The sequence below is a fragment of the Adiantum capillus-veneris genome, chromosome 21, assembly GCF_014529385.1.
Source record: "Adiantum capillus-veneris isolate H3 chromosome 21, ASM1452938v2, whole genome shotgun sequence".
Taxonomy (NCBI): Eukaryota; Viridiplantae; Streptophyta; class Polypodiopsida; order Polypodiales; family Pteridaceae; genus Adiantum; species Adiantum capillus-veneris.
This window is the reverse complement of record NC_140951.1, coordinates 136,543,547-136,615,635: the sequence shown is the minus strand read 5'-3', so window position 1 is coordinate 136,615,635 and position 72,089 is coordinate 136,543,547.

The window sequence follows — 72,089 nt, the reverse complement described above, 5'->3', positions numbered from 1 at the left end:
TAGTAATAAGCCTTCTATCTCATCCTATTATTTTTCTCAAAGGTAACCTATCCTTACTTTACCATCAAAAAATACTATGGGAAAAGCTCAATAGCTCCGCCTCTTTAACTTGGGGCAAAAATCATTGATTCTTTATTTCTACTATCTCATTATCATCTCACACCCTAGCTAGATCCTATATCTAGGGTAAACTCCAATATATATATATATTCTATGTATTTTTTATACTTTTCTTATATTTCTTTTTAAATAGCTACTAGGAGGGAATCAAATCCTAGTGGGACACTAGGTGGCATGATTTCAAAGATACACTTATTTTAATGCATTATTGCAAGCATGATTACAAAACTTTGTCAAGGAGCAATGTCATGCTTTCATATGGCATGAGGTGTCCTTTGGAATTAAATGAAAGTCTAGGCTAAGGGGACCACGGGAAGACTTTTGCTGCCAGAAATGGACCCTATTTTGATGAATTTTTTACACAAGGTTCCAATCTGAATTGGAAAATGATTTTAAAATAAAAATCGTAGCTAATGAGATGAAGTTTTTGCCCATATTTTTACTTTTTTATTTGGAGCCACGGTTGAGGAGATATGATCAAAATACTGGACCCCAGTCTGCCCACATCATGCAGTTCCAACTTTTCCAATTCCTATTCACACTGGCTCCTCTCTTCTTGTGTAAACCCTTGGGGGTTCCGTTCACCTATAAAAGGGGACCTCTTCTTCCTTGAAAAGGAACGCAAGCATTCAAGCCATTGATGAGAGGAATTCTTGAGGGAGTGAGTAGTAATGCCTAATTGTACTTAGCCATTAACATAAGCCTAAGCCTACACTTTCTCCTAGAGGAAGACTAGCCATCCTTGCATGCTATCCTTGGAATATCAACTCTAATCAAAGAAGGGCGTGGACTTGGCGTATCAATCAAAGTTGAATTCTCCCCTCTTCTTCTCTCTCCATCAATAATGGTGCCGAAGGGTTTGTCAAGTAAGATGTGTTCTACATTGATGTTTTCTTGATTTCTTGTTGTTTTCATTTTCATCTCTAATCCTAAATATATATATATATATGTATCTAATCTCATCTCCTTAACCAAACCTATCTCTCTCACTCTTAGTAATTCATCCTCTCTACAAATTTTAGGTTCTCCTTGCTACAGGTACATCTCTCCCCGCAGTATCCTTATTGCCTACGGGCAAGAATAGGGCTTGGGAGGGAAACTTCTCATCTCTTCACTTCTCTCATATCTACATTTCTCACATACTATCCTAGATGAGTAACCCACATGATGATCATTTCTATCGCTTTCACTCTGTACGATCTATTAGAATTAACGTATGGATTAGCCGTAAAATACACTTTCAACAACGTATAGTGTTTCTCTTCGGTCGTGAAAGGCTCAATGAAATACTTCTATCACCGGATCCCATCATACTACCTCTCATAGACTATAATTTTTCTTTTGATGTAAGCGTAGTTATCTTGCTATGAACCAAGAGGATTTGTACACACAATTAATCCCAATCACTAGACAAAATATATATATTATGGTAAGCACAAAACTACAATTCCAAAGAACAATTCGTATCCTATTTGGTCAGTCAAGATTGAATGCCATTAACTCATCTATTAACCCTTTCATGTTACCCATGATACGATATGACCATAGCCTTGATGTTTTCATTTTCGTATTGTTTTGACATTCTCTTTTGTGTTCTTTCTTTGTGTGTTTGAGTGCAAGAGAGAAAGAGTGAGTCTTCTTTGATTGCTCTTCTTTCCAAACCCTAGTCTTCATGGCATCTATGGTTTAACTCCTTCATATAGTTTTTGTTGAGTTCTCTCACAAACTCTCACAGCTATAAGCCCGGTGCTTTCTTTGCAAGACCGCAAATTTATCGACAACGTTAAGGTAAGAGTTATGGTTATTGAGTGCCTCATTGATTTATTTGTTATGAAAGTAGGTGAGAATTCTTACCCAATCATCTTGGGGAGACCGTGGTTGTTGAAAATCAAGGCCAATTTAACAGGATTGGGAAATAGGGGTTTTTACTTTGCTAGATCAAGAGAATGGTGGGTAAATTGTGCTCGACTTGAAGACAAGGGAGAGCCAATTTCATCCAAAGGCTGAAGATGGTAGAGAAGGTTTGAGTACCAGCTATGATTATGAGATTGAATAGTGCTGAAGAGGAGGATTGTGATGAGGACCTTCTAAAGATACACATAAATCTATTTGGAGTCATGGTGGATTCTACCCAGTCTAATGAAGGTATGCAAATTCCTATTTTTAGTATAGGGACTAAAGAGGTAGAGGTATGTTGGGTGAAGATTTAACCAAGCAGGAGAAAGAAAGCTATGTGGAGCTATGTGCATTATATCCAAATTTGTTTGCTATGGAGTACAAAGATCTGCAGGGAGCAACAGGGGTGGAACATAGTATTTTGCTCAAAGAAGGATGCAAGCCAAGGGCACATAAGCTGCAAAGGTTGGGAGATATTAAAAAGGAAGCTCTAAGGTAGGAAATCAAATAGTTTTTGGAGGCATGTACTATCTATCCCGTAAAAGAAGCTGAGTCGGTTTTCCCTGTTGTTGTCACACCAAAAAAGAACGGGAAATGGAGAGTGTGTGTGGACTATAAGCCACTAAATTTTTCTACCAAAGCAGAACCATTAGCTCTTTCCATTTCAAGATGAAATTCTAAACTAGGTTGTGAATCATGAGTGTTACTCTGTTATGGATGGCTTTTCAGGCTACTTCCAGATTGGTATTGCTTTGGAGGATCAGTAGAAGACTACATTTATTTTTCCATGGGGATGTTTTGCTTATCATGCAAAATTTTAGGACTATATGAACAAGGTGTTTGGACCATACTTTGGTAATTTTATCAGAAGTTTCATGGATGATATTGGTTGCTATAGCTCTCAAGCGGAGCATTTGATCAAGTTAAAGCTTTGTTTTCAAAGGCTAGCTAAGGAAGGAGGGCAATTGAACCCAAAAAAATGCAAGTTAGCTCACCCACAAGCTGATCTTTTGGGTCATGTGGTCTCACAAAATGTTATTGAAGGGGATCGTGAAAAGGTGAAGTTTTTGGTATTAATGGAACCCCCTACTAGTGCAACATGTTTGTCTTCTTTTGTGCACATACTGGTTTGGATGCGTTCATAGTATGTGTAACCCCTTCAAAAATTAAGCCAACAGGTTCACGGTTTTCAATGGATGGAAGATGCACAGGTAGCCTTCGACAGGCTGAAATAGATCTTATGTCAATTTCCAAGGGTCTGTCCTCCTAACAATGAGGATGTTTTTTATGTGGCCATGACGGTGGACACAATTGCCATTGGTGCAGTATTGATGCAAATGTTGGGTAAGTGCTACAAGACAATCTATTTTGATAGCAAGGTGATTAGACCCTGGGAAAGATCATATACAGAGGCTAAGCAATGGGTGATGACATTGGTTTTTTTTTCCATAAGTTAAAAGTTTATTTGATTATTCAAAAGTTTTATGTGCTCACCTTAACAATATACTGCCTAAAGTGGTGCTTCATCTAAGCCAAGAAGGTGGATCAAAAAAAGGGCGCTAGAATCGGAGGAGTTTGAATTCAAATTCAATACATTTTGGTCAATAGGGAAGCAAATCTGCCAATCTATCCAAGAGTGGTGAAAGAGGATGATGTAGAGGAGCCAGACTTATATTTCCCTATGTGGTTTGATGATGCTTATAGAAGATTTATGCAGAAGGCAAGAGGAAGTGTGATCATCTAGGATCCCCAAGGTATGATAATTTTCTCCAAGGCCTATGATTTGGAGCGTGTTCACATGAATAATGAAGCAGAATACTTGAGACGTCACTTGAGACTCGAGCAATGTGTGGATTTTGGCATTTCCAGGCTGGTGGTTAAAGGTGATGCTCTCCTAGTTTTAAAGCAACTTTTGGGTCAATGGCAAGTAAAGAGATATTCTCTCAAAATTGGTTTTTTTCATAAATAACCTATTAAAGTTCTTTGAAGGGGTGCATTTCAAACATGTTAGAGCATATCAAAATCAAGAAGTAGATCAATTTGCTAGCAATGGAGTGTAGACTCAAGTATCAAGGTTATATGTAGTACCAACTACTCATGCAGGTAGGGAAACTCTCAAGGAAATTGATGATTTTTTTAGTACAGGCCAATGTTCGGAGGGATTGTCGAATTTCTAGAAGAGGAGGGTTGTTCAAAAGGCATGCAAGTTCACTCTAATGGGAGAAGATTTGATGAAGTACGAAAGGGATGGAGAGGTAAGGAGAGTTTTTTACAAAGAGGATATTTTCATGGTATTGGAGTAGTGTCATGAGGAGAGCGATCATCAAGGAAATATCAGGTATTGTTTTGCATTTTAAGAGGTGGTTTTTGGTGTCCTTCTATTGTACGTGATGTGCACTGTTGGTGCAAAACATGCCATTAGTGCTAGACATTGGGTGAAAGGCAACTGGCAGCAGAGCCACATGGGGCTATTGTAGCTCAGGATGCATTTGCAAAGTGGGGATTGGATTCTATTTTTCCATTGCCCAAGTTAGCGAGCAGTAATAAATACATTGTGGTGGCCATTGATTATGATACCAGGTGGGTTGAAACAAAAGCTGTGAAAGAAGTTAAATGCTCATACAATTGCTCACTTTGTTTTATATCTCATATGTTATCGTTTTCGGGTGCCTTGGGAGCTCATTTGTGATTGAGGTCAAGGGTTTATAAGTAAGCTGATGCGTGAAACACTATGAAAAAGTTTCCCCAGGAATTCAACATAGGTTTTCATCTCCATATCACCCATAGTGCAATCGTCTAGTCTAGAGTGCAAATGGGCAGATAGTCAAAATTTTCACCAAGTATATATACAAGAAGGTTGAAGAGTGGGAAGCTAACCTTGACAAGTGTTTGTGGTTGTAAAAGAATTCTTATAAATTTGCTAAGACCTTTACTTCTTATGAGTTGGTTTATGGCAAGGAGGCAGTGCTGCATGTGCATGTGCAGGTAGGTGCACTAAAAGGTATGTGGCAGATTGATAAGTCTCACCAAGATGTTTTGTAGAATAAGATTATCAATCTTGAAGCTTTGAAGATGGATCATGAATACGTAGCGGATTTCTATTTGAAGCAGCGGGAGAAAAGAGTGGTGAAGCACTACAAGAGGCTATTCATATTAGCGACGCTCACACAGCGACGCTCAAAAAAAAAAATCTCGGCGTCGCTATGAGCGTTAAATTTGCGACGCTCATAGCGACGCCGATTGGGCTAAAAAAATAACAGAGAGCGCCCAAAAACTCAGATCTCAGATCTGAGTTTTTCGGCGCCCTCAAGCAAGGAGCAGGTAACGCTCTCCCTCTCTCTCTCTCTCTCTCTCTCTCTCTCTCTTTCTTCTCCACACACACACACACACACACACGAGGAGAGGAAGGACAGCCAGGTATGCTCCTTCCCTCTCCTCCCTCTCATGTTCCCTTCCCCTCTTTCTCTCTCCCTCTCTCTCTCTCTCACACACACACATACACACACACACATAGTTTTTGAGAGAGAGAGAGAGAGAGAGAGAGAGACAGAGAGAGAGTGAGAGTACAAACATAAACAAAAACGCACACACACATTGAGAGAGGAAAAGAGAGAGAGAGCATGCATAAACAAAAAACGCACACATTGAGAGAGGAAAAGACAGAGAGAACATGCATAAACAAAAAACGCACACATTGAGAGAGGAAAAGAGAGAGAAAACATGCATAAACAAAAAAATGCACACACATTGAGAGCGAAAGAGAGAGAAACTAATTTAACGTCGTAGGAAACTAATTAAAATTAAAAGACCTAAAGATCTAGCCGACGAGGAGTTGAACTCAAGACCTATTATTCAAGAGGGAAATGGCATAACCAATCTATCATACTTGGCATGGGTGATAGAAAGGTTATACCATTTATCTCTTTTTATTGGCACACATATCCACACACGCGCACACACACAAGAAGAAGAGAGTTATAACGTCGTAGGAAACTATCCTAAAAGACGTTAAAGATTAGGTTAGATGTAGACTTACGTTAAATTAGATTTAGGTTTATTTAAGTTAAATTAGATTAGATTTAGGTTTATTTTTAAATAGATTTACGTTTATTTACGCTAGATTTAGATTTACGTTATATTAGATTAGATTTAGGTCTCCATAGACTGCGATGCCTGCATGAAGCGGGTGAAGAAAGCCCTCAATGGAATATAGGGTATTGCTGCCTTCACTCATGGTGGGCTCCGTCGATCCAAAAGTACTGGTGAAATGTCTTCAGAAGATAGGGAAGAAGGTGGATCTTCAGGGCGGCAAGAGTCACTACATCCCCGACACAATGACCATCTAGACAACCTCTAGTCATTCAACAGCAACTTCAAAGTTAGTAACAAGAGCAAGAACGGTCTAAAGGGCCAATTGCTGTCTTCGTCCACTATTGGAAGAGCTACAACAATTGTGGATTGGCATAGAGGTGGTGGATATGAGCCGACACATAGGACGACGGAATGCTTTGATCAGAGGCATTCTAATGTGGACCATGCATGACTATCCCGGGCTAACAGAATGCTCAGGTGATCTATTGACACTCCTCACTCAGACACTGTAAATCTTGTTTTTTCCCATAGTTGATCTATTATCATGTGTATACATGCAGGGCTTCAAACAAGCGGATACAGAGCATGTGTCACATGTGGACCTAGACTGAATGCACGTAGGGCGCCCTCACTGAAGAAGAAAATCTACGAAGGTCATCAAGCGTATCTTCCAGAGAATCATGTGTTACGCGACGGCTTTTTGGGAAGAGAGCCACCAAGGATGTCTGCACAAGCATGGTTAGAGCAGAAGGAGATGTGCGATGACGGATTGCCTCCAGGGATGAAGAGACTATCTCTATGGTACGAGTTACCATACTGGCCCCGACTCATGATTAATCACTTGCTCGATCCAATGCACATATTCAAGAATGTGGGTAATCTACTATGGGACCATCTGACCGGCAAGAAAGATACTTTGGGAGCCAGAGTTGACCTTAGAAATGTGGATCGTATGGAGCAATATTGGCCGCAAACAGCGTCTGATGGATCGATAAAATTCCCTAAAGCACCATGGATTTTCACAGGAGCCCAAGAACACAAAGTAAAAGAGACCATTCGATCTTTGCGGACCCCCACTGGCGTAATGCACTCGCTCCGAACGTGTTTTACTAAAGAAGGAAAGCTTACCGGTTTGAAGTCACACGATTGGCATAAAATGTGTCAGGTACGTTCATAGTGGACTTTAATATCATTGCATAAAATGTGGACTTTAATATCATTGTTGCACATACTTTACAGTTTATTTTACCGGTTGCCATTGAGGGATGTTTGTCTCTCGACATCCGTAACACAATCTACAAACTTGCAAAGCTGGTGCAATGGATCTCACAAAAGGAGATCAACGTAGACTCCATACCATTCGCCAAACTAAATGCTGCGAAGCTTGTGTGCATGTTTGAGAAACATTTTCCTACTACCATGCTAACCATTCAGGTGCATCTTCTTGTTCACATAGTTGATGAGGTGGAAATAGCTGGCACAGTTCATTCCAGATGGATGTTCTTCTTAGAACGTTTCATGAAAACGCTTAAGGGATATGTGCGTCAAAAGGCACGTCCGGAGGGTAGCATGGAAGAAGGTTGGTTGGTATCAGAGTCCCTAGTGTACATTGGAGAGTGGCTAGACGGATTTGATAAAGCCCGGGACACGCTATGGCGAACCATAGATGATGAGCGCATATCTGGGATTGTCATGTGCAATCTCGGTGTTGAGAACAAGATGACGGAAGATCTAGAGGCTAAAATCAACCGATTTTTCATGCTTCACAATCCAGTGATGCAAAAGTGGATTTCACAATATGAGGATGCAAAGCAAGAGAGACAAAGGGCACGAATCGAGTGGAGACGGGGAAGACGACCATCGATGCACTATCCGACGGTTCTGGAGAGCCTACCAACCTTCATGAGCTTAAGATGGTTGCACAACCAATTGAAAAGCGCACAACAATGCGGTGACGAAGTGACTGAGGAAGAGTGGGAGTACTCTCGGGGTTGCGCGACCAAGGTAAGTTTGCAATGTACGACTAGCTAGTGACTTTATTTCTAAACGTTTGAACGACCACTCATAATCTTTGTTCGTTGTAGTATAAGTCATACACAGCAGCATGGTGTAAAGGTCGACATTTTAGGGTGGAACGAATCGACAAAAAGCGTTTTACTCAAGATTGTGGAATCATGGAAAAATTTGAACAGTCTAGTCGACGACGTTCCTCTGATGCAGATCCTGTGGTGGCGGAACTCACTTACTTCGGCACGCTGCAAGAGATTTTGAGGATCGATTACAGAGGATTTTTTGTCGACTTGTTCGACGTGCAATGGTTCAAGATAATCATGGAGGGTTGCAACGCTACTGTGCGTAGAGGAGAGTCTGGTTTTCTTGAGGTGGATTCTACTAAGAAATGGACTGACCTAAGAGACACTTTCGTACTACCCGAGCATTGTGAACAAGTAAGTATGTAAATAGTTACCATCCCCCTTTTACAAGTTATGTGCTTGAAAGCTCTCATGTAAGTTATGTGGCTCTGGCAGGTAATATTTCATCCTACAAAGTCTACATCAAACTGATGGTACGTCATAGAGGTAGCCCCTCGTAGTGCAAGGACGTATGAAGGCTACCATGTGCCAATCACAACGGCATCAATGGAGGAGATCAGAGAAGATGCTCAATCAGAAGCCGCTGCGGTGGTGCCAGACGAGCATCAAGATGCTACTACTCTATATGGGGTGCATGCAGAGGAGCTACAAAATGAAACAGAGGATATGTGTTTAAACGGAGAGCTCTATATAGATATAGGAAGTTATGCTCAGTTATGCAAGGATGAGAGAGAGATCTCTTAAAGCCACAAATATTGTATTTGAACAATTTTTCTCCGTGTTGTAAAAGCTCTGGCTCTCTAAGTACCTTCCATGGTGTATAACGCTCTTTTCTACTCGCGCTCACATCTTTTGATTGAAAATTCTGAGTTTTCGACTTGCATCTTCTATCACTCAATTCATTGCGTCATTGTATTTATATGCGTCATTACGTCATTGTATTTAATGGTCTTTGCGTCATTTTCTACTCTATTCATTCAATATTAAGTTTAAATATTCGTGTGTTTAATGCAGGTATGGATGATGAGGAGTTTCTTTCTTCTTTGTCACCGCAGCAGAGACAGTGGTACGTGGAGCGTCATCGCTCTGGCGCATCATCGCGCGTTCCTACTCCATCCGCATCTCCCTCTCTTTCGGAGCATTCGGCGCGCTCCGAAGCTTCAGTGTCGACGAGACGAGCTTCACACTCGTTTAGACACCGGCGCTCTAGTGGTGGCGGTGGCGCTTGTTGTGGGGATTCCGCCACTGATGCCTCCACACCGCCTCGTGTTCGAGGAGGCTCTTTACCCTCCCCTTCTTTGCCTGCCCCCACACTAGCCACAACATCGCCATCTACGCCAGGTTTTGCACGACTGACTATTCCTAGCAGCTACACACCTCTACCTACTCCGCCAGGAGCCACCCCACTCGACACTCCTCGCTTCGGGGCCCAGACGCCGATGGAGACACCTGACGTCCGTACCCCCATCGACATGCCGCTAGAGACGCCTGCCGGGACACCCAGGTTCACGCGTCACCAGCCAGAGGGCTTGCCTTACTCTGTCGACTTCAGCGGCGGCATCATCATGGATGATGACAGCAAGAAGGTGATCTCGCGCATGCGTGGTCTTTGCTCTCAACTGTTTAGACACTACATACTAAACAAATGGAGTGAAGTACCAAGTGATTTAAAAAACAGAGTCATCAGCATACTTCATGATGAGTTTCCCGTTCCAACACGGGATCAGCGCTTCAATGAAGACCTGATGAAGATTCGAATGCGCGAATACTGCAAACACAAGCGTTCCGAAGTGCAAAAAGCAATCAAGCATGGGTGGAACAGGCAAGATTGGTTGGCCAAAGAAGATTGGAAGAATGCGAAAAAAGCAGCGCGCGAGAATCCCGACAAGTGGAAGCAACAAAAGGATGCACCCAGAGCGCGAGTAGAGGCAGGGAGCTCGCACCACTTGGGGAGCGATGGATGGACATCATTTGAGGCCGATTTTGTAAGTGTTTTCACATTGCTCTTTATGTTCGATAGTTTAGGGTTTATGAGTTTTTTAATTCTAACATAATGAAATCTTTGTATGTTTTGACAGTGGTCGATGACAGGACGTGATCCCACACCGTACGAGCGCGAGTACGCAGGCAGGAAGGGCTTAAACGCCCTGATGGACATTCTCAGTTCTCGCGGCGGCATGGTTAGTATTAGGGTTTACTCTTTTCTATTTTTTGTATTTTTTTATAAATGTCGTTATATGTTTATACTTACTGAAAGCTGTCTTATTGTCTTTTTTTGCAGAATCCGACAGATATGCCGCTTGGACGCGATGAGACGTCTGACTAGACGATGTCAGTTTAGCCGTAGCTAGATAGCATTAGTTTAGGGTTTCTCATAGCTTATGTATCATGAGACGGATTTTATACGTCTTTTTGAACCATGTATATTATTTCATTTGTCACCGCAGTTCATTTTGCCAATCAATTCTTTATGCCTATGATGTTGTACAATTGTCATTATTACATTTGCCAATCAATTCATTTTGCCTATGATGTGTACAATAGTCAATTTTACGCTTGTCAATTTTGCAAACAATGCGTCTAGTGGGTGACTATTTTGGATCTATTATCTACCCTTGCACTTTTTTTAAAAAGTGAATCAAGTACAATATGGCTGATGGGTGGCAGGGCATTCAATGCCCTGTCACCAAAAAAATTTTCTCTCGGGCGTCCCTATAACCGTCGCTATTTATGGCTCTGTAGCGTCGCTATGAGCGTCGCTATAGACTTCTGTGTAAACTTTGCTATAACCGTCGCTATGAGCGTCTCTATATAGTGACGCTTATAGCGATGCATATAGCGATGCCTATAGCGACGCATATAGCGACGCTATTAGCGACAGTTTTAGCGACGCCGGGGGTTCTAAAAACCCAGTGTATTTCCATCGCTAACAGCGTCACAAGAGCACACAACCTCTTGTAGTGAAGTTCAACGAACATTTGCCAAAGAAGCAGATAGAGAAGGTTAATTTGGTGTTGAAGTGGGAAAGCTATCTAGATTCCACCTTTTAGAATAATTTTAAGAAGAAGTGGTTAGGGCCCTTGATACTTATTTGTTGATGTGGATGAGCAATCGTCTTCTAAAGCCTTATAGTGAATGGTGTGCATCTCAAGCTTTATTATGAGAGGGAGTTGGTGCGAGCAGTGCATCAAGTTTTGATAGAAGTGGATTGGCTACCAACCTCAATAGGATTTATACTTTCGGCTAATAAGACTTTCTACCTACAGTAGGATTTTTGGTTTATTCACAATATTTGCTAGTTTTGCAGTTACCGATTTCAATAGTCCTGTTTTTTTTGTTAAACATTGAATGGTTGACAAGGGGATTAGGAAATGATGGTGCAACCAAAGCTGGTTGGTGCTCCATAGAGTGCAAAGATGGTTGTACAATCTCTCAAGGGCTTGCCAAAGTGATGGAGCAGCTAGAAAGGTCAAGATCAAGCAAGGAGCAACTGTTATATATGTATGCTATATGTGGGTTTCAAGGTCATAGTTCTCTGTTATTGTGCATGTCATGGATGCATATTTGAAGTGATGAAAGTATATAAATGAGAGTGCCATAGGTGACCCGCAATATGTCTACAAGCCGGTCCAACTGCTCCTCAAACGGAACTACAGGGTGAAAGATGTGTCAGTTTAAATCTCCAGCGGTTTGCAGATTCCCGACAAACGGACAAGGTTAGTAAAGACATGTCTTCAAAAAGGTTTCAAAAAATAGATGTGTAGATCTCATCATGTGGAGTGTGTCGGTCTTTTTGGATCGACAATTGGAGTCCCGGCTGCCAAGATACTGTCAGTTCAAATTTCAATAGGGACCTGTTTTGTGTCGGTTTGGTCACCTCAACCATTGTGCCATCTGAGGATTTTTGAACTTTTCCACAACTTGTATGAGTTTGATGCAACAAGTGAAGACCATGGGAGTTTACGGATTGTCAATTGGGCATGGAATTTTCAAGATACTGAAGTCTGAAAACGGGGGCGGTTGTTGGGCGTGTAGTGACATATGACTTTTGGCCATTTTGGCACGCATCGTTCGACAATCTGAGAATCCCAAAATGCGGCTGGATTTGGAGAGTTGGAATCCGGCAAAGAGAGCTTTTGATTGAGACTTGCAGCTCAAGAAGCAAAGCTTTGGGTAGTAAATGATAAGCAGTTGAAGTCAGTGGGAAAAGAATTATTTTTGGCATTTTTCTCAAAGGGGTTTTGTGGATTTTGAAGGCAAGGGGTCGAGGAGATTTTGCAACATGGCACTGAGATAACCCACATGGGAAACCACCCTCTAAGCTTTCACTCTATATGAGCTGCACCATGAGGCTCCATAGTCAAGAAGAAGGTGAGGGGGAGCTCCAAGGGCTCTCACAAGCTTGGCTATGGCCTTTGCGCATGGGCGCCATGCCGGGTGGCACTGACGGCACTCTGTTGAAGTTGGTGGTGGTCACTGGCATTGTGGCACGATTGTGTTGTACTCTCATGCAACAGAGGAGATGACATGGCGTGCCTGTTTCAGCCGCATTCTTGAGTTCCACCCCCCCCCCCCCCCCCCCCCCCCCCCCCCCCCCCCCCCAAGAGATAGATCCTACATGCCCTGAGCTCCAAGGCCGCCAAAAAAGAAGAGGCTCACATGTTGCCAAGCCAAAAATAATGTGTGCGCTTGGTAAACAAAGAAGGGACAACTCAAATGAGCAAAAGAGCCTATAAGAGGCGTTTTTTTTGCAATTTTTTGGGATAGCCCTTATGAAGAGAGCAATAAAGAAGAAGAAGAAGCACCGATTGTACTCAATCTTGGAGAAGGAAATGAAGCCCACACTTTTGAGCTATTTTTTATGTCAATTTCCCCACCCCCACTTCTCTACCTTGTCATGTTCTTGCTCCTTGTGTGAGGTGTTGGTGTGGGTACATGTTCCCCGTGAGCCGTGGTTTGTGTGGTGCAAAGAGAGCATGAGAGAGAAGCTTTGTGTGTGTGTGTGTGTGTGTGTATGTGTGGTGTGTGTAATCAAAGCAAGTTTGTCACGGTGGTTGTGCATTCTCCAAGAGTTCGTGTGTGCTGTAAGGCTGTGCCAGTCACTTTTGGTTGAAATTGTGAAAGTTTGAAGGTGAATTTGAGAGGAGTGGGGTGTTGTGAGTGCCCTGGGCTACAGGGAGGCAATTGTTTTTCGTGGAGGGTGTGTTCCCACTCCCTCTCTCCAACGTGAATTTTAATGATCATGATATTGTCTTCATATTGGAGTACAAGGATTTTCATGTTCATTTTATTCGATTGGAAATATGTAAACCTCAGTGATATGCAAACTTGGGGTCTTACCAATAGAAGAATTTCCCTCTATGGAAGTGTCTATCCAAGGTACACAAAGAAAAGTTCAAGAAGAATAATCATACCTCCCCCTTGAGCAAAGAACAAAATAGTACAATACCAATTTTTTGTTCTTTGCAACCTTTTGATGGTGCTTCACAAACTCCAAGTATTAGGGAGCCTCCTTTTATGGCTTTGAGTGCTTTGGACCCTAATTGGGGAAGCCTTACTGTGGGAAGGGGTGTTTGGAGATAAATACAAATCAAGAGCTTTAGAAATTAAATTGACAATAGCAATTCCCTGCCGATTAGCGTGTGAGAGCTGCATTTGATGGGTTGTAGCTACAGATCCCGCAGGGCAAGACATGTAACCAATGCTTGTTGAACAACAAGGGCAAGATAGCACATTGAGGCTCTGCAAATTATAATGGCGAGCTTGCAAGGCACGTGGTGTGGTGTTGTTCCTAGACAAGGGGAGCCAATGGTCGTTTCCAAACCCGTATGGTCGACCGCCAATGGTCGACCGCCAGCCTTAATGTGAGGTGCCGAGCACATTAGTGAGCAGATCAATAAGATGGCGCTAGAGCTATGATCGAGCAGGTATAGCAGACTCATGTAGTGCTCAACCAGCATGAGCATAGGTAGATGTGTAGGATGATGAGGGCTCTTAATCTAATGGGTGTAGCTTGAGTGTATTGCTTTTGTAGGTGTTGGAGGATATCGGTCGGCAAGAGCTGCAGGAGTAGCACGTTGACAAGCTAGCGTGAAAAAAGAGATTATGGCTCAGAGTACCCTGAGGGGTTTTGAAGTACGATCAAGGCCAGAACATGATTGATAATGGGGGGATGAGTTGATGGTGTAGTGGTGGTGGTTGCCGCTTCATCATATCAACCCTCGAGAACAACTTCGCTTGCTGGAGATTGAGGCCTTGGACTTGTCAAGCGCTCTGTGGAAAAAATTTGACGGCTCAGATGCAAAATTGCGGGCTTGAATGGAAGAGAAATAGGGAAAATTTGCAAATCAAGGATAAGGGCGTACTTAATTTCCTAAAAAGTACCTCGTACTTAACTTTCCTCAATGACCTCCCTTTAAAAAAGAGTTGCAGGACTTAACTTTATTCAATGACCTTACTTAAAACAGAGTTGCACGACTTAAGATCTAAGCTAAAAGATGGTTAAACCTAAAATTGAATTTTGAAGGGTAACTAATATAAGCTAGAAGGCGTAGGTCTCTACAAGCTCTGAAGGTGCTCCCCCAAATTGCTCTTTGAAAAATAAGAATTGATTTTTGTTTCATGCAAGGGGTAACTCCCACTAATAGTCACACACACACACACACACACACACACACACACACTTTCTCTTTCTCTTTCTCTGGAGATTCACTGTGTTTTTTCGTATGGTACCACATAAGTGTACAATAGGGGGGTTTTTGGATTTTGTACATAAGCTTATACAATAGGGGTAGCCCCTCATTATTTTATACTCATATCGTACACATAAAAAGGGGGGGGGGGGGGGGGGGGGGGTGGTGGTGGTTATATTGGGGCTACATTCAACTACTTGAGCCACCTTAAAATTATTAGTAAGCCTCTCTCTCTCTCTGTGTGTGTGTGTGTGTGTGTGTGTAGTGATGCATACTTTCATGGCGTGGTGAAAGTAAGGGCAAACTTGAAATTTTCTCGTTTTTTTGGTCAAAATTAGAAGCTTTTTGTCGGTAATTACACTAAAACTTATGCAAATTTGCTCGTTTCCTTAAAGCCAAGCTCTCACCCCTCTAATTTGTCAAAATTCCCAAAATGCCCTTCAAATTTTTAAAAGTCCCAAACTACCCATGTATCTATTTTGGTCGAATTGATCAAGCTTTTCTAATTTTTATTCCTTTTTGACAATTGAGATGCATTTTTGAGTGGTTAGCATATAATTTGTCACATATTACCTCACAAAACAGGCGACTATGTCCACAAAGATAACACATAATTAGTGTAGTCATCAACAAAATGTCAATCATTGAAGAACAAGAATACATCCTAATTCCTATGTGTCTTGCCACACATTGGCTAGAGAGAGAGAGAGAGAGAGAGAGAGACAAGAAGAAGAAGAAGAAGAAGAAGAGAGTTTTAACATCGTAGGAGACTATTCCAAGATACCTTAAAAAGATCTAGCCGACGAGAAGAGTTGAACTCAAGACCTGTTATGAGAGAGAGAGAGAGAGAGAGAGAGAGAGAGAGAGAGAGAGAGAGAGAGAGAAGGATGGAGAATGTTAAAGCTGGTATTTATTATGCTAGTTCAAATGTAGAAATGACACACCTTTCACTCTATATTTGTTTCACCACCTTTCATGGCAACATGATGGTGTTCAAGCATCATCTACCTGCACCGCCGTTTGAATATGGGACCATCACAAGATTAATCCAAGCATCTCTCAAGTGCACGATGTGAGCATAGAGAAGGTCGAAGTCACCTCTAGTCCTCTTCTTTCGTTGCATCGTGTAAATCTAGTCTACGTCTAGAAATCTTCGTGCAAATTTGACTCAACACAAAAAAAATTTCCCAACTTTTGAGCATTTCCAAATGTTGGTCCTTTGTTGTAGACAATGAAGAGGCTTTGTATGACATAAGAAGATTTAGAAACTTTCTCATGTAGGAACGGAGTTCTTCTCAATGTTTTTCATACAATGTATAACATCATGAGTTTCTGCTCGAGAGGCACCGCATACCTAGCTAGGTACGATTGGGTGTATGGGGACCCCGCCCCCCCCCCCACTGGGTCGGCAGTCCCCTGCCCCCAATCGTACGTACCTAGCTAGGTATGCGGCACCTCCCTCACAAAAGCTCATGATGTTGAGGTAAGTCACAATGTAGGAAATATTGTGAGCATTTGTCCAAAACTTCTTGTGCGAGTAGGTAGTACCCATTTAGAAAAATCACAAAAAGAGGGTATCTTTAGAGATCCTAAGCTCGAAGGAAAATTAAGAAAAATAATCATTGACTCTCTCCCCCTGTGTGTGTGCGCACGCGGGAACATGTGCATGCAACTGTCGGAAATCAGATGACATTGGTCGACAGATGACGGCATCAGGCGGCATCATATACAGTTAATTACCGTAGGGTATTCATATCGGCTTTATTGTATGTATAGCAGCAGTGAACTCGACGAGCAGGACCGGACTAGGAAAATCAATTGAAGGAGGTTCAAGTCTTGTGAACCACACTTCAATAAACCAATGTGTGGGATATATTGACAAATCCTAAGGTTGGTAGCAAGAGGGGGGGGGGGGGGGGGGGGGGGGGGGGGGGGGGGGGAGGGAATCGTTTTAACATAGACCCTCTTTGCAGGTAGGGTTTTTTTGTCTCAAAGCGGTCACGAGGCACCACAGCCTTGACAAGCACTTGCACAAAGACATGCTCGCAAGCACTTGCAACAGCTTAGAGAGAGAGAGAGAGAGAGAGAGAGAGAGAGAGAGAGAGAGAGAGAGAGAGAGAGAGAGAGAGAGAGAAATGAAATGTAATTAACGTCTTCAAAAGGCCAAAGTGACCTATGAGACTAGAAAGTTACAATGTGGTGGATCTGATACAAAGTCAGAGTAACAAGATGACAAAATTACAGATTGACAAAATGATAGAATGACAAAATAAAATAATATGGAATCCTAAACTGCTAGGTGTGAACTAATTAGCAGCTAAACAGCTAGTTGGGATAGCTAGATCACAGGAGATCCAACATCGGTCGTTGGCGGATCTCATCAATCTCCTCCATGGTCAGTAGTCTGATTGGGCGTCGTGCATGTCGAGCCAAAGTGACCCGAATCCTCTGATGCAGCCTCCGTCGATGCTATGTAGTCCTCCGCAGTCGTGGGCGTCTTCATCTCCCCAACTCAATCGCTCGGTCGATCAGTGTGCCTCTGGTGTAAGGCGACGAGCTCTACTGTGGTAGTAACTCCTCCTGGTGTTCAGTGGCAACTCTAAAGAAGTCTGTGATCTGTCTCTGAGACTGGCTAGGCTCTCCTCTCATCAGGCTCTCTCTGTGTGTGCGCAATTCGAGCAAAAACAAACCCACGCATCTCTGATCCTCGTACCGCATGACTCTAGAGAATGGTCCAAAGCCCTCTCTGAACAAGCAATGGAAGCGGCCTCATATCTCGTAGTAGACGGGGCAGTGGCACGTGTAGTGCAACTCTGTCTCAGGCTCGATGTCACACAGGGGGCCTCTGCTGGTACTCCATTGTATCTCCCAGTCTCGATCCGCAGCTGGTGTGAAGATGTGCGTATTTGGCCAATAGCACATCGTATCCTATGAGACAAGTGGGTGTCCATGTATCTAGGCCAAGAGAAGGTGGAGTATACAGATGCTTACACTTACCTTGGAGTGGTATTTAGTGGGCCAGCATTTTCATTGAGAAGGGCAGCACAGACTAGATTGACCAGAGCCCATGCAGCATTGGGTAGATTGGAAAGGATGTGTTCACAGGTTCAGTTTCAAGAGTCTCAGACGAAGCTCTGGCTCTTTGACACTTTGGTGGCTTCTGCATTGGTTTATGGAGTTGAGATTTGGGGACCTTCACTGGATCATCACGGGAGGACTGGCCTCAGTGATGGATGGGAAGACATGGAGAAGCCTCTGGCGTCTATGATCTCGCGGCTCATTAGATCCAAGGCTTCAATACCATGTGCTATTGTACGAGCAAAGCTAGAGCTAGAGCTAGAGAGAGAGAGAGAGAGAGTGGGCATCAACGACAAACATAGCTGAGATTTCCAAGGTTTTCGTCCTCGCTCTCTCCGCCCGCGAGTTGTAGACGAGCTTCCCAACTCTTCCCAACTCCATAGCCAGTCTTGCAAGGCATCTCTCCCCTCCCTCAGAGCCTCCGATCTGATAAGGTATTGTGCTTTACCTCCTTTTATCATTTTTCCACCTCAGGGCCTACTGCTTCAGCATGATCTAATCGGCAAGCTCTACCAACTATTGGGAAGCCGTCTCTCTGTGGTACTATCTGCCCATGCTCCTCTCGCAACAGAAGGGCGAGCTTGGTCCTCCCAGCTTTGAGCATCCTCAATTTACTGTACACGCAGGTGCCCATGTGTGTCCTCTCGAGACCTTAGCCCTCATGGCGAGCCCTGCCTCTCTCGACCAGCACGGCTGATTGAGCTAATTATTAGTTTAAAAGAACTAAATAGGGTGGTACCCATGTCTTTTTAACGCGAATGTAAAGAGATTTCTTCTTTTCAACAGGGAACTCAAACTAATGTTCAAACAGGAAACAAAACGGGCAGATCCGAGGGCGGGTAGTAATTTTTTTGTTCTGTGATACATTGCAGTCTGGAGCTGAGGAAGCCCACGATCTGAGCTTGCGAGCATATGGACAGTCTGAGCTTGCAAGCGTATGAGCGGTGAGTTGAGGGTGCAGGGCGTAGGCTGGGCTATGAAGGACTCTCTCTCTCTCTCTCTCTCTCTCTCTCTCTCTCTCTCTCTGTGTGTGTGTGTGTGTGTGTGTGCGTGCGTGCGGGGCACGAGCTTTGTGATCTGCGATTTGTGTGAGCAGGGTTCATCTATGAACCATTGTCACTGTGAAGAGGCCGTAGGAACGCTGCACAAGGATGGAGACCAGGGCGGAGAGGCAACAGTAGTAGCACTCTACAACTTCTAAATGGAAATTGGGAAAAACGACTGAGAAATCAAAGTTTTCTCTATCGAGTCAGTCTGAGAGAGAGAATGTGTGAGGGTGATGAGCTAGAGTCAGAGGCTTGTACATGCGGAGATTTTGAGCTTTTCCTTCTTCATTAGGGTGTGTACTGCGTATGAGCTTTTGTAGGGTAGGCATTCCTGAGCAAAAGTTGCAATAGCTTGGCTTTGAATGAATAAGGCTGGTTGACCTTCTGCAATAATTTCATAATCTGAACCTGTTGATGAGGAACTATAGCGCAAGCTTGATGGTGTGCTCGTAAGCCTGTATCACTAAAAGCATGGACCAATATCCTACAGCCCCAAGCTGCCTTTTGGCTCTGCTCAACCTCAAGCAAGACCAGGTGCAGGACACAAAGACGAGGGAAAGAGGGTTCCCTTTGCAAAAGCGCGGAGGGCGAGGGAGAATCTAGAGAGATTTGCCTTAATAAAAGAACTAGGTAGGTGTTACACGTTTTGAAAAATCCCTATTGGTGAGAATCTTTAGTAGATGCCAAGAAAAAGGGCAAGGTGTTGAGGCAAACGAAGGTGTAGGCAGACAAGCAGCACCCATGAAAATAGCACAAAGGCCCATGCAGCCAAGCAGACTAGGGTGAACGAGGGACTCCAAGGGAGGACGGAGCAGGTGCTCGCATAGTAAGCGGGCAGCTGGCAGGGACCTCGATGATGGTGTATTTTTTGAAGCCATTAGGAATACCTATTAACTAGGTGGTACCAGCTGCAAGATAATCGAAAAATATCCAGAATCTTCGAAAATGCTATCCCAGGTGAGTATGCAGGTCCTTGGAGATGCCCTGGTGGTGTTAAGAAAAAGAGAATGAAAGCAAAGGTGGAGACTGACCGCAGGTGTCAGGGAGGAGAATACGTCACCATGGAGCATAGGGCGAGTAGTGAGAGGCTAGGCGCGACAGGCTCAGAGAGCCGGACAGGGTTGGCGCAAGACGAACGTCTTTTTTTTTTTATAACAAACAAAGTGCGTTTGCAATCTAGGCGCTTCGATGCAGTGCTTAGCTTGTATGATTTGTTTATGAGAATTCTAGAGTTCGATTCGCATGCTAGTTTTGCTTGGAAGATGCATTGCAAAGGTGAGGCAAAGAACTATTATATAACTGGTTCTAGGAAAGGGGACATAGGTCAGGTACAATATAATGGTTAAGATAATCATATGAGCATGTTTAGCTCTCCTTAGGTTAAAACAAAAGTTCAAGGTATTCACTGAATAAACGGTCCAAAGATCCTACCTAAATTCTAATTCCTTGAATGCTTAATGAGATAGTTACATATCTGGACTGATTGTGACCCCTTTATGTGAGATGCACCACCTACCTGGCCATTCTTACTCATTACGATTGAAGTATTGATTATTAGTGGGGACGTAGGAAACTTTTTTTTCTTGCTACGATTGAAGTATTGCTTTATATGGATTTCAAGGAATGGGTAAGACAATTGTATTGCTCAAAAGCAAGACATTTTCAGAATAGTTCTGGCCTTCTTTTTAGCTTTGAGTGAAATGAGGACAAAAAACTGGCAGGCTTAATTTCATGGCAAAAATAGAGAATGGCGGAAGTAGGTGGCCTCGACCTTAGGGCACTCCGAGTGCACTTCTCAACTCTCTCTCGACCTCATGTGAAAATAGACAAAAAATAATTAAAAGAGGATAATAAGAAAACAATAGAAGTTATTGCTAAAATATCGTTGCACCCAATATTGTAAGCCAGCATACAATCAAGATCGACAGTGAAAAGACCAAACAAACGATGGAGCAACTCTTGACAATTTAAGATGCCGGAGCTTCTCATGGCTAGGTGAGGAAAGCTATCAGGTAGCCAATGCACAAAGTTCACGCGGTCAAGGTAGCTCGTGAAAATGAGCTTGCCAAAGGCAGGACCTATGATCCACATGGCTACAAATGCTTGCAGCCATGGGATCACAGGTCCTTCCCCATGCTTCCCCTACATTGCGTGGCGTATGACTATAGTCAATGTGGCCTTCCGCTGCCTTGCATGGTGTATACAGTATTGTAGCGAGTGAGCAATTCCTTATTTGCGGACAAGCATGGTGCCAATGTCATTACAACTGTACATATACAAAAATAGTCCTATAGTCGAACCTTTTATTGAAAATTTTGTAGGTCATTTTTCATAAGTTGTTAGGCCCTTTAAAATTAGGTATAGCCCAAAGTCATGAGGTAATTTGCAGATATGTTTTCTAGGTTTTCTAGGTTTTAGTTGTGTCTCTTTTTACAATAAAAAGCATTAAAGATTTTAAGAATGTTAGTTCTTTTTCCATGTAGTTATAAACTCTATAGTCTCAATTTCCCATGGTCATATGGCTTGATTGGGTGTGTTATCTTGAGCTATAGTTTCTTGCCAAGACACTTCTAGCATACCTTGGGTCTATGTGTTACACATACACAATGTCTTTATTTTGTATATGATTACAAATATAGTCGCAATTTGTCACATGCAGTACAATATAACCCAAAGTTATTGACGCCCTATATATCGACGCCCGTACCTTTCCACACGGATATCGACCTTCTTTCACCCCGTCGATGTATGCGTTGATAAGTGCGTCGATATACGCGTGAAAATACACGTGGAAAGGCAAAATTTTCCACACGTATATCGATGGATATTTCGACGCGTATATCAATGGATATTTCGACGCGTATATCGACGCACTTATCGACGCTAAAAAATTGGGCAAAAAAAAGGGGAACCCACGCGCAGGGGCCATTTTCGCCCTCAACACGCGTGCTTAGATCTTGGCCGAAACCTGCTGCGCAAGTATTATGGCACACCCCCCCCCCCCCCAACCCCTCTCTCTCTTTCTCTACACATCGTGTGTGTGTACGAGAGAGAGAGAGAGAGAGAGAGAGAGAGAGAGAGAGAGAGAGAGAGAGAGAGAGAGAGGGGTGTGTGTGTGTGTGTGTTTGTGTAGGAAAGAGAGAGAGAGAGAGAGAGAGAGAGAGAGAGAGAGAGAGAGAGAGAGAGAGAGAAGTGTGTGTGCGTGTAGGAAATTAAAGAGAGAGAAAAATGTATGCATAGGAAATTAAAAAGAGAGATAAAAAGAGAGAATTAATGTATGCGTAAAAAATTAAAATTAAAGAAAGAAATGAAATGAAATGTTATATTAACGTCTTCAAAAGGCCAAAGTGACCTATGAGACCAGAAAGTTACAATGTGGTGGATCTGATACAAAGTCAGAATAACAAGATGACAAAATGACAAAATAAAATATTATGGAATCCTAAACTGCTGGGTGTGGACTAAGCAGCTAAAACAACTGGCTGGGATAGGTAGATCACAGGAGATCCAGCATCTGTCTCGCTGGCGGACCTCATCAATCTCCTCCATGGTCAGTAGTCTGACTGGGCGTTGTGCATGTCGAGCCAAAGGGACCTGTATCGTCTGATGCAGCCTTTGTCGATGTTGTGTAGTTTGGCCTCCGCAGTTGTGGGCGTATGGATCTCCGTAGCTCAGTCGCTCGTTCGATCAGTACGTAGAGAGAGAGAGAGAGAGAGAGAGAGAGAGAGAGAGAGAGAGAGAGAGAGAGAGAGAGAGAGAGAGAGAGAGAGAGAGAGAGATAGAGAATAGAGAGAGAGAGAGAAAGAGAGTGAGTGATATATATATATATATATATATATATATATATATATATATAGAGAGAGAGAGAGAGAGAGAGAGAGAGAGAGAGAGAGAGAGAGAGAGAGAGAGAGATAGGGACACTACAACAAAAGAAGGCGTTATCGATGCAGATATCAACGCGGTCCATCGTTATGCGTGTCGCTGTGAAACCAGTCGCTATTAGCGACGCTGATAGCGACGCGTATAGCCACGTGCATAGGGACGCATATAGCGACGACCATAGCAGAAAATTTTTTTCTTGGACAGAGGGCAGGTAGCCTGGCCTGTGCTCAGTTAAAACATGGACACAGCCACATCCAGACTTCCTGCCCTCTGTCCAAGAAAGCGAGCAGCACCGAAATATCAACCATGCTGCCGCGCGCAAAAATTTCGGCAGAGTTCCCTTTGTTTTTACATAAACTTTTCAAAAAAAACCATATCATGTATACGCCTCCTACATGCTATCCATGTAGGATCTCACATGAGATTTAAGGCCAATGAAAGACAACCGTACCAACTGAAAAGCATATCCATAACTTAAAAGCATAACCATAACTTAAAAGCATAACCATAACGAACCATAACCATAACTTAAAAGCATAACCATAGCGAACCATAACTTAAAAGCATAACCATAACTTAAAACCATAACTGGCTATAATCACTTTGATCAAAACCATAATGGAGATAACCATAACCATAAACAAAATTAACAATAACCATAAGCATAACCAGAAAGAGAAACAATAACTGTCTATACAATGACAATGACAATAATCATAACCATAAGGGAAACAATAACTGTCTGAACACTAACTGTCTGTACAAAAAAGAGACACAGAAGCGTGTCTGTGTCTCACAAAGCATATAGATGAAATCTGGTCCACTAATGACTAGGCGTCGCAACCTGCACATAGGACAACTTACAAAATTAGTATTGATATTACTTCACATATACTGACTTAATTAAATCAACTCACACATATTAATGTCTCACCTCAAGCGACCAGCGAGACTGTAAGGCCTCCCAGTCTACAGGCTCTTCTAAAGCTTCAAGATCATTCAGTACTTCATAGATACCTCTACGATATCCATGTGACTCCTCCTCGCGTAATGGAGCTCGATGCATCGCAAGATTCTGCGTTTATACAAAAATCAAAGTAATAAGAATACATGATTTATCGCGTTTTAAAAAACGCCATAGTTAAGATTGGATTAGAAACTCACAAACTCATAGCGAAAGGTGTCCAAGCCTCCGCTGCCAAGATGAGATGTCCCCCTAGTCATCTGTCGTACCTGCGTGGCCTTACGCTGCTGTCTGAACCGCGTGGCCGCTGTCCGCTCATCCTCCCTAATCTGCAACCACGTCCCGTGTGGGATGCCCGAAGGCTTCGGCGAGCCGGTCCTGAAAGCCTTCCGAGCTGCATCTCGTCGATGTTTGATGGTGTCCCGTGCAACACCCTTGATCCACCGCGCCGAAACAACGGAAGAACCCGGAGCAGGCTGGTACTCTCTCAGGATGGTCTCCACTATGTAAGTGAAGTTTTCCTTTTCTTGCTGATCCCAAGACGTCATAATGCTGGTCGAAAACTGCAGCTCCATGAGCTCGCGAATCCGCTGTCGCATCTCAGTCCCGACTCTATCCATGTCAACAGAACCATCTCCCTGTACAATATAGAGCTTGGAGGCACTAGGATCGTGTGCCCCCCAAGGTGTCCGAGGTGTGCCAAGAGATGTGTCGAGAGGTGTGCCTGGGTAAGACGGGGGTCGTGAGCGAGGAGGGGTCGAAGCATCTGTGGACCCTCCTCCACAGCAACCACCACCTCCACCTGACGGTCTCCGAGATCGGCGAGTCCGCCTGTGCTGCGGAGATGAGGACGTACCCGCCTCTGCTCCACCCCTAGGTGTCGAAGTGTCCATAATGGGAGAAGAAGGCGTCGTACCCATAGGCGTCCTGAACCCCGTAGGCGTCCCCCCCTTAGGCGTCGGTCCCTCGGGTGTGAAGCCCGGAGGCGCAGTACCCGTGCCTCTGGCTACCCAGTACTGAGAAGCCTTTGCCATCTGAGCAGGCATCATCCGTGTAACGAAGCCCATGAATGCATCTGCACTCATGGAAGTGGGATCTGGAATCTCGTCTGCCATACTAAAGTCCTTCACAAAGAAAGTAAAATAAAGCGTCAGAACACAGTTGTTTAAATTAACTTTAAGCTTAATTTTAAATCAAAGTCTTCACACAAACACAGGCCTAGGCCTCGACGACTGAGGCATCATCGATAATATCTTGCACCGTATCATCGTCTATCTCTAATTGCAAACATAACTCTGCCCCAACTCGTTCTGGCAGATTGTCTTCATCCATTGCATCTTCATCTACAAGTGTCAATTTTGGCTCGTCTGCGTCATCCCTCGTATATCTATCAGCTTCCTCTGCCATACCTGCGTCCATCTCATCTAATGTCACAGTAGTATGGATGTCCTCTGACTGACTTTCCTCCAGGAGATCTTGCCCTTCAAATACTTGTTTATTTCTTGGAGCAACCTGAACCACAAACCACCATTGTCGCTCTTGAGGGTCCGGTACAAAGACCACTTGCTCGCAATGTTCGGGGAGAGCAAATGTGTCGCTCGCATCTGTCCAAGTCTTTGTAGAATCTATTTGCACAAGTTTGTTTCCATCTCTGCGTACCGTTGCATTGCGACCAAAAGTAATCACCTTGAACCACTTCACATCCAACAAAAACATCTCAAACCGCCTGAAGCTGACTTTCAGGATATCTGACACCAGAACATAGTAATCCAGGTTGCTAGTGCTCTCATTCGTGTCTCTAGCACTGGCCCTGCTCTTTTGCATGAAACTAACCATTATCCCACTGTCAAACGTGTTTCTTATGCTGTCAATTTGTTGTGTTCTGAAATGCTTTCCATGCGACCACAGTGCCATGTATGTATGATACTTCCAGTCACATCCAATAGCCAGCTCTTCCTCTTCTAGAGATATGGGTTCTCCGATCTGTCAAGCTGCTCTCACTGTCTTGTCCAACCATGCCATTGTAGGGAATTCAGGTAGAGGAGCGAGATAGTCTGGCAAGGGTAAGCCTCTAGTCGTTCGACTTCGCCTGAAATCCTGTCGCTCTAGATTGCGTCTCTCTTTCTCTTCTTCGTACCTTTCAAGCCATTTTTGCATCGGCGCTGAATTTAGTATACAGAACTTCATGATCTTTTCTCGCATGGCCAGGTTCATTTTCTTTGGCACCCCTTGCCCTTGCGGCTCCTCTCCCACCAGTCTTGCATCCTCCTCATCTCTCCACAGTCGAGGCATTTCTGGGTCAGAAACGGGTAGAAATTCGTTCGTCAATACAAGAGACTCTTGCACCAGTCATCCTTCTGCCATGCTCCCCTCTAGACGCGCTTTTTGGCGAACAAAACCCTTAAGTGTTTTCATGAACCGCTCTAGAAAGAACATCCAACGGCTGTGGACTGTACGTGCCACTGCAACCTCATCTACTACATGGACGAGCAAGTGCATTTGGATAGTTAGGCAGCTCGTGGGTAGATACTTCTCAATCATGTAAACTGTCTCAATGGAGTTAGCCCTTGCGACTGCAATAGATTCCTCCCGTATCTCCTTGGAAGAGATCCACCGCACTAGCTCTGAAATCTTGTATATGCAAGTCCGCACTTCCTCCGTTAAACACCCCTTGATCGCAATTGGAAGAATGAATTGCAAGAACTTATGCCAGTCATGCGATTTCAACCCTAACAGTTGATCGTCACGGGTGAATGCTGTCTTGAGACATCGCATATATCCTGTTGGCGTCCTGAACTCTGAAATCACCCTTTTCACTTGTCGCTCTTCGTTTTTTAGCAATACCCATGGCGCTGTTGGAAGTTTTGTTTGACCAGCTGCATTGGTGAAATGCCACAACTCTGGCATCTTTCCAACTGACTGCAAATCATCTCGTGAAGCTCGATTGTCTTTCATTCCCATGATTGTTTTCTAGAGGAGCTCTCCCACATTCTTGAATATATGCATTGGATCCAGCAAATGGTTAATTAGTAGATCACCCCAGTTTAGCAACGTATGGAGAATGGACAAACGTTTCATTCCTGGAACAGGTTGCCCCTCATGTTGCTCCCATCTGCGACGCCACTCTTGTACATGCATAGGACGACATTCGACGCGACCAAGTTGGCCTTCGCGCAAGTGATGGCCATCTGGAAGATAACGGTGGTGGCCTTGATAAATTTTCTTTCAAAGAGAGGTAGAATAGCGCACATCCAAAGACTGCCCGCAAATTGGACATGCATTGTATCCCGAAGTTGTTAGTCCTGCATATATCAAAGCGTGAATCAGGCCAAGGCAAAGAGCTTGCGAATAGCGAGAATTTTGTAAATGGACAACCATTACCAGAAGCTTCTCCGTATCCTGGCCAATCATGCATAGTCCACATAAGAAGTCCATGGATCCTTGCATGCTGTTGTCCTACTGGTTCAACCGCATCTGCTATGTCGATCCCATGCCATAACTCCAGGAGCTCGTCAACTAGTGGAGCTAGATAAATATCCATGCTTTTTGCCTTGAACTTACCAGGTACAATCAAGCTTAAAATCAAATGACTCTTCTTGATAGCAAGCCACGGCGGGAGGTTGTAATTGATAAGGCACACAGGCCAAGTGCTCCATGACGAGCTTCTCAAGCCAAATGGATTGACTCCATCCATTTCCATGCCCGAACGCAAATTGCGTGGTTCACTTTTAAAATGTGGCCACGTATCTTCAATGTGTCTCCAAGCCTTCGAATCAGCGGGCACCTTAAATGTTGCATCAGTGGATCTATTCGTAGAATGCCACTACATCAACTTTGCAATGGAACCACAACGAAACATGCTTTTTATCCTAGGAATAATAGGGAAATGCCGCAACACTTTAGCTGGCACTGTCTCGCCAACTGCATCTTGTTTGTAGCGCATTGCTCCGCACTTAGGACACGACAGAAAATCTGCGAATTCATTGCGAAAAAGAATGCAATCATTTGGACATGCATGAATCTTGTTGTAGTCCAAGCCAACTGAGGTCAGAAGTTGCTTTGCGTCTGGCCTGGAGGGGGGCATTTCATTGCCAGCCGGGAGAAGTTGCTCCCGCAATAACCTGTTTAAGCCACATTAAATTAAAAAGATCTCCGAGCACGTCACCGTTGCAATCGAAAAATCCCTTTTGTAAATTACGTACCTAAACAAAGTAGTGACGCTTGCATCTGACCACCCGTACAGTGACTGAAGATTCAAAAACGTCAGACAAGTACGAAGCACAGATATTTTGGCGCCTTCATAGATTGGTTGACGTGCCAACTTCCTCAACATGTCTTCAGGAGATAGGCGCACGGCTTCTGGTGCTGCTTCGTTAGCGTTCTCCTCGCTTGTCTGGAAGAAGGCATCTAGCGTCTCCTCCATGCTGTCGTCTTCTGTTTGTAAGCCCTTTTCTGCTTCCATCCGTGGCTCTATATTGGTCGGACCTTCACGCATAATCTTTTTTTTTTTCTCTCTTTCTCTCTCAGATGTAGGTGCTATGTCGTGGAAATCAATGCCCGTTCCATAGGAGTCGTATCGCAGATTCTGTACGGTTTCTCTAGCAAACTCTCCGTACTTGTGCACATGCTCATTACATATCCTAAGCTTGCGTAGAATTTGATACTTGCAGAGCGTGCACGAGCATGCAATCTTTTCCTCCATGTTAGTTGATGACGTTGCCATCTACAATGATTATGAATGTTGTTTTAATATACATACTCCTCACAATGTAAAATACCTCGCATTCTCTAGTCTTGCCCAATCTCCGTACACCTCGGTCCAGAGGTGTACGGAGATCAGGACCACCGGGTCAAAATCTCGTCTTTATTGGTCAAATCCTATATGGGTAGACACATACGTGCACTCCCAGGTGTACATGGCAATGCATGTAGCAGACAAAACCCCTTTGCCTCTTTTAGTTCCATAGTTTTTGCTCTGTCTACGAACCCACCTACCTCCATTCCGAGGTAGCCTGTCAGAGAAAGCTTTCCAATGCCGCACTTGATGAATCATATATTAAAGCATGACCATTTTTGTCATTTTTGTAATGTTCCGCCTGTTTGTAATTTTTTGCACAGGTTTTTCCAAGGATATTATGCCCATCCTCGTGTTTTTTTTACCACATGCACAAGCCATGGAAGTTCTCAGCCCAATGAAAGTTTTATACCTGATTGTAAACCGGACGGAGCCTCCATGTCCAAGCCAGAAGATAATGTGGAGATGGATGAGAAACTTGAGAAAGATTTAGAAGCCTTGCATGGTTCTTGCTCAAAAAATCGATCTCGATCTCTCTTTCTCTCTCGATCTCACTCTCGCTATCTCTCTTTCTCTCTCTCTCTCTCTCTCTCTCGCTATCTCTCTTTCTCTCTCTATTTCCTTATTTTCCTATCTCTCTCTCTGTCTCGCTCTTCACTTCCCTAGCTCTCTCTCTCTCTCTCTCTCTCTCTCTCTCTCTCTCTCTCTCTATATATATATATATATAACTCTATTTCTCTATTTCCTCTCTCTCTCTCTCTCTCTCTCTCTCTCTCTCTCTCTCTCTCTATATATATATATATATATATATATATATATATATATATATAACTCTCTTTCTCTATCTCTCTAGCTATTTCCTATCTCTCTCTCTCTCTCTACTTACCTCTCTCTCTCTCTCTCTCTCTCTCTCGCTCTCTACTTCCCTATCTCTCTACTGATCAAACGAGCGATTGAGCTAGGGAGATATAGACGTCCACGACTGCAAAGGACTACACAACATCGACAGAGGCTGTATCAGAGGATCTAGCTAGGTCACTTTGGCTCGACATGCATAACGCCCGGTCAGACTATTGACCATGGAGGAGATTGATGAGATCCGCCAGCGACAGCTACTGGATCTCCTATGATCTACCTATCCCAGCTAGCTGGTTTAGCCGTTTAGTCCATACCCAGTAGTTTAGGATGCCATAATATTTTATTTTGTCATCTTCTTACTCTGACTTTGTATCAGATCCATCACATTGTAACTTTCTTGTCTCATGTCTCATAGGTCACTTTGGCCTTTCGAAGACGTTAATATAACATTTCATTTCATTTCTCTCTTTAATTATTTTTCTTTAATTTTAATTTCCTAAGCATACATTAATTCTCTATCTCTCTCTCTCTCTCTCTCTCTCTCTCTCTCTCTCTTTCCTACAGACACACATACACTTCTGTGTGTGTGTGTGTGTGTGTGTCGCTCTCTCTCTCTCTCTCTCTCTCTCTCTCTCTCTCTCTCTCTCTTTCCTACACACACACACACCTCTCTCTCTCTCTCTCTCTCTCTCTCTCTCTCTCTCTCTCTCTTTCCTACACACACACACCGCTCTCTCTCTCTCTCTATTTCCTACACACACACACCTCTCTCTCTCTCTCTTTCCTACTCACACACACACCGCTCTCTCTCTCTCTCTCTCTCTCTCTCTCTCTTTCCTACACACACACAGACGATGTAGAGAGAGAGAGAGGGGGTTGGGGGGGGCATAATACCTGCGCAGCAGGTGGAGGCAAAGATTTGAGCAGAGCGCAGGCGAAAATGGCCCGTGCTGCTGGCGAGTTTCGCTTTTTTCCCCCAAATTTTTTTGCGTCGTTATACGTGTGGAAAATAAAGCCTTTCCACGTGTATATCGACGTACAATGTGACGCGTATATCGACGCCCGCTAATTTTGTTGATATACGCGCGTCGATATCTCCATGTTGTGTTGTAGTGGGAATAGAGAGAGAGAGAGAGAGAGAGAGAGAGAGAGAGAGAGAGAGAGAGAGAGAGAGAGAGAGAGAGAGAAAGAGAGTGATATATATATATATATATATATATATAGAGAGAGAGAGAGAGAGAGAGAGAGAGAGAGAAAGGGGGATAGCGAGAGCGAGATCAAGAGAGAAAGAATGAGAGATAGGGTATGTAGACAGAGAGAGAGAGAAATAAAGAGATAGAGAGTGATATATATATATATATATATATATATATATATATATATATATATATATATATATATATATATATATATATAGAGAGAGAGAGAGAGAGAGAGAGAGAGAGAGAGAGAGAGAGAGAGAGAATTAACTAGAGATAGCTACAGAGATAGATAGTAGATAGAGAAAGAGTTAGGTTGGCTGACCAATTGCATGTGTGAAAAGGACAGAAACTCTCTCTATCTCTCTCTCTCCCTCTAGAAGAAACTATGGAACTAAAAGAGACAAAGGGGTTTTGCCCGCTACATGCATTGCCATGTACACTTGGAAGTGCACGTATGTGTCTACCCATATAGGATTTGACCAATAAAGACGAGATTTTGACCCGGTGGTCTTGATCTCCGTACACCTCTGGACCGAGGTGTACGGAGATTGGGCAAGACTAGAGAATGCGAGGTATTTTACATTGTGAGGAGTATGTATATTAAAACAACATTCATAATCATTGTAGATGGCAACGTCATCAACTAACGTGGAGGAAAAGATTGCATGCTCGTGCACGCTTTGCAAGTATCAAATCCTCCACAAGCGTAGGATATGTAATGAGCATGTGCACAAGTACGGAGAGTTTGCTAGAGAAACTGTACATAATCTACGATACGACTCCTACGGAACAGGCATTGATTTTCGCGACATAGCACCTACATCTGAGAGAGAGAGAAAAAGGATGATGCGTGAAGGTCCAACCAATATAGAGCCCAGGATGGAAGGAGAAAAGGGCTTACAGACAGAAGACGATGGCATGGAGGAGATGCTGGATGCCTTCTTCCAGACAAGCGAGGAGAACGCTAACGAAGCAGCACCAGAAGCCGTGCGCCTGTCTCCTAAAGACATGTTGAGGAAGTTGGCACGTCAACCAATCTATGAAGGCGCCTAAATATCTGTGCTTCATACTTGTCTGACGTTTTTGAATCTTCAGTCACTGTACGGGTGGTCAGATGCAAGCGTCACTGCTTTGTTTAGGTACATAATTTACAAAAGAGATTTTCCGATTGCAACGGTGACGTGCTTGGAGAGCTTTTTAATTTAATGTGGCTTAAACAGGTTGTTGCGGGAGAAACTTCTCCCGGGTGGAAATGAAATGCCCCCCTCCAGGCCAGACGCAAAGCAACTATTGACATCGATTGGCTTGGACTACAACAAGATTCATGCATGTCCAAATGATTGCATTCTTTTTTGCAATGAATTCGCAGATTGTCTGTCGTGTCCTAAGTGCGGAGCAATGCGCTACAAACAAGATGCAGTTGGCGAGACAGTGCCAGCTAAAGTGTTGCGGCATTTACCTATTATTCCTAGGATAAAAAGCATGTTTCGTTGTGGTTCCATTGCAAAGTTGATGCGGTGGCATTCTACGAATAGATCCACTGACACAACATTTAGGGTGCTCGCTGATTCAAAGGCCTGGAGGCACATTGAAGATACCTAGCCACATTTTAAGAGTGAACCACGCAGTTTGCGTTTGGGCATGGCAATGGATGGAGTCAATCCATTTGGCTTGAGAAGCTCGTCATGGAGCACTTGGCCTGTGTGCCTTATCAATTACAACCTCCCGCCATGGCTTGCCATCAAGAAGGGTCATTTGGTATTAAGCTTGATTGTACCTGGTAAGTTCAAGGCAAAAAACATGGATGTTTATCTAGATCCACTAGTTGACGAGCTCCAGGAGTTATGGCATGGGATCGACATAGCAGATGTGGTGAAACCAGTAGGAGAACAGCATGCAAGGATCCATGGACTTCTTATGTGGACTATGCATGATTGGCTAGGATATGGAGAAGCTTCTGGTAATGGCTCTTGATTTACAAAATTCTCGTTATTCGCAAGCACTTTGCCTTGGCCTGATTCATGATTTAATATATGCAGGGCTAACAACTTCGGGATACAATGCATGTCCAATTTGCGGGCAGTCTTTGGATGTGCGCTATTATGCCTCTCTTGGAAAGACAATTTATCAAGGCCACCTCCGTTATCTTCCAGATGGACATCACTTACGCGAAGGTTAGATTGGTCGTGTCGAATATCGTCCTATGCATGTACAAGAGTGGCGTCGTCGATGGGAGCAACATGAGGGGCAACCTGTTCCAGAATGAAACGTTTGTCCATTCTCCATACGTTGCCGTACTAGGGTGATCTACTAATTAACCATTTGCTGGATCCAATGCATATATTCAAGAATGTGGGAGAGCTCCTCTGGAAGACAATCATGGGAATGAAAGACAATCGAGCTTCACGAGATGATTTGCAGTCAGTTGGAAAGATGCCAGAGTTGTGGCCTTTCACCAATGTAGCTGGCCAAACAAAACTTCCAAGAGCGCCATGGGTATTGCTACAAAACGAAGAGCGACAAGTTAAAAGGGTGATTTCAGAGTACAGGACGCGAACAGGATATATGTGATGTCGCAAGACAACATTCACCCGTGACGATCAACTGTCAGGACAGAAATCGCACGACTGGCATAAGTGCTTGCAATTCATTCTTCCAATTGCGGTCAAGGGGTGTTTAACAGAGGAAGTGCGGACCTGCATATACAAGATTTCAGAGCAAGTGCGGTGGATCTCTTCCAAGAAGATACGGGAGGAATCTATTGTAGTCACAAGGGCTAACTCCATTGAGGCAGTTTGCATGATTGAGAAGTATCTACCCACGAGCTACCTAACTATCCAAATGCAATTGCTCGTCCATGTAGTAGATGAGGTTGTAGTGGGAGGTACAGTCCACAGCCGTTGGATGTTCCTTCTGGAGCGGTTCATAAAAACACTTAAGGGTTTTGTTCGCCAAAAATCACGTCCAGAGGGGAGCATGACAGAAGGATGGTTGGTGCAAGAGTCTCTTGTATTGACGACCGAATTTCTATCTGTTTCTGACCCAGAAATGCCTCGACTATGGAGCGATGAGGAGGATGCAAGACTAGTGGGAGAGGATCCGCAAGGGCAAGGGGTGTCGAAGAAAATGAACGATGCCATGCGAGAAAAGATCACGAAGTTCTGTATACTAAATTCAACGTCGATGCAAAATGGCTTGAAAGGTACGAAGAAGAGAAAGAGAGACGCAATAGGGAGCGACACGATTTCAGGCAAAGCCGAAGGACTAGAGGCTTACGCTTGCCAGACTATCTCGCTTCTCTGCTTGAATTTCCTACGATGGCATGGTTGGACAAGACAGTGAGAGTAGCTCTACAAATCGGAGAACCCATATCTCTAGAAGAGGAAGAGCTGGCTATTGGATGTGACTGGAAGTATCATACATACATGGCACTGTGGTTGCATGGAAAGCATTTCAGAACACAACAAATTGACAGCAGAAGAAACATGTTTGACAGTGGGGTAATGGTTAGTTTCCTGCAAAAGGGCAGGGCCAGTGCCAGAGACACGAATGAGAGCACTAGCAACCTAGATTACGGTGGTTTGGTGTCAGATATCCTGAAAGTCAGCTTCAGGCGGTTTGAGATGTTTTTGTTGGATGTGAAGTGGTTCAAGGTGATTACTTCTGGTTGCAATGCAACGGTACGCAGAGATGGAAACAAACTTGTGCAAATAGATTCTACAAAGGTTTGGACAGATGCGAGCGACACATTTGCTCTCCCCGAACATTGCGAGCAAGTGGTCTTTGTACCGGACCGTCGAGAGCGAAAATGGTGGTTTGTGGTTCAGGTTGCTCCAAGAAATAAACAAGAATTTGAAGGGAAAGAGCTCTTGGAGAAAAGTCAGTAAGACGACGTCCATACTACTGTGACATTAGATGAGATGGACGAAGGTATAGCAAAGGAAGCTGACAGATATATGAGGGATGATGCAGACGAGGTAGAATTGACACTTGTAGATGAAGATGCAATGGATGAAGACAATCTGCCAGAACGAGTTGGGGCAGAGTTATGTTTGCAATTACAGATAGACGATGATACGGTGCAAGATCTTATCGATGATGCCTCACTCGTCGAGGCCTAGGCCTGTAAATGTTTGTGTGAAGACGTTGATTTAAAATTAAGCTTAAAGTTAATTTAAACAAAGGTGTTCTGACGCTTTATTTTACTTTCTTTGTGAAGGACTTTATTATGGCAGACCAGTTTCTAGATCCCGCTTCTATGAGTGCAGATACATTCATGGGCTTCGTCACACGGATGACGCCTGCTCAGATGATAGAGGCTTCTCAGTACTGGGTAGCTAGAGGCACGGGTACTACGCCTTCGCGCTTCACACTCGAGGGTTCTAAACCTATGGGGGGGGGGGGGGGGGGGGGGGGGGGGGGGGGGGGGGGGGGGGAGGAGGGGGGGACGCCTACGGGTACGACGCCTGCTTCTCCCATCACGGCCGCTTCGACACCTAGGGGTGCGGCAGAGGCGGATCTTGGCGATCGTTAGGTGGAGGTGGTGGTTGCTGTGGAGGAGGGTCCACAGATGCTTCGACCCCTCCTTGCTCATGACCCCCGTCCTACCCAGGCACACCTCTCGACACACCTCTTGGCACACCTCAGAAACCTTGGGGGGCACACGATCCTAGTGCCTCCAATCTCTATACTATACGGTAGATGGTTCAGTTGACATGGATAGAGTCGGGACTGAGATAAGATAGTGGATTCGCTAGCTCGCGGAGCTGCAGTTTTCGATCAGCATTCTGACGCATTGGCTTGAGCAGGATGAGGACAAAGTCAGTTACATAGTGGAGACCATCCTGAGAGAGTACCAGCCTGCTCTGGGTTCAAAGGCTGTTCCGAGGAGGTGGATCAAGGGTGTTGCACGGGACACCGTGAAACATCGACGAGATGCAACTCGGCAGGCTTTCACGACCGGCTCGCCGAAGCCTTCGAGAATCCCACACGAGATGTGGCTGCAGATCAGGGAGGATGAGCGGACAGCGCGGACACACGGTTCAGACAGCAGCGTCAGGCTGCACAGATATGACAGATGATCAGGGGGACATCTCATCTTGGCAGCGGACGCTTCGAGACCTTTCGCTATGAGTTTGTGAGTTTCTAATCCAATCCTAACTATGGCGTTTTTTAAAACGCGATGAATCATGTATTCTTATTAGTTTGATTTTTGTATAAACGCAGAATCTTGCGATGCATCGATCCCCGACATGCCAGGAGGAGACAAATGGATATCGCAGAGGTATCTATGAAGTATTGAATGATCTTGACGCTTTAGGAGAGCCTATAGACTTGGAGGCCTTACATTCTCGATGATCGCTTGAGGTGAGACGTTAATATGTGTGAGTTGATTTAATTAAGTAAGTATATGTGAAGTAATATCAATACTAATTTTGAGACTTGTCCTATGTGCAGGTTGTGACGCATAGTCATCAGTGGACTAGATTTCATATATATATGCTTTGTGAGACACAGACATGCTTCTGTGTCTCTTTTTTGTATAGACATATATGGTTATGGTTATTGTTCAGACAGTTATTGTTTTCCTTATGGTTATGGTTATTGTCATTGTCATTGTATAGACATGGTTATTTCTCCTATTCTTGTATAGACATGGTTATGGTTCTTGTTTTGTTTATGGTTATGTTTAACTTTTTGGTTATGCTTATGGTTATTGTTAATTTTGTTTATGGTTATGGTTATCTGCATTATGGTTTTGATCAAAGTGGTTATGGCCGGTTATGGTTTTAATTTGGTTATGGCTTTGCACAAATTAAGTTCGTTATGGTTATGCTTTTAAGTTGGTACGGTTATGGTTTTGCACAAAGTTCATTTCATTTCTTTCATTGGCCTTAAATCTCATGTGAGATCCTACATGGATAGCATGTAGGAGACGTATACATGATATGGTTTTTTTTGAAAAGTTTATGTAAAAACGAAGGGAACTCTGCTGAAATTTCTCTGGGAGCACGGTTGATTTTCGTGTTGCTTGCTTTCTTGGGCAGAGGACAGACAGTTTGGCTGTGGTTGTGTCCATATTTTCATTGGGCACATGCCAAACTACCTGTTCTCTGTCCAATAATTTTTTTTTTTGTTATGGTCCTCGCTATGTGCGTCGCTAAGCGCGTTGAAATACGCGTCGATAATATTACCTTTCGACGTGTATATCGACGCGTATATTGATGCATATAGTGACAGTTTCGTAGGGACGCGTATATCGACGGGATTTTCGATGGAATGTGTCGATACCTGCGTCGAAGGTCCCCTTTTTTGTTGTAGTGAGGTCATATGGCTTGACCGGGTGTGCCATCTTGAGCTATCGATTTTCATCTTCGGTTCTTCTAGCTTTCAAAGTGAGATACCAATGTGTCACATTAGGTTAATGCAAGAGCTTTGATATGATAGTTTGAAATAGAATGTGATAGTAAAGGTAAGGTTACTAAGTTGATGAATCTCCCTTTTACGTTTTCATTTTGTGTTCGTTTTGTACATGATCGCCTATCGATGTGGACATGGCCTTTTGGTAATCGTGTGATTAGACTATGTGATTGGAGGTTTCCTATGTACTATGATATGCAGGTCATACCACAACTTTGAAGTTAGATTACTTTGAATCTATTGAAAATGTATTTTATTTTAATGTGTAAGATAAGGTGGATAGTTTTTTTGAAAAAAGAAATTATGTAATGAAAATCCCATGTGGGAGCCCAAGAAAAGAGTGTATTGATTTTTTTTGAGAAAGAGGTCTCCATACAAAGGAGTCTCTCGCAATTTTTTTAGGATTTATATTTTATGTACAAACTCAAAATTAAATTAAATATAGATGTGCATTCATATCACATATAATTGTTTTTGTTCAAAAAGATTAATCTTTTAATGGGTTGTTTTGTAATGTGTTTTGATTTGATGAGTGAAGTTTTTCATGGTTGTTTAAGAGTATGATTTATTTGTTATTTAGAGAACAATCCATTTCATATGTGTACCTTAAATCCCACGTGGAAAGACTACTAAGTAGGTGGCTAGTATCATATGTTTTGAGATTGAGATTTGTATCAATTGACAAGGCAAGTGTTATTCGTCTTTTGAAAAATTACATCAAAACGATTGGTTTATTTTAATTTAGTATTCTTTATGTTTGTTCTTTTCATGGTTTGTTCTCTTAACATTTATTGCAAATGAAAACACACTACAATGTACACTTCTGTTCATTTGCAATTCAACAGGTAATTTTGCAAAAGCATGTGCTTCTAGAATTGTTATGCTACTAGTATACATAAAATAGTGGGTCATTACATTCAGTACGAAATCCGTATGAGGGGGGATGGCTCATTGCGAGAACGTTCGTACCTTGTCCGTATGTAGGGGGGTACGTTAGCATGTAAGATACCGTACATAGGGGGGTTTCTCTAATTTTGATGCACGCAAGTGACATCTCTCCATTACTAATAGTGAATCCCGCGGACTCTCTCTCTCTCTCTCTCTCATACACACATATATACACATGAAAGCCCACTTAAGATACTTAACCTCTGATAATTCAAAAGCTTAAGGGCTCAAAACTATGCACTGTGAGCATGCACACTTGAGTAGTGAAAGTGAGCTCTCAAATTTGCAAAAGACCGCAAACAAATCTGCTCACAAAATGTATAAAATTGACCTAATTATAGATAGTAATGATACGTTAATCACGATGAAAATATGAACAATCGTCAAATTCTCTTTGTGATCAATTAGTATGGGTAGTGGCACAAATCGTGCATATCTCATTACCAAAGAACATCAAAAGAGAAAAAATTAACAATGTGATTAACGCCATGATTAATAAGCAACACAAAGGGGTGTTGACTTAGCAATTTGCAATGGATAATTAGAGAAGGTGCCAATGCAATCTAGCATAGGAGGATTGGCAATGCATAGGATCTAATTAGATTAGAAGACACTAATCCAACTAACCACTCTAATACCAATTGTTGGGTTAAGGTGGACATGTTAGTGTGCCATTCATGCTAATGGCTTGCTTGGAGGTGGTTAGTGTAGAGCTTGAGAGGGAAACTTAAAGCTTGATATTGGGCACACAATACAGTAGAGTGTAGTTATAGGATGATAAACTTACATTTTATTCAGTAGAATGTGCCTCTATATAGGATTATACAAAAGAGATAGCCTTTTGACACAGGAGCACAAGATGTGGCTGCCTATGCACAAATACAAACGGTTGTGCTTTACACAAAGGTTGTAAGAGGTTCTTAACATGGCTTGACACATGAGGTGGAAGGGTTGTTTACACAAGAGATGCAACAACTCCCATTGTGAGTGTTGATCTACTTCTATAACATAAGTCTTTAGTAGATCAAGAATCGTAATATTGGCTATCTCACTTTCGTCATCCGTTTGTGGGTGATAGGTTGAAGAGAAATTCAATCTTGTACCTAGATTTTCAAAGAGATCTTTCCAAAAATTATTGCTCATTCTAGGATCTCTATCTGACACGATGAGTGTTGGAAATCCATGGTGTTTGAAAATCTGAGATATGAAGAGGGTTGCCATTTGATGTGCTTTAATAGTCTTTTTGATAGGAATAAATTGTGCTTGCTTGCTAAACCTGTCAACTATTGTCCATATTCCTGTATTCCCATGGATAGACTTGGGTAATCCAAAGATAAAATCCATGGATACTCTCCCATGGAAAATTAGGGATTGGCATTGGTTGGAGTAATCCAGGTTCTTTCCCTCTATCAGACTTTGTCTTTTGGCATATCACACATTTGGATACATACTCTTGTATGTCCACTTTTATGGTAGTCCAATAGAAGTATGTTTCTACTCGTCGAAGAGTAGGTTGAGTCTCTCGATGCCCCGCATAGGGAGGACCATGGGATTCATACAGGGATTCATACATGACTTTCTCACAAAGGGAGTGAGTGGCACATAGCCCGTTTCCATGGAGAAGAATACCATCCTACAAGGTGAATGGTTCCTCTTTCTCGGGCCTAAGGCAAGGATTGACATTACGTATTTAAAATAAGGGTCAATAGATTACTTATATATCATGGCAGATAGATCATTGTGAGTTTCTATAGACACTGCATTTACCCTTGGTTGTCGTGATAGTGCATCGACCACTTGATTATGTTTACCACCAAAATGAGAGATACCCCTCCCCGGGGGTCTATGCACAAAGTATACAATTTAAACCTTTATACAATTTTCAATATACATCAAAATTGCAAAAGCATTTGCATAGGGGAGGAACTCTCAGTGCCCGACCAAGCATGGAGTTTAGGCCATGATCTGGACTGCATCTAGAGGCACCTATTAACTAGTGCTACCCCTGAATGGGTGTTCTTGATGAAAGCGTACTAAAGAAAAATATAACATTGTGGAGGGTGAATATATCTGCACACCACGTTGCCGAAAGAGAGAGAGAGAGAATATAGTGGAGGGTAAAATAGAGTGCACAGAGACATGATGAAATGACAACAGAGAATCTTTAAATGCCCCATCTAAATGAAACAGGCAATGTGTATTAATGCAATGACAAAATCTGGGTATACCATAACAGAAAAACATTTATGACAAAATAACTAGTTTAGCACCGAACCTTGTGTAGGGATCGACCGCTCTACCAATCCGCATCTGCTCTACTATGAACAAAGAGAATTTCACTTCTCCAGGAGCAAGTCAGAACACCTCCAACCGACTGAGCCAGACATAAGCTGAGGCTGCTTCGCCTCCCTCCATGAACCGGAGCTCTGGAAGGATCCCAAGTACCAGTAGGTGGTAGGGTATCAACACCAACCATACCAATTTAGGCGTCCCGCCTCTTTGATGCCCAACACCAAGTGTTTAGGAAAATCCAAGTCAAAATCCCCGACACGCTAGCCATGTAGGTCATTCAACCCCTGACGCACTAACCGTGTAGATGAACCTAGCAAAAAGAAGAAGAACTAGGCAACACCCCCAGTCCAAAAGACCCTTTCAACTAAGGCTAAGCGATGTAGGTGTTCCAAGTCTTGTAGCGACGTTGCCATGAGAAATATAACACATGAGTCCAATCACAACAGTACTTACCATATGCACAAACAATCTTTTCCAAGCAGATAGACTGTACATGGTCTCTACCCTTACACCTCTACCATGAACTATCTAGATCACTTCATGATCCAATCCCAAAAACCATAAACCATAATCCAATCATATCACACGGGTGAGCACTCCAACCAACTTGGGTGAGGCATCACCAATTCTCCATAACCACTTTAGAACATAACATGGCTGTAAAAATTTTGGCAACATAACCATATCCAGAAAGAAAAACCACGAGCCACACCGACTGCCACCATAAAATCACAACCATAACCCATGAGGGAATCTCAACCCTTAACCATAAATCATAATCACACTGAACCAACTCCCACACTTGGATTTTGACATAACCCCTGCAATCAATCGGAGTCCATACACACCCGACTCTTAAGATACAATTCTTTCGTGCATAAAAAGAGTCTAGCTAGCACCTAATCATGATATAAAAATATAATTTTGACAACATACAACCATGCAAAGTTGATGCATCACATTTGCACTTCACCTCCCTATCACATAGAGCTAGTTTTTGATCCCTATGAGGCATCCACATCAATCCATAAGTTTCCATACATCATATGATAACATTACATAACCATAAACATGATGCAAAACAGCTCCGACCTTTGGATCAACCATAAACCAGAACTTCACACATATGCAAAAAAAAACTTTTTGGCATTTTTGGGAGACTGCTGAGGAAGTGCAAGATATCTAGATAAAGCTGCAAGAGTAGCCTGAAGAATAGGGAGAAGAGGAAAAAGAGTCCAAGGCAGAGAGAGGTGGCACAACATCACCAACATATCCCCCAGGATATACCGAACAACCTCCAAGACAGAAGCCCTCAACATCCCAACAAAAGGATATGCCAAAGAAGAAATTAGAGGTTGATCCAACACCAAAGGACAAAAAAAGACTAAAAGATGCACCTATGACGATCTCCTTAATGCGAGAGGATGATTTAAAGGTTGTATATGGAACCTCTATCCCGCCATGGGCTGCAAAGAAAGAAGAAAAAGACGAGGAGAAGCCACAAGACCAAGTTACTCAAAGAAGAGCACCAGAATCACATATATCACCACTTGGAGTACTGGGCTTGGTACATACCCCACCAGTGGCCAACTCCTCTAGTGGGAGTGCTACTAAGCATGGGCCACCAAGACGCCCTGTCTAGACCACTACCCAGGCTAGCAGCAAAGAATATGGTAGAGGAAAACAAAGAAGATGTGAGAGCTGCCCACCACATTTTGGACAGAAACAGATTAAGGTCTTCCCACTATAATTGAGGAAAACAACATGCTCATGACGAGAGAGGAAAATTTAGCATGACAACCTCACCAAAGAACTACAAAGATCTATTGAAAGAGCAAAAATCATAGAGAGAGAGAGAGAGAGCAAGATCTTGAAAGAAGATGAGACTAAAAGGGATACCCTCACCCTCTAGTTGGCCTAAGTATCAAAGGAGATTTCCAATCTACAAGAGGAGAAAGAGAAGATACAAAATGAGTTGGAGTCAGGTCCTGTGAGATAGTAGAGCTAAAAGACAAATAAGATCTCCAAGAATTGACCATACAAAGACTAAGAGGGACCGCAAGGGCTGCAAGAGCAAGTGCGGGAGCGGACAACTAAGATGTACAAGCCTTGGAAGCATAAATTACGGCACTACAAAAGGAATTGAAGTTGGAGCAAAGGCAAAGAGTCGACATTGCAGAAGGGTCCTTAGCAGATGAAGAAAGACTAAAAAAACAGTAGTAAGAGCTCCAAAAAAAAAGAATGACTAGCTAGCACACCAATTAGAAACGATGCAAGAGCCATGAGTCAATAATGCAGAAGAAGATACATAAGAGAGAATACTGGTACAATAGAAATTAAGGGAAATGAGACAAGAAGTAGAGAGGGCACGGGGCCAAAGCATAGATCCAAGTCCAAGTGACTCTGGAGTCAATTCCAACAAGAGCCTATGGAGATTCTTGACAGCTCAAAGGAACCCATATTGGTGGAGATACCTCCATAGACTCAAGAAGAAGGGTAGGAGATGACGGAGGAAGAAAAGGCCCATCTCCTAACTTTAATAGAAAAAGCCAAGGAAGAGAGTGCTAGAGCAGCCATAGACTGGGAGAAGAGGATGCTACACTCTACGGGGGTGCTAAGGCTGGATACAAATGTCATCAAAGAAGAGTGGATGTAGCCATCCCTCCCTTACCCTTTTCTCAAATATGAAGTGCTCACAATGAAAAAACAAATTTAGGTAGAGGAGACGACACCACTCTTTGAGGGTTACATAAAAGATCAAGCAGTCTCCAAGAGAATAGTAGATTCATAGTCAAAGTGGAGAAAAAGGTTGGCTCACAACTCGGGGGTTTCACTTATACATAGGGGGTATGTCACCTGCATGCAACCATATGGGAAAAACCCTCTATCTACAAACCCCATAGCACTACCCCAACCTCCTATCTACAAATTCTAAAGAACCCATATACCCCCCTTTCTACAGTGCTTGTGTAGTTGACTTGGCCCCCTTTAATATATATACGAATTGTTAATATTGTCAATTTTTGAAATTTTAATAGTTTCCTTTGTACATTGACACTAATTCCAAAATTGTTGTTTTTAGAAAGTGTGATAGTTTCCTTTGTACATTTTTAGAAATTTTGATCATTTTCTTTTTACATTTCCTTTGTACATTGACACTACTTTCAAAATTCATACAATATGATGGGGAGCAACAACAAGAGAGATGGGAAGAGTGAAAATTGTAACCTCCTAAAACTAACACATTGGCCTTAATAACGAAGTACATAATGCACTAAAAGGAGGTTCTTTTAGCATTGTGCATTGTGAGGATAGAGTATTCACACCTTAGAATGGAGCATCTACTTCTACCGAGTGAAAGTCCATCTTCCATAGAACATATGCAAAAATTAGGGCCTAATGAGATGATTCCAAAATTCATGATAAGTGATATTTTAAAAAAATGGAAAAATTCTAGAGAATTTTAAAGTATTGGATAACATTTGCCAAATATGAGAGGTATTTAGTGGACTTTTAAGATTTGAGGGTTGCCTCCCCCCCCCCCCCCCCTCGGTAGATATAAAAAATAAGTGGGGGTTACCTCTATTGTACACGCTTATGGTCCCCCTATTAAAACCCCCTCTTCCTTTCACTCACCTGATACCATACGGAACTACATAGTGAATCCCCCGGGGCTCACAAAGTACCTCGCATACCTAGTATGTCTGTTTGATGCTCCTAAGTCTATCAGAGATGATGTTTCTTTCTACCTAGTACCAAGGATGCCCACAGGAGGTTATTGGAGAAGCATCCAACCTGGCTGAATTACCCTAAGCTTCCACCACCCAAAGAAGGAGAGAGAATAAGTGGAGCTTCCATGGTGATAACCCTAGCAGGTGCCATTAATCTCTTCACTGGCTCTCCTGACTTGATGTGCGTGATGCTCAAGAAGACCTGCAAAACAATTCTAGCTTGCATCGAGGTGTTCAAGCCTCACAAAGCTAGAAACTCAAGTCTACTATCAATGGGTGACACTCTCCTCAAATTGGATTACAACCTCTCAACTCAACCCTTTTCACAAGTACTACACTATTTCTACCAATGGTTGATGTTTTTACCTAGATTCCATATGCAAGCCTTTGAGAGGCTTTCTACATAGGTTCTTTCACATATGAAAACAAGATTTTTGGACCAACGGTGAGCATTGACAACATTAGATATGAATCATACTTGAAGATGATTAAGCCACTGAGGTTCTATTGAGCAAAGGAACGGACTAAAGACTAGATAAAGACATGGACTAGCCATGTCAGGGATGACATGGACGCGGAGGGGAGGGGGGGTGTTGGTTGGAGGAACACTGAGAAGAATCACCATTTTTTGTAACATTTAGTTCTTATATATTTGAGAGATTATTTTCTATCATAATATATCTCTCAAGATGAATGTATATAAGCCAAAGTTTTTTAACCCTAATGAGACTGTTTTAACTAATCAATCTTTACGTTTACTATGTCCCATGTCTGTGTGATGGGGGGGGGGGAGAGAGAGAGAGAGAGAGAGAGAGAGAGAGAGAGAGAGAGAGAGAGAGAGAGAGAGAGAGAGAGAGAGAGAGAGAGAGAGAGAGAGAGAGAGAGAGGAGGTATTATCTCTTCACTATGTGCATTATGGAGAAACCATTGCAAAGGCAACACAACCAGCAAGTAGCAATGACAAGGGTTACACACCGATGCCAAGCTTGTGAGTTTTTGGTTCCATCATCAGGCAAGCTCCCACAAGCTTCTAAACAAGGTATCTTGAAAATCGTGTGTCTATTTTGCAAGTTTTCCACCAATAGGTTCATGATGGGATAAGCTACACATTAGGATCATACAAGTTGAGAATCGATGACGTGTAGTAGAGTGCCTGTCTTCGTACGCGTTCTCTGCACCAAGTGGTTATGGGTGGGATATAAGGTCAGAGTCCATAGGATACCAACCTCTTGGTGAGTGGAGGATTCCCTGTTTCGAGGAAATTTGAAGACTTTTGGTCTTGGTTTTCGTAGCATGAGTGTTGTAGGTTGCATTGCAGTCACAAGAACATAGGATGTCTAGGTTTCATTTCCTCGAGTAGCGATTGTCTTAGAAGGTCAAGTGGGTAATTGACAACCATCTATTTGCTTCCACATGCCTATGGGTCAAGCCATGTCCTTGGCCGACATTTTGGTATGTTGGTTTAGTTCTCACTATGCTAGTGTATGCTCGCGGCATATCCGCGAACATTCCAAGTACTCAAGAAAGCAAGATATAGTCAAGAAGTGTTTAATCTAAGAAGCTTAATAAAACTCAGTTATCTAGTGTGGATTGAAGATGGAATATCAACACAAAATGGCAAACACATGGGATGGATAGTATCACAATGGAGTTTACGAGAATGAGAGTACTATAGAAGTAGCATACAGATATGAGTACCAAAATCGAAGATCATGACATATGAAGTAAAATAATTGCCAAATAGGTATTAGCCTCAACAATTGTTGATAGGTCAACCTTTTAGCAATGCTTCCACAAAGATTCCATGAATATTCCTCAAAGATTCTCTAAAGATTCCATATAAAGATGCTGATGAAGTGATGAAGATGAAGATGGATGCTGTAATGTGAAGATACAAACTCATGGAAATCATCGAATATCCCGTTATTATCATTTTGAGCCATTACGGCCACTTTTGTAATGTTTACAGGAACTTCATATTTTAAGTCGGCAATTGTATTTTGGCTACAGATGCTTGTTGGATGAGCAAAGCCAACTCACGGTGTTGTAATTAAGCTCTATAGAAGCCTAGAGACAAATCATGTCATTTTGGCCGGACATTAGGTTTTCTAAGGCTTAGGATATAAACCAAAACCTAAAGCTTTGTAAAGAGACTTCTAATAATCTTATCTTCTGTGTCGACTCGGAGACTGCAAGAGAGTGAGAGAGAGAGAGAGAGAGAGTGTGTGTGTGTGTGTGTGTGTGTGTGTGTGTGTGTGTGCTACAAGAGCTAGGGTGGTCAGAATCACAAACGAACAGCAACAGCGTGTTGCCCACGAGGAGAGCTACGCGTTGATGCTTACATTACGTGCGTTCATCTGTGCTTTGGCAGATTCACCCGCGAGCTACTTTTGGAGTTTTGGTGAGTAAACGTTGTCCATTTTTGCATTTCAGCATATCCACGCGATCAAAGACAGTAGAGCTACGCATTAGGCATCTTAGTTTTTGGAAACGTCGACCTACAAAAACCTGTCAGACATCCTACGTGATTCTACACCAGGTGTTTTTGGGTAGGGTTGGCGGTCACAGACCTTAGGGAGAGTGGCCTATTGGTGTTGATAGGATATCCCTCAAGTTTTGTAACGTTTCGAGAATGTCTAATGGGATTTTGGCTTGCAGTAGCATCATAGGAGACTCTCACATTCACAGAACCGATGGCATGTAGATTTGATATCTTTGTAGGAAGTAGTCATTAGTCGGTCGAGTAGAGGTTGACACCCTTTGCTTGCTTCCACGTGCTTGGGGGTCAAGCTCCGTCCTCAGTTGACATTATATGTTAGGTGAGTTCTTGCTATGCTGACGTCCGTCGCGGCGTATCCGCCAACATTGGTGCGGCTGGCGGGGACGAGGGCCCTAAGTAGGTGACCGAGACTGGTCCTTGAGGATAGAGGTCCCTCTGGCTTGCCAGAGTATATTCATTCTTTTAGATAGGATCGGAGAGTGGTGGACTCTTTTGGTCTTAGAGAGAGTCTAGGGAGCGTGTGTTTGGTCTAGATCCTTCGACTTAGGTAGTATTAGGTAGGAGATAGGTGTGGATTGATGGGGAGTTGGTGAGGTGGAAGAGGTGAAAAGTCAGCTAGAGAGTCCGTGTGAGGCTAGAAAGCGACATGAGGATAAAAAATTCACCATCCCATGTGATGAGTAGGAGTAGAGTAAGTAGGACGTACTGATTTTGATCTTGAGCATATCATGCATGTCATATTTGCTACTAGGCTCATCAAAGTTGTGAAAACATAAAATCATGGAGAAAGTAAAATTGCATTTGGATGCTTGCTTGATGATTGATAATTGCTGTGAGTAGTCCAAAGGGTTTGGCAGAGCTAAAGAGAAAGTTAGAACTGAAAAAATCACAATTCTGTCATTGGGGACATCCTACGCGTAGGATGTCTCTAGAGGTAAAACTATGAATATTTTGAAAATTTTGAGGTCACGAGTGTGTTGATGGGTATGTTTTACCCTAAGGACATGTTGAGTTGAGTGTTTTTACATGTTTTTGGTGTCCAAAAGTCAAAAAGCGAAGCTAGAAAGCGAGAAAATTTCATAAAGTGCTTGTTTTGATTGATTTCTGTGCTTTTTAGTGTTGATTGTGAATGATATCAAGTGTAGAGACCATTAAGAAGCATCAGAAATACTCCAGTCAGGAAAATTATGCAAGAGGCATCCTATGCGTAGGATGTCTCTAGGGGCATTTTGGGGCAACATTTTGCAAAACTGATATCACCAGAGTGTTTCCAGGATCTAGGGGATTAGTGGGACAAAAATTGGATCATTTGGAGTAGATAGACATCCTACGCGTAGGATTTCTCATACCAATACCAATTTTTGACCAAACCAAAGTGTTTCTTAGCATAAAAGAAGCCTTCACACCAAGTTTGGACAAAATTGGAAATCATTTGAATGGGTAAATAGCTTGAGGAAAACCTATAAATCTGAAGCAAAATCTTGAGTGTTTGACTAGCTCAAAGTTGTCAAAATCACAAATTTGGACATATTGGGAATCGACACACCAAAGAGAACCTCTGGACCAGATCTTACTTCATTCTGAGAAAAAGAAAATTGGGGCATAGGATGTCTCCAAGGCCATTTGGGGCAAGAATTTGGAAATTTTGAGGCTACCAGAGTGTTCATTGGGTGGGTTTTATCCTGTGTACACCTTGAAACGAGGAGTTTGACCTTATTTCGACTTCAAAAAGGCAAAAGACGGTGAATACCAGACATCCTACCCATTTGATGTTGGGGAGTGATTGAGAGACCTAAACCATAAGCTAACTTCATACACATGTTCTAAAAGTGTTTCTAAGGGTGTCTACCAAGTTTCATCTCATTTGGACACTTAAACTGGGGTGAAGTGGACTTTAGCGTTTTTGGAAAGATTGTGTCCGGAAGAGCCATTTTGGATTTTGAGTATATCCAATTGAATTTCTGAGCATATCACTGTGTTGCTCCAGGGCGTAGGATGTCTCCAGGGCCATTTTGGGTAGGAATTTGACAATTCTGAGGTTGCCAGATTGTTCAAAGGGTAGGTTTTACCCTAAGTACACCTCGAAACAACAATTTTGACCTTATTTTGGCCTCAAAAAAGTAAAAGACGGGGAAGATCAGACATCCTACCCATCTGACGTTTGATGAATGAAAGGAGACCCAAACCACAAGTTGACCTTATACACATGTTTTGCAAGTGGTTTTGAGTGTGTCTACCAAGTTTCATCTCATTTGGACACTTAAATTGGGTTGAAGAGGACTACATTTTTGGCAAGGTTTGAGTCTGGAAGAGCTATTTTGGGTGATTTTGACATCCAATTGAAATTCTGAGCATACCAAGGTGTTGCTAGACTCAAGGGGAACCTTTGAACCAAATCTTGCTTCATTCTGAGCAGAAAAAAAATTGGGCGTAGTATGTCTCCTGGGGGTTTTTGGGTAGGAATTTGGGAATTTTGAGGTCACCAGTGTGTTGAGTGGGTATGTTTTACCCTAAGAACATGTTGAGTTGAGTGTTTTCTCATATTTTGGTTGACCAAAAGCCAAAAGGCGGAGTCAGAAAGCAAAAAATTCATAAATTGCTTGTTTGGAGTGATTTTGACATTCAAATGAAATTCTAAGCATAGCAAGGTGTTGATAGACTCAAGGGGAACCTTTGAACCAAATCTTGCTTCATTCTGAGTAGAAAAAAAATTGGGCGTAGTATGTCTCCAGGGGTATTTGGGCGTGAATTTGGGAATTCTGAGACCACCAGTGTGTTCAGAGGGTAAGTTTTACCCTAGGAACATGTTGACTTGAGTGTTTTCCCATGTTTTTGATGTCCAAAAGTCAAAAGGAAAATTCAGAAAGCAAAAAATTCATAAATTGCTTGTTTGGAGTGATTTTTTCACATTTTTTTTCATTTGTGGAGCTTACTAGCACTTGCTGTGACCATAAGGAGCATCATGAGCACTTCAATATGAAAAAATAGGCAGTAGACATCCTAGTCCTAGGATGTCTACAGGGTGATCTGGGCATAATTTTGCAATTCTGAGGTCACCAGAGTGTTCAGAGGGTAGGTTTTACCCTTTTTACACTCTCAAACCAGGAATTTGACCTTATTTTGACATATTAAAGGCAAAAGACGAGAATTGCCGACATCCTATCCAAATTGTGTACAAGGGGTGTTTTTGAGACCAAACCATAAGTTGACAGCATATGCATGTTCTAAATGTTGTATTGAGTGTATGTGACAAGTTTCATCTCAGTCGGATGAGTAAAATTGAAGATTAAGTGGATTTTAGCATTTTGTACCAGACAAAGGCAAGAATAGCCAGCTTTGGGATCTTTTGGTATCCAAACCCAAATCTGAGCATACCATTGGGTTGCTGGACATAAGGAGAGTCTTAGGTTCAAATTTGGGCCAACTCTGAGCAAATAGACATCCTACCCGTAGGATGTCTCTTACATGATTTTGAGGCCAAAACCCTACTATGACCATACCATAGTGTTGTATAGCCTTATATAAGCCTGCTAGTCAAGTTTGGTCCAATTTGGAGCTGATTTGAATTGAAAATTCACCAGATCAGACATCTGCTTTTGAAACAGATACTTGATCGTTTGACCAGCCTACAAGTGCCAGAATCAAAAAGTGAGAATAGTTGTGTGTTTAGCACATCAAGGGGAACCTTGGATTCAATTTTGGGCTAAATCGGAGCAAAAAGACATCCTACCTGTAGGATGTCTAAAGGTCATATTTAGATCCAATTGAAATTTTGAGCATACCAGTGTGTTGTAGACTCTAGGGGAACCTATGGTTCAAATTTTGGCCAAATCTAAGCAAAAGACATCCTACCCGTAGGATGTCTCCAGGTGCTAAATGAACTCCTGGGGAGATTTTGACCTCATACGATTGTTTATCATGTCCTATTAAGCTTAGCCATCAAGTTTCAAGTCATTTGGACATCATTTGCTCCTGAAAAAAGACATCCTACCCTCTGAGTGCACCAGAAGCTTATGCAGCCCAAATCTTGACCTTTTGGCATCCAAATTCAATTCTGAGCATAGCATTGGGTTGCTTGAGTAAAGAGGAATCTAGGGTTCAAATTTGGGCCAATTCTGAGCAAAAAGACATCCTACCCGTAGGATGTCTCTTGCATGATTTTGGACCCTAGACCAACATTTGACAATACCAAAGTGTTTCATAGCATCTTATAAGCCTGCCACTCAATTTTGGTCCAATTTGGAGCTCATTTGACTTGAAAAATCAGTTGATAGAGTATCTAGCTTTTGAAACATATTTTTGAGCATTTGACCAGCCTAGAGGTGTCAGAAACAAAAAGTGAGGATACCTATGGGTTCAACACACCAAGGGGAGTCTCTAGACAAAATTTTATTCAATTCTGAGAAAAAAAACATCCTACCCATAGGGTGTCAGGGTCCAACTATAATTTTGACCATACAAGGGTGCTCACAGTGTCACAAAGATCCCAAATCTTCTTTTAAATTTGAATTTGGACTCAATTTCACCATTCTAAACTGCATTTCACTATTTTGACCGTAACTTTCACAAATGGTATTGGATTGGAAAAGTTTTTATATCCAAATGTAGCCTGAGAGCGACACTACAGATCTTAGAGCAACACTTGAACTAAATGTATGACTTTGGCAACCATTTAGGTCTTGAAAAAAATGTCGTTTAAGGCCTCAAAATGCATCCGAAAGTCAGGAGTGTCTAAAACCGACAGTTCGAAATAATTGTGAGAAAACGGTCACGGTTTTGAACATAGTTTTGACTTTTCCCTAGGAGAGGGGCTAGTGAGCCATAAGCAAGGTCATCGACTAGAGTCAACCTAGGCTCTGGAACAGACCGCTTAAATCGACCTAGAGCGGACACGAGTGCATGCGAGATTTTCATCATTGGAAAGCTGAAATTCGAAACCACATTTGGTCTCTAGGCCTTCTAATTGATCATTAAAGACTGCTAATTTTAGCATATTGAAATTATAGCTTGGAAAAGACCACTGATCACCCCCTGGAAGGTGTAAAAGTAAACCGCGGCCTAGTTTAAAATTGAGAGTCACTTCCGAGCCCACGGAACAAGTGTGGCTGACAAAGTCACATCAAGAATTTTTGCATTCATTGTGAAAAAGTTTGCCAGCTAAATAGAATTTTGCAGATTGTGTGCTAAAGTGAACACAGGTTAGCTCGACTCAAGAATCGCTACGAAGGGAGCAATCGTTGTAGTATAGTGGTAAGTTGCATAACTTATCACAGTGCTTCCAATAGATCGAGGCCTGCTAAAAAGCTCTAGGCAAAGCAAGCACCCAGACAAGTCAGTATCAGCCTTGACAAGCAAGGGAGCTAAGAATTTCAAGTAGTGCAAGCAAAGCCCAATTCAAAAAACTTAGAGATTAAGGCATCCACAAAAGCTGAAGGACCTCAAGCGAAAAAGACCGACACAAGGGTGCTAATAATTTTTATTAGCATTGAGGCAAGGAATTAGATCTATCACTGAACAGGTACAACAAGGGGGTCAAGACAAAAGCAATGGCGTCTCAAAGGAATCAGACCAGCCAAGATGAAGCTTCAAGTACATCCACAGAAATTACAAGAGAGCAAATTTGGATCTATCTGATTGGACACTACAAAGGACTGCCATGCTATGAGGATGTCAATCAGAATTTGTACATCAAGACAAAGAAAGATATAGAGAAAACTTGGACATCTCAATATGTGGAAGTTGAAACAGCGAAGAATGTACTACACCCACATCCAGATTTCATGGAAGAGTGTCTGGGATCAATTTACATGAGGCACGGAAAATACATCGACAATGAGATATAAATGTTGTACAAGGATCAACTTACAGAACTCTACACATATCCTCCAAGTATTTTTCTGTACAAAGCTCAAGATGGGAAATGGCAAATTGGTACCCTCTATGTAGATGAGGACGGTCGCTACTACAAAGCTGCCACAAATCATGAAGTTCCTGCAGAGAGTAACCAATATTTTGCAGCTGAAATATTTGGCTCAAGAGGGGAAGACTACATGTCTAAAGGTGGTAATGTATACCATCTCGTCATGGATTTACCTCTTGATACATAGCTAGAAGAGTTAACAACTATAGCTGTCACTGCACAAATGAGTGGCACAACACAAGGCACAACAGGGAAAGACACGACACAAGTCTCGTGCGCCGCACCAACACAAGACAAAGCACAAACACACCAAATTGCACAAACAAGGAATACGTCAGAAGTACCAGCTATGAAGATAGCACAACTTCAAAAATAACTAGCTCGGTCTCAAGAGCTACTTAACAGAGCACAACAAGTCATATCATTAGGCATTAAACAGATGCCAACATTAGATATGGAACCCTCTCGGATGGGGGGAGTTCAAACTCCACAAAGAGACCCTACCTCTTCAAGAGTGGGATTAAGAAGTCTAGCTTTACAAGAAGCAGTGTCCTTTTCAGGAGCCCAAGTGGAATGTCAAGAGGCATGGGAAGATGCCGAGCCGCAGGAGAGACCACTGGAAATTCACAATGCCAAATGTAGAAGGCTAGGTCAAGATGTCATTGTGGTCTCAAATACGGCAGGCACTATGAAATAGCCGATGTGAAAAATATGAATGATTTTAGCATTTGTGGGCAACCTGTAAGTCACATACTTGGACCCTCTCCAAAATCACCATCCAGGGAAAGCGAAAACAAAGATTCGGCTCGATCTTCACCCTCGATGCAAACCTCGCCAAAATCAACTCAGAAACATAGCCCTAAGGCTATGCAGAAGCCCCATGTTAAAGACAATATGTTGATGGAAGAATTAGCATTACGACTGCTAGAAAGCATGGATAGTGATTTGATCTTGTATGTAAGCAATAATGGAAGCTATTTTCAGCTTCTCAAGGACAAGACGATGGAGGATAAAGAGACGAAGCCAGTGGATACACCTAAGTCAGTCGTAATCTACAGGTTCATGCATGCAAAAAAGAGGTCATATCTGTATGTAGATACCACAGGAAACCATTATCAGCAGTATTATGGAGAGCTGCCTCATCCAAAGGGTATACATGTTGAGATAGCAACATATTGCAACCAATGTGACATTGGTCATTTAGTGAAGGACTGCCCAACAAAGCTCTACATGGAAAAGAAGAGACAACAAGCCAAAAGCAAAGTTCAAACAGTGACAACAAGGGAATGGGAGCAAGAATCCCCAACGAGATCTCTGGAAAAGAAGCAGATCTTGTCGCAGAGCACAAAAGATAGGCTCAAGACACAGTTGCTTGAATTCAAGGGTGTCAACGACATTATCATAGAGAATCAGGCTTTCAAAAAAGATCAATTGAATCAGTTGATTCAAGATTGCTTAAAGAACCTTAGTGAGGACAAGTCAAAGCATCCACAAGGTGATGAAGATGAAGCTCGCAGTTCAAGGTTCGAGAGCAAAAGAAGCCAAGATTCTGAAGATGGTAAGAAACCCAAGAATAGGTGGCAGAGGTAACAACAAAACTTAGTGTCACCTCACGAGACAAAGACATGCAAGTTGAATCATTGGATGAAGCTGAAATTCTACAAGATAATTCCTCTATTGTTGACTCTACAAGGTTGATTGAAGAAATCAAAGAGCAAAAGAAGCTAAAAGAAGATGTAGTTGAAGTTTTAGAACCCATAGAAGAAAGGGAAATGACCGACTCCAAAATTGACTACCAAGGACAAGCAATGCAGAATATGAATGAATATTTTTGAGAAGAGACTCTACAAAAACCCATGGAACAATGGGAACCAAAGGCCACGGTGACCGTTGCATCAGAAGAAGAGAGTCAACCTCAACATCCTGCTACACAAGCTTCAAAAGATTTCCAAGAAGAAAAGTCACCATTGAATGACCTTTAAGTGCTAGAAGAAGTAAATAGTGACAGAGAGCTTCTGAAATCAAGAACTAGCAATGAAGACCAACAAGCAGCTCAGGCTATAGACCTTCCCCAAAGCTATAGATTAAAAGATAGTAAGCACTTGGGACATGCTACAACCAGTCAAATGACAAAGAAGTTCAACATACAAGAGGATGAAAAAGCTTCCAAGGCACAAAAGATAAGACAAAAACCAAAAGCAAAGAGGACATCAGTTACTTGGCAGCCAACAAGAAGATTAAATTCTCGTTGGATGTGCATGAGAACTGAGATTCAATTTTACAGCAGAGATAGATTGCACTGCCACGACTAATGTCATGTCTTATGGACTATGGTTACTTCTAGATAAGCCAGAACTGATGAAATTCAGGTACAGGTATCCCTATCAACAAATGGAGTTAAGGTCACAAGTTTGGGGATTGCAGAAGCTACCCTTAAACTACGGTCAAATATAGTTAAAGACAAATTCCTAGTAGTGGATTCTTCCAAAATGAGTATACATTTGATTTTGTCCAAGCACTGGGAAAAAACACTTGAAGAAGAATCTGAATCTTCAATGATGGTCATCACGACTAGCTCTCAAGAAAGCCAGCCTACTACTGCTCCAAGATTATCGGCTGCCGACAAAGGCAAAGCCAAAATGAGCCCACAAATGTCCTACCAACAGAAGCAGCCCCTTAAATCAGAGTCTTCAATCCAACCCAGAAAAGTTCAAGACAAAGCTTCTATATCAACTGACCACATGCTTCCACATGAAAGGCAGACTCCAAAGAAAATCTTTGAACCGAAATACCCTACACTGCGAGATCACCGCCACCAAAGGTTTTCAAATGTCTACATTAAAGCTGAAGAAATCAAAGTCAAGGACCCAATATGGATCGCTGATCCAAGCCAATTGATGAACGGTAAACACACGGGATGGATATCCTCCCAGTACAACTTAGCAGAGCAAGGCTATTATGAGGGTCAAAAGAAACTTTGGTTACCAAAACCACAGACCTTGGCTTATGTGGTGAATAAAGGTTTCAAAAAGCGCCTTAAAAGCAACAAAGCTCATATTTATATCGCCAAAGGAGACCAACCAACAAGGCTTGCCAAAGGTACGCAAGAAATTTCAAATCCAGCTGGCCTTCATACCAACATAGGACTTCATCGGTAAATAATCCCAAAAATGGCACTCTTGTACATCTCAATACGACATCAAAAACATCATGGGAAGTGCCATCTACAATTCTTCAAGCACAAGGTTACTATCAAGGAAATCGGAGAATCTGGCTACCAAAGATGTCAGGTAAACATTCTTCAATCAAACGACTTCGCTTGAAAATAATCCCAATTTCATGGAAGGCAAAATCAAGGACAATGTCACAGTCAAGGCAAAGGATATCTACAAAGACACGCTAATCACACGATGCAGATACAAATGGATGCCAAAAGAACAACACATACCGAAGAAGATTGAAGTCATCTCTAGCTCTCAAGAAATGTCAAGACACGATAGACAAAGTGTTACGGAGAATGGAGTGAGCCAATCTTCTCAACCAAGCGACCAACAACAACAAAAAGAAATTTTGACAACCAAGGTCACCCAGGTATGGCAAAAGAAACCAATATTGCCAGTATGGTCCTTTACAAATCCTCTCTTCGAGGATGGGAGTTTTGAATTTCAAAACCTATTCTTGGTCGAAAGCTCCCGAGAGTAAGTCAAGTTGCCATAGAAATCATGGCATAAGAGTCAAGAGTCGGGCAGTTGAGCCACTAAATGAGCAAGCGTCAGACCCAAGCTTCATGTCTTAATATTTTTTGTTGTCTATGAGTCTAGATATTTAGATTATAGCTCAAGCTGGAAGAGTTGAGCATATTGTAAAATTGAGTCGCTCATGCTGGATAGGTGAGCAGAAGAGTCAAAGTAGAACAATTTTATTTGGTGGAGAGGCGGAGTAATCCACAAAACACTCATGCACATGTACACAGTGAGGAGAGTGAAAAAAACCTCGAGCATCAACAACCCTTCTTGTGAGTAATGGCAGCTCTTGAAGTCAAATATGTTTTTGCTTCTATAGCTACGTTCACTCCTGGAAGCACCCATTCAATCTCTTCTCCCACAACATATTGCTTCCCATGCATCTATCTGTGCAAGCATATATAATGTCCCATTATTGGACATTTTTATTTGACACGATTTGTATTCCACCCATGCACTTACACAACAAAATGACGATGAGGAAGCGGTAACAGGTTTCATAAGCATCTGCTCAACAACAACGACTTTGACTTCAAGCTACTAACACTTACCCAATGTATATCCAGTCAATAATAGTAGCCATACGGCCATAAGTACTTTAACTCAACAAAACGCGGTTACATCAAAACATAAGTACATATAGCCTCACATTTAATTGTGACTAAAGGTATTTTTTTTCCCACTAGGTTTTTTCCTTTAGTCCTATCCAGGTATCCAAGACCTTCATTTTGTAATATACGCCACATTTTATTTTTACTATTTTAATTTTTATATAAACACAAAAAAGCAGACCAACGACATCCCCAAACAACTACATGCTCGTCACCTAGAAAATCAAAGGGGAGCGGCCTAGAAAAAAATAAAAAAGGCTTCAAGTTTACAGGTACACATGCAGGATGACACCCAAAGCACAAACAATACAGAGCTGCCAAGATAAAGACTTGCTACAAAAACAAACCTCACTCAACCTATTCATGATACAACAACCAATTGGAGGGGGAGAGCTATGGCTTCAACTACACTACATGTACAAGAAGAAGGTAACTCTACAACATACAAAGCATTTAGTAGAAGCAACTGCAACAACAAAAGCTTCAACCAACACCAAAACATGAAGCATTCGTCAAGGCCACTGCAGACATAGGGTCTTGTCGGGGAGGACAAGAATTCGGAGGGGGAGAGTGTTGACAGGTCAACCTTTTAGCAACGCTTCCACAAAGATTCCATGAATATTCCTCAAAGATTCTCTAAAGATTCCATATAAAGATGCTAATGAAGTGATGAAGATGAAGATGGTGCTGTAATGTGAAGATACTAGCTCATGGACATCATCAAATATCCCGTTATTATCATTTTGAGCCATTACGGCCACTTTTGTAATGTTTACAGGAAATTCATATTTTAAGTCAGTAATTGTATTTTGGCTACAGATTCTTGTTGGATGAGCAAAGCCAGCTCACGGTGTTGTAATTAATCTCTATAGAAGCCTAGGGACAAATCAGGTCATTTTGGCCGGACATTAGGTTTTCTAAGGCTTAGGATATAAACCAAAACCTAAAGCTTTGTAAAGAGACCTCTAATAATCTTATTTTGTGTGTGGACTGGGAGACTGCGAGAGAGTGACATTGTGTGTGTGTGTGTGTGCTACAAGAGCTACGGTGGTCGGAATCGCAAACGGAGAGCAGCAACGTGTTGCCCACGAGGAGAGCTACGGGTTGATGCTTACATCACGCGCGTTCGTCTGTGTTTTGGCAGATTCACCCACGAGCTACTTTTGGAGTTTTGGTGAGTAAACGTTGTCCGTTTTTGCATTTGAGCATATCCACGCGATCAGAGTGAGTAGAGCTATGCATTAGGCATCTTAGTTTTTGGAAATGTCAACCTGCAAAAACTTGTCAGACATCCTACGTGATTCTACACTAGGTGTTTTTGGGTAGGGTTTTTGGTCATGGACCTTAGGGAAAGTGGCCTATTGGTGTTGATAGGATATCCCTCAAGTTTCATAACATTTTGAGAATGTCTAATGGGATATTGGCTTGCGGTAGCATCATAGGAGACTCTCACATTCACAGAACCGATGGAATGTAGATTTGATATCTTTGTAGGAAGTAGTCATTAGTCGGTCGAGTAGAGGTTGACACCCTTTGCTTGATTCCACGCGCCTGCGGGTTGAGCTCCATCCTTAGTTGACCTTATATGTTAGGTGAGTTCTTGCTATGCTGACGTCTGTCGCGGCATATCCGCCAACAACAATATCCCAAGATTCTTAAGAAGAGACATTACAAAAGGACAACACCAAATGTTGTTAAAGTCTACCACAACCCCTAAGAAGATACAAAGCAGACATGGCCCAAAAGAGTCTTCTTCTTTCAGAAAGGTTCTACACAGGAGATACAAAGATTTGGCAACCAGTCAACCACAAGAAAATTGCAACTACAATAGAAATTCCTGAAGACCTCAAGAGCTCAATATGATTTATGCCCAAAAAAAAAGTCATTAAAGAAGCTACAACGCTAATGAGAGGATTTGGATTCCTAAGTCTTTCCATGATCCTAGTCAGAATCTATACGTCGATAGTCAGTAAAGGGCTACAAGAACTTCAAAGAATCCTTTCAACAAACCTAATTGGAGAATCAAAATGAAAATGGAATCTTTAAAGCCAAAGAGGGACAACCCAAGGAACAAAGCTATAGGTTTGAAGTTGATGAAATACATATGGCAAAAGAAACCCTCAATGCCAACTTGGTCCTTCACTAATACACTCTTTGAGGGTTCCAAATTACTTTTATTAGAATAAATGTTTGTAGTAAGCACAAGAATGTAAAAGGTCAAGTCACCAATGGTGTAAAAAACACTCTATGGCATAGTCAAAGTCGGGTTGCTAAGCTGTGAAATGAGAAAAGCGTTAGTCCCAAAGCTTCAAGTTGTAATAAGATCTGTGATAAAAGTTGTAGTTATTAGGCTTACACTCAATGAGAGTCGAGCATAAGGCTAATTCGTGTCGCTCATGCTAGATGAGATGATCATAAGAGAAGTCTATTAACTTAATCATGGTGGAGTGACGTAGAGTCCAACGCTTATACACAATGCATAGTAAGATGAGAGCACATATCCTCTACAACGAAAACCCTTCTTAAAGGGTTGCCAGCTTGTAAAGCTACATCATATGATTTTATAGCTGTGTCTTCTTTTTGAAGAACCCTGAAAATTATTTCTTGAACAACATATTTGTGGGATGGGTTTCTAACCTCACTCCTATCTTATTGCAGACACAGCGAGAACCACGAACATAATTGTCAATCCATGGGACAAAGCTAGATTGACTTGTGCATAGAGGCTACAAGAGGGTGTGAATCTCTTAGAAAACAACAGACAACTACATCTATCACAAGCTACATTCAAATGACCAAAGTCATCAAAAGCTAATCATTAATCGGCAAACAATACATGAGCGTTACAACATCAAACGACATCCAAATGTTCTGAAACTTCTAGGACAAGTATATAAGACCTAAGCACACATGCTTATGGTCTCAAATATCACTTTTGATGAAGTGAAAAAAACACGATTATTAATAGCAGTGAGTTTTTGACCTAGTCGTTTTTGACCCCGAATGCATCTTAATGCTTAGCAATGATGCCCCAGTACCCACCCATGCTTACTTTGTGATTTCCTAGCTTCAAATTCCTACTTATGATGAGATTAGAGGCCGCAGATTGACAACGCCAAAAGCTACAGTTTACCATGATATGTCTACCTCAATGCGTAGAGCTCTTACCTGCGGTTGCAACGCAACATACACACTGCAATGTGACAACCAACACGGTGCGAAAAGTGTCCCAACTTTCCGGCAATGTGATCAACAGGAACATAGGTCTAACAGGTTCATCAAACTTGACACCTTGAGCTGACAACTGACTGTAGATGGTGTTGAATTCATTCAGATGATTGGACATAGGTGTCCCTTCTTTCATCTTCAAGTTACCAAGCTTCTTAAGCCAGTATATCTGTGAAGCTGCACTCTGCTCCTCATAAAGATCACTCAGCTTTGTCCATGCTTCAGAAGCCGACATCTCGTCTGCTACATTGAAGTAAACGCTTTCTGCCAAAGTCAGCATAATGGTAGAAAGTGCCAATTCATCCATTTTGCTCCATTCATCTTCGTCCATATCTTGTGGTTTTATCCCCTTGAGCTTTATTGGTTTTATCTGCTTCTTTTGTACCAACACGTGCCAAATCTTCTTCTTCCACAATGGGAAATTGGTTCCATCCAGCTTCTTGATATTGTAAAGAGCAGTGTCCTGTGATCCAGCCATAGCTACGCTTCACAGTAGTTTACTTTCCTGGGAAAAATTCAGCAGAGTTTCCCCTGTAAACAAACCTCTGAACCAATATCAACCTGTCAAATGAACTAAGAAAGCTTTAGATTCTGCAAAAATTTCGGCAGAGTCTCCTTTGTAAAATGGCTCTAGTGTACTCAAAAACATACCAAAAAATAGCTCAAAAAACCACTGACTCTCTAACACTGTAAGCTGTGGGTAAACCTGTCCTGCATCTGTACTGTCTCTCACTTTCCTGTCACTGTCCTGTAAGCATAGACTGCGACAATGCCTCAACGGCCGTAAAGCAAAGATGCAATCCCAACTGTCTAACTCACAATCAATACATCCTAGCTGCCTATCTAAGGGTGCTCGAGGGATCGCTCCAAGACCTGTATCACTAAAAGGATCTCAACATTCGAGAATCCCACAGCTAAATAAAACCTCACTCGACCCTCAACAAAGGCTGCAGTGAATCTCACAATACATAGACTTCCCACAAAATCATACATCCACAAATTTCCCACTATATGCTGTAACCGCTGCGGTGGTTGTTTGCTGCGTGACTCACAGCCAGCAAACCCTCAACAGACATACATCATCTCTAACAATACATCCCATGTGGAAGTACCTGCAATGTCAGGATGAAATCTGAAATATCAAGCAGCAAACACAAGCTACCTGATGAACTAGTGGATGTCGCCTACAGTCTGTGTGTAGATGCGCCCGTGTCGTATGTGACACGCCTCGAAGAACTGTGAGCCGTCCTTCGATGTGTAGACAGCCACAAATCAGCACTCTGGGAGTGTCGGTATCCTCAGCACCTGCAGTCGTAGGCCAAAACCCCAAATTTGCAGAGTCGGATCTGCACCCGCCGAGACCACGTAGTCAAAAATGGCCTGCGCAGAACTTTAGGATTTGGGGCCGTGTCTTTGCCTGTCGAATTTCACTCCAATCTGAGCTGGTGACTCTAGCCTCCTGCAGTGCTGCCCCGAGCCTCGATCTGAGCTATGATACCAGTTGAAGGAGTACGAGCGGAAGTGTGACGCGAGAGAGAGTGCGAGAAGAAGAGCACGACGATATGGTGAACTCGCTTTCCTGTAATGTGTAGAGCATAGTGAGTTCTTATTAGGTTTTTACAAAAGAATATGTGTACATACCTGGCGGCCCGCCCACTTACCTGGGCGACCACATTGGGCTTTATACCCCAACACAAACTCCTCCTGAGAGACCTTGGCCTGCTCGGCCGCTTCCACCTCGGCTTGTGCGATCGCCACTGTGGCCGCCAGAGTATTCCCCATGGGCAGTAGGAGATCATCGTCATGGGAGGTGGTGGTATCAACCTCAAACTTGCCATGGGCATCGAGGATGGTGAAACACTCATCCATGCGAAGCTCAAAGGATTTCTCCAGATCGTGCATAAACACAAAATCCTCCCCACCCACCACAATGGAGGAGAAGCGGGTAATCTCTACCTCAGGGATGGCATCCCGAGTGGTGGTTCCTTTTGGCGGTCCTGAGGATGAACCGACAGATGGAGAGGCATCCAAGAGGCCTTGAATCCCTACAGGGTAGGTCAAGGCAAGTGTCCTCTCCTCTGCGGATGAGTCAATGGCCGCGGGCTTGGGGTCCTTCACATCAACCAGTACCCCGCCGATCTGCAAGTGTGGTAGCACTACGTCAGGGTCTGCTGGGCACTCATGAAGGAGGAAGATCATTATGGCTTGAACAGAGAAAAAAGTTTTTTCGATCCTTCCCTTACGCATTGCTCGCACATGATCAGCTTCAAGCCGTACATATTGTCCGGCGGGTTGTGCTATGGTGGAAAAGCGTGCAAGCCGCTGATGACAAGGCCTGTCCCCTTGGTAGATGTGGTAGAGAAGGCCTTCAGGGACCCATTGCCTTGGCCGGTTTGGTAACTCAACAATGAATCTCCCCGGGCCCATGCACGTGGAAATGTATGAAGTAATGTGCTCAAGAGATTGAGAGTGGAGGGTCAAGGTGGTTTCCAAATCGGGTTGGGTTGTGAAAAATGCTTGAAGCTCAGGGCGATTTGCATGCCCAACCTCAGTAAGGAATGCATCTAAAGCACTAGTAGCAGCCATGTCTTCTCTTTGCATGATTGGGTATACTAGGTGTCTCTGCAATGCTGGGATGAAAATGGTGAAATGAGGAGGTGGTCCCTCTTATATAGACATATTCCATCTCGAAAAAAATAAAAAATATGCATTTAAAAAATAAATTTACATCACCTTAAAATTGAAGTACAAAATCAAGTACAACACCTTAAAACTTTTCAAAATCTTTAATAAAATATCCAATATATAAACGATTAAAGTTACAAGCCAATTCACTTAGAGAAGATAATTTCGTCTGTAGCCCAATCTTTGTAAACAAGCATAGTGGCCTCCATCCGCCTTCCAATCTATACAACCAAAAAATGGGCAATCAAAATACAAATACCCACAAAAAATAAGAAAAGGTAGCTAAGCAAGCACAAAGAAAACCTTGCGTTGTTCCAGTTTGAAACTTGCATTGCCGACATCCTCGAATCCCATTATGACAAAGTGTTCCCGAAGATTGGCAAGAGTCCAATGCGGATTCATTGCAGCCACCTCCACCTCATTATTGGGCATGCGGACACGAATTTCAAAGGATTGAACCTCTTCGGCTGTCAGCTGCAAGGGTATCCATTTGCCACGTTTGTGCATCCACCTCTCGTAGCTAAACCGTGCATACAAGGTGCACCTTGCTTTCAAATACCGAAGGCAAAGCTGTGTGGGGGACACATTGCACTTGTAACAGTCACCATCATGCAAACCGTCAACATAGCCCCAATTGACACCTAGAATGGTGTCCATTGCATCTATGTCAACTTCTTTGCAAACAAACATTGTTGGTGTTTCTACAATCGGCAGAGAGCGGAATGCATGCACAAAAAAATGAATGGGACAATGCCAACTGAGACCCACCGATCTGGTTGCCTTACCAAACTTTAGGAACCCTTGGAAATCTTCCAGCACCTTGCGCTTGAAAGAAAGCAAAGCCCAATGGTCTGGAGTTGGCCATTCTTCACTCTGCAATGAGGGTGTCTCCACGGCTTCTAACCTACCATAGCTTTGGCTTGACTTCGGCACCACGTACTTGTGGGAGTACATGAATATTCACTGCTCGGTAAGTTTTTTCGATGAGACATTAGGAAACATAAGCTCCCCAATGTGAGCATGCACAACCATGAACGTGCCTGAGAGGGACTCAAGCGGCTGCTCCTCAACTAAGATGGATGGAAAAACATCTTTACAAATGCCCTTAGTTAAACATAATGATCGCATAAACGTAAAATGACATATGCATGGGATAGCTAAACCATGAAAACTTACAATGAGGTGCAAATTGAGTTGAAGCTCTCTTGAGGTGGATATCAGCTGCACTGTAGACGTGTTGCACGATGGCCACCATTCCGGACTTGGTTTCTTTGAATGCCAATAGCCGGCCCTTCCAATGACGTTCCAATACGCCTTGACACCGTACGCTATGAGGTCCAACACGTGACGGTTGCATGTAGACCCATGCACCCTTCTTGAATACTTGTGGGATCCATACCCCCTCTGAATCTTTTGTGTTGTGCAACACAATCTCCTCTATCTCTGGTTTGGGCCATCTATGCGTGGACATGCTTGGGAAGTTGGGCTTAGGAAGGGATTTGAAAGAGTTGGGTACTGTGGAGAGAGAATGAGGAGCTGAGGGGAGGGTGAGGTGAGCTGCCTATGGTGGCTTTGATAGTGGATATAGAGAAAGAGGGGAGGAGTGAGAGGTAGAGAAGATAGTGGAGCTGTGGGCTATGGAGTGTGGGACTGTAGAGGGTTGATGGAGGTGTGAGAGAAGGGGGAGTTATGGAGATAGAGGAAGAGAGTGGTGGAAAGATTTTGGCTATGGCTGCCTTGACTGTAGAGAGAGAATGGGAGCAGGGAGAAGAGGGAGAGTGTGGGAGAGAAAAGTAGCGAGGGAGAGAGAGAAAAGTGGATTTTGGGAGGAAAATTGACTTTTTTAAGTTAGTTTATGTTTTGGGGCAGTTTTGGAGGCAAACGGGTCAACTTTGGAACTTTTTAAAAAATTTCAATTTTTAGGGTTTTTAAGCATGCGCGTTTTTTTTTTTGGGGGTCCCTCCCTCTTTTATGACACCTCTCTCCTCCTATTTACCCCCCCCCGCCCAAGCCTACCTCCCACCTCTCTCTAAGAACCAAGCATTGAAGAGGGAGACAATTAGGCTGCACCCCTACCATTCCTCCCCCTCTAGGTGATATCCCAAGAGCCTTCTCATTGGTTCTTGTTGGGGTTAAGGCCTATGTGCCTTGACCGGTCGCTCAGGTCATGGGCGCCCGCCTACTGTTACCCTATACTTATAGTGAGTATACTGTATAGGGGGAGCTGCCACTTCACAGTCTCCCCACCCATATCTGTGTCGTGTGTCTCTCTCTCTCTCTCACTCTCCGTCTGTGGTGCTCCCCGATCACCTTCAATTGGTATCAAAGCTAGGGACGACGGTGTGTGCGTGGTTGCGCGCGCGGTCTTGACGGGAGCGATACGAGTGTTCTTGCGGTGTGCGAACATGCGGATCTCGGTTATGGAAGCCTCGACCTCGTAGAGAGGTGAGCTTGCTATGGGGCTTGGTGAGTCGGGCAAGAGATATTCTGCATATAGCAAATTGAAAGCTTGAGAGTGAGCAGAGCTTTGGGGCATGAGGAGATCTGTCGACTCTGCATAGCTTTGGGTAGCTTGAGAACCGATTGAAGCTTCCACGAGCACGAAATCGATGGCCAATCGATTGCAAGCTTAAGCACAGAAATAGCTGGAAAGCTTGGACATCGACTAGCAAAAGTATAGAGCTTGCACAAGGCTCGGAGCAAGATTCAAGGGGGGCCTACAACGACCTGCATCAAATCAAAGCAAGAGCTACAAATTAAAAGCAGTGCAGGGGGAATTGCTTCAAAATAAAAACTGCAGCGCTGGAGGTTTTTTGAAGACCAAATCAAGCAACGTTGTGCACTCTCTGCAAAGGGGTTTGTGTGTGTAGTGTCCACACACACACACACACACACACACACACACACACACACACACACACACACACACACACACACACACACACACACAATCTAGTGTGTGTGTCGCGCTGCTCAACAGCGTTTGGAAACTTGAAGCCATAAACAGTTTCGGAGCTTGCTGGAGAGGGTTGCAGGCGTGTTTGCTTGCGGAGAGAGCAATGGAGCTTGCGGACAGCCATACGATGGCTTGCAGATAAGATTCAGGTGAGCTCTCAGTTCAACCCACTCGCATTCACAGCAGAGAGACGAAGTACAGGTACAGGGTTTGCACTACAGATTTCTCTAGGTGCCGGGTTGGCATAGAGCGTGTTTTGTGCTTTGACAGGCTATGTATGACATTGTGGAGAGCTGTTACGGTCTAGTCTCCTGGATTTCAGTTCCAGAGGTGTTGCAGTGTCCTGTTTACTGGCTTTGGTATCTTGCTTTGCCAGAGGTGTACATTTGACTTCTCTTCGGATGGCAGATGTACTACAGTGACTCGATTTCATGCATGGCAGTGTCTTGTTAGCCGGTTTGTGCTCATGTATGTACACTGCGGGAGCTCTTTGTATGCTCTGTGATCTAGCTGAGCTACTCCCAGATTGTTTGCCATAGGATTTGGCATCTTATTTCCTTTGGTGTTTTGGGTGTGACTTAGTCCCCATACAAATAAGACTTTGTCCGATTTGTGCCAGGAGTTTTATGCATGTTGTGACAGTGTTCGTAAGGTATTAGTCATGCATTGACTTGTTGCTTGCGGATAGGTTTTCCGCTTATGCGCTCACAGGTGGTCACTCTGATTGCATTGCTGGCTGGTTTTATGACAAAGGTTTGTAGCACAGGTTTTGTGCAGGCAATTTAATGCACATATTTGCAGGGATTTGATCATGCATGTTGAGTGCTGATTGATTGCGCATTGGCTCTTGTTGAGCGGTTGATCGACTTATGGTTATTTTGGGTTAGATAGCCATTTTACGTCGAAATTCTGGAAAAATTTTCCGAGTATTTTGTGACATAATGTGCATGTTTCTTGCTTAGCTTGGCTTGATTTTGGCACTCAGTTTTTTGGCTTTGAGAGTGTTGGTTACACTTAGAGTTTGCGTGCGGTATTCTCTGCAGGTGGGAGATTTGTGCATGTGTATGCATCGATACCGCACAATGTGGGATTGGTGATTAGCTCACAGATTGCAGTGTGATACTAGAGCAGGCGAGCCTTGTATTGACATTGCGGGCGCTCTACTTTGGAGTGTGTCTCACAGGCTTTACATTGTGTTTCTAGCCATATTTGTAGACAGTTTCTAGGTGTTGTTGGTGAGGTGGTTTTGCTATCTAGCTTGCTACTTGTGCTCATGGCAGAGACAGGTGATCAATCAAATTGTGACCTCTCACAGATGCGCGTGTTTGATGGGTCAGACTTTGCGGCATGGAGAGATTGTATGCTTGATGCATTGACACAACGAGGGTTGCATCGACCATTGAGTGGTGATGTAGGTAGACCTTCAAACATGTCTGAAGATCAGTGGCAGGATCTAGAGGAGATGGCACTATCTACACTCTCTTTGCACCTTGCGGAATCTGTATATGCTCTTGTTATGTATGAGACTACTTCGAGAGCACTTTGGCGCAGATTACATGATATGTATGATAGATCTGAGTCATCAAGGACTCGTGTGAGACATGTACATTCACGAGTATTCCGACAGGTGATATGTTGGTATTGTGGTCATTCTGGACACGTTAGACGGCGTTGTTTTTGTCGTATGTGACATCGTAGGAGACATGGAAGTCTCAGAGATGTATGTAGTGATGTCATGTACTCAGTTGCTTTGACAGTTGAGGCACATGTAGTGTCGGAGTATACTAGTGACGGGGATGTCACTTTTACCTCGAGCTATGCACGAGATGCTATACATGTGGATAGTGCACTCCCTTCGCAGTGGTTGCTAGACGTTGATGCTATGTTTCATGTCACGCCGCATCGTGAATGGTTTTGTAGCTATTCTAGCAGGATGCTTGACAGTGTACGTTTGATCGATGGATCGGTGAATGCGATAGTAGGTGCAGGAGATGTGAGACTATCATTACTGAGTGGTACATCTTACTTGTTACGACATGTGCGCTATGTACCAGATTTGACAATGAGTTTGATCTCGATTAGTCAGCTTAGAGATTGTGGATGTCAGATTTCGCTACGAGAGCGAGATTTTGTGATGCATTTGGGTTCGCTAGTGATTGCGAGAGGTGCCAGGAGTGGTACAGGTTACCCATTGCATGTGGATCACGTGAGAGACGATGTTGTCTCTGTGATCATGCAGCCAGGTAGACAGCGAGAGAGCAGGCGAGTCTCTTTTGCTTGTGGGTTGCAGGATGCTTTGCATGGAGTGTAGAGCAGTGACCTTGTTGTGCAGGTTGCGTCTACGAATGCACAGGTAGAGCGGGACAGCTCTAGTGAGTCACAACAAGATGAGTCATCAGAGGTGATGACAGAGATGACTCGCATGGATGCTGAGATGTCGGCTATTGTGGAGTCATTTCTTGATATGCTTATGCCAGAGCTTGATGTAGATTCAGGACAGATGGATACTCTTGGTACACATGTGATATGTGGTGGGCACGAGGAGTCACTCCAGAGCTTGGAGTCAGAGTGCCACGGTCTCTATGATAGGGGACATGATTGCCATGAGTTGAGTTCCGAGTTGGAGGTGGCAGAGGTTTCCAGGGTTGCATCAACGTTTGATGTCCTCATGTACAAGATGCTGATCTCGAGGCCCGACATAGCAGCTGCAGTGGGAGCATTTGCAGTAGGTTTGATTAGTTGTTCGATGACTAATCTCAGCATAGAGCATAGGGGAGGTTTGCAGGTATTGGACCGATACTTGCAGGAGTGTATGAGCTCTTGTAGACTACTTGTAGAGCTTGGAGCTAGCTCTGTGTGGCTTCCGCAGCGGGATGTTTGTCTATCAGTAGAACCGGATGCACTAGCTCATCGAGAGTCAGTGGGCATAGGTTGAGAGAATATCTTACCTTCTATTAGTTGTACACTAGTAGATCTTGCTTAAAGGCACATTGGCCTTTAAGTGGGAGGTTGTTGGGGTTAAGGCCTATGTGCCTTGACCGGTCGCCCAGGTCATGGGCGCCCGCCTACTGTTACCCTATACTTATAGTGAGTATACAGTATAGGGGGAGCTGCCACTTCACAGTCTCCCCACCCATATCTGTGTCGTGTGTCTCTCTCTCTCTCTCTCACACTCTCCGTCTGTGGTGCTCCCCGATCACCTTCAGTTCTCCCTTAAGCCTTCACTAATCAAAAAGGCCGAAGGAGAGTCCATATTTTTCCTAATGGCTTGATGTACATTTTTCTGGCATATTTCTTAGTATGGGAACGAAGCTGCAGGACATCCACCCCCTCTGAACCTGCACAGCCTCTGTGCCAACTCCACTTCAATTTGCATCTACTATAGGTACCTTAAGCTCTTTGCCATCATCAGACTCACGTAACTGGTAAACATATGAAAAAGAAAGTAAGGCTTACACCCTATCATCAATGTTCTAGCTTAATCATTAGGTAGCTGCCCATAAAAAATCTTTGAACCGTATCTGTCGTATCTTCAAAGCATTCAATTACGGAAACCTTGATTAGTGAACCCCGCCAGACTCAAGTGCTCCAGTTAATGACGCACATGGCTTGACCATTAAGCTCGTTTTAAGGAACCTTTCCAAGATCGAGTATGCCTTACTCTGTTTGCACACGGAATGACCGTCAAGTCCTTTACCTCAAGTTTTGGTAGCAGAACTAACTCAAAAGATGTGAAGAGACTTCATCAATTATCCAAAGAAGTCCATTGGAAGCCAGCCATGTAATCTTATTGATTGCATAAACGAAAACGCTTATGACTTAGCATTATCTAGAAACCAAAATCTTGTATCATGCAACCTACTACAAGAGAAATCTGGTATCCTCTAAATCTGCAACTTGCACTTCAATAGCCCCAGGATCAAATGGAAAACCAATGATTTGCCCCGCTGTGAGCATTCCTTGAAAAATTTTGCACCATCCTCCAGGATCATAGGGGATAATAAGGAATTGCCCACACATTGGAGCATCATAGTATCCACATGAGCATATATTTCTTGTATGAATAAACATCAAGCATTTCTGGTGAAAATATGCTATCCCGGGTTCAAATAGCACGCAGTTACTATGCATAATTAACAGTATCCATCCATATTGAATTTGCTTACGAACATTCTTAGAATCTCCTGAATCAAACATCATTGATATCACATAGCATTGATGGGCTCTGCAATATACTAGAGCTTCACCTGAAGCATAGTGCAACACCCACATCCCGTAAACTTTTGGCAACTTAAGCTCATTACCACAAAGCATTAAAGAAATCTGACTCTCTTTTACTTGCAGCCAAGACATCACTGATATAAGCATCAATAGGCATAGAAGATAAATTCAGCCACATTTGGCACATGTTCCAATGAAATGAAAAACCCTCTGCACTTTTTGCATAATGAAGGATGATTTAGCATCATCACCCCCTCTAGCTTCATAGCCATCACGAAAAACCTAGGGAATCTTTGGACCTGTATCATCAAAGGAATTTTTACATGTTGGAATTCTAGCTTGATCATGGAAAACAGCTTTTATCCTGTAGATCTTCATCCATAGCATCCTCGGGAAAATCACCCTTATAAGTCTCAACGTTACTCAAAACTGTAGGAGTTATCTCCTCATGCAGCCCATGTACAAAGCGTTTATGTAAAATCCCTGGAAATAATCTGTTCACAATCAGCATGATCTAAGCAATCTTCATACTCATCTACATCATCCTTTACTTTTTCATCTTCATCCATGTTACTTAGCAATCCATCATAGCAAGGCTCATCTGGCACCCCCTCTGAAGAGGTACACACATCCGAAAGCTCTTCTATGCTGTCATGATCATCTCCTTCAAATCTAGACAGTAAATCATCGATTACGGCATCTTCTTCCATGATAACAGCATCTGTAAACATATGGTTAGTAGCAATCATAGGTTCATTGACACCCTCATGATCATCCTGTGCTAGCTCCACAATCTTGGTCACTTCATCAGCTACTGTATATATAATAGCTTTATTTATACACTCATCTGCAGCAAACATGTTGTCCTGCTCGGCTGTAGTGCTAATAGTTTTAGTAATGTCCTGTAGAGGCTCATCTGCTTGATGAACTCCTTCAGAATAACCCATGTCAAGGTCAGCAGCTTGTGAACCACTTGTTGTATAGTATATGTCTTCTCTGAAACCATTATTGGAGGTAGCATCCATGCGAGCAATCTTTGAAAAAAAATTCATATAAGTCTGTTTCAACATTAAATTCATCGTTTACCTTTTCTTTGTTGCTCAAGATATGCTCCTCTGAAACTAAATCTGCTATTTTTAACTCCGCATTTTCTTTGGCTTTGCTTCTTCCAAAAATATGCTCCCAGAATTCATCATAGTTGAGGAACTGTATCTTATCCCCTTCACCTTTATTGAAGACAACCTAACTTCGTTCAGTAATCTCTTTTATTTCTAGATCTAGAATCCTTGAACATTCGTAAATAAATTCCTCTACAAAATAGTCCCATTGTTTGGGATATGCATCTGCTAGTTCTTGAACCTACTTTTTAAAATCCGAGTTTACAGCCTCTTCAAAAGTTGCAATCATCCGATTTTCTAGAACATTTTGGCTCTTCATCTCGTCTTCATAACATGCAATAGAACCTTCTCGATCATATCCCTGAAAGTTATGATACTGCTCCCATACAGCATCAAGTGCTAGCTCCACAGCATCATCAATTTGTTTTTTTATATGCATGGCTTTCTCTTCCTACAGACATCCGTGAACAAATTCCATCATTTTAGGCAAATCTGCAACTTCTAGATTTTTATCAAATCCATTAGCATTCAAATTGTCAATAAATTGCTTTAATTGTTCTGGCATCTCCTCTTCACCTCCCACCCAGGCTCGTTTCGCGTCGGGTTCACAAAAGATGTCGAGGGAATTTTTTTTTAAATTTTCATAAATAATAAAATGGTAATGCTTAAAAAGGCTATTTGGTGATATTCATAGATGCAATATGCGGAATAAAATAAAATAAATAATAGAAATGTAATGTACTTAGCTGAGAAAGCGCAGTGGCGTCCAGTCCGGGATGGCGATGTGCTAGGAAATTGCCAGAGAATAGACAGTCCGATGGTGTGTCACCGAGCCAGTTGAATTTGTAGCGTCTGGTCTCCCTTACCCCCAAAATAATACGCTGATAATTTTACGATATGGTCACTTCCTGATTTGTGCTCTGTGTCGTGGCGGATGGTCGTTAATTACACCCGGCCTTTGATCGCCTCCTGTTTTGAACTTTAGATGCGATTTATTC